This window comes from Pinus tabuliformis, chromosome J, assembly GCF_031772625.1.
Source record: "Pinus tabuliformis cultivar Carrire ecotype Pingquan chromosome J, CPIR1, whole genome shotgun sequence".
NCBI classification, from domain to species: domain Eukaryota; kingdom Viridiplantae; phylum Streptophyta; class Pinopsida; order Pinales; family Pinaceae; genus Pinus; species Pinus tabuliformis.
This window is the reverse complement of record NC_142295.1, coordinates 1,265,107,706-1,265,179,794: the sequence shown is the minus strand read 5'-3', so window position 1 is coordinate 1,265,179,794 and position 72,089 is coordinate 1,265,107,706. Positions and strand designations below refer to the sequence as shown.

General features: G+C 34.3%; 2 protein-coding genes, 1 non-coding gene and 2 pseudogenes across 3 annotated transcripts; 2 read left to right on the top strand and 3 right to left on the bottom strand.

Moving 5' to 3' along the window:
• Positions 1 to 22,907: 22,907 nt before the first annotated feature.
• On the bottom strand, positions 22,908 to 23,009 carry LOC149231862 (U6 spliceosomal RNA). Its single transcript, XR_016248579.1, has one exon. It is a non-coding gene; the product is annotated as a U6 spliceosomal RNA (small nuclear RNA).
• Positions 23,010 to 42,670: 19,661 nt separating this feature from the next.
• Positions 42,671 to 43,012, top strand: LOC149231861 (calmodulin-like; annotated as a pseudogene).
• A 2,230-nt stretch (positions 43,013 to 45,242) lies between these two features.
• Positions 45,243 to 47,020, bottom strand: LOC149231860 (LRR receptor-like serine/threonine-protein kinase SIK1). The gene is made up of 5 exons (XM_089381774.1): positions 46,965 to 47,020; positions 46,721 to 46,855; positions 46,289 to 46,627; positions 45,763 to 46,133; positions 45,243 to 45,566 (listed from the first exon to the last, which is right to left on the bottom strand). Exons 2-5 carry the CDS (start codon positions 46,794 to 46,796, stop codon positions 45,243 to 45,245), a joined length of 1,110 nt encoding a protein of 369 aa, XP_089237900.1. The 5' UTR covers positions 46,797 to 46,855; positions 46,965 to 47,020.
• Positions 47,021 to 47,939: 919 nt separating this feature from the next.
• Positions 47,940 to 48,771, top strand: LOC149231859 (uncharacterized). Its single transcript, XM_089381773.1, has 4 exons — positions 47,940 to 48,128; positions 48,239 to 48,325; positions 48,492 to 48,608; positions 48,709 to 48,771. The coding sequence occupies exons 1-4, from the start codon at positions 47,988 to 47,990 to the stop codon at positions 48,769 to 48,771; spliced, it is 408 nt and encodes a 135-aa protein (XP_089237899.1). The 5' UTR covers positions 47,940 to 47,987.
• An 18,310-nt stretch (positions 48,772 to 67,081) lies between these two features.
• Positions 67,082 to 68,374, bottom strand: LOC149231858 (nematode resistance protein-like HSPRO2 pseudogene; annotated as a pseudogene).
• Positions 68,375 to 72,089: the final 3,715 nt, after the last annotated feature.

Sequence of the window (72,089 nt, the reverse complement as noted above, 5' to 3'; positions counted from 1 at the left end):
CTAGATCACCAAGTATTCTTGTAGACTTCAAAATTTTTAGGCTGCAGAAATTTGTTTAGCTGTGGAAAGTTGTTGTTTTTGCAGCTTAAGAGAAAGAAAGCTTTAGTAGATGAACTTTATTGTTTTTTTTTCTTTTAAAAAGAAAATTTGAAGTGCCAACAAATTGGTTTTCACTTTAAATTTCCTGTATAAGCATGCCAACAACATGTTGGGTTTTATGTTTATACAAATTTATTATATATATATATATATATATATATATATATATATATATATATATATATATATATTTGAAGAACAAACTGAATGAAAATTTCTAAGGTGGAAAAGAAGAGGAATTCTTCTTGACCATCTTCAGTTATGCATTATCCTGAAATATTCTTACAAATTCCTCTCTTGTTAATGGTTTCTGATAAATCTTGAGTCGATGTCCATTTACTAATAGAGGAGTTCTTTCTTCGTCAATAGTTTTGATTCTAACTGCACCATTGTCAAAGACATTCTCAATCTCATAAGGTCCAAGCCAATGGGTTTGGAATTTTCCTTGAAAATTTTTGAATTTTGAATCAACGAGCACTGCCCAATCTCCTGGATGAAACGTCCTTTCTTTAATGTACTTATCATGCCATCTTTACCTCTATTGTTGCACTAAGCTAGTCCTCTGGAAGGCCTCCTGTCTAATTTCATTGAGCTCATTTCATTGTGTCATCCTTTGCTTCTAGGCTTCTAACAAGTCAAGGTTTAACTAGATCGTTGTCTTATAGGTCTGGATCTGGAATTCTATTGAAAGTAAGACTTTCTTCCCATTAACAAGTTCATAGGGAGTATGTCCTGTAGTATTCCTCCATGTAGTCCTATACGCCCATAAGGCCTCTAGAATATTTTCCACCCAGTCTTTCATATTTAGGTGTACAGTCTTTGTAAGGATAGCCTCGATCAACTTATTTGTGGACTTAACCTATCCATTGGCTTGTGGATGGTATGGAGTTGACTTCTGATGTTTTATCTTGTATTTGTCCACAAGCTTCTGCACTAGTCTGGATGTGAACTGTCCCTTGATCTGTTACAATTTCTCTTGGAACACCAAAATGAGTAAAAATATCCTAAAAAAGAAATGAAACTATAGTATTTTCAGTAGCGGAAGGAAGTGCTTTAGCTTCTACCCATTTAGTGACATAATCAATACATACCAGAATATACTTCTTTTCCTTTGAAGGTGGGCTGATTGGTCCAACAAAATCTAGTGCCCATTTTTCAAATGGTTCGATAAGTACCTGTGGTTGTAGTGGTATCTCATTTGAAAGAGTTGGTTTGCCCATTCTCTGACAACTGTCGCATCTCTTAACATATTCCTTGGTGTCCATGAAAATGGAAGGCCAATAATATCCTAAAAGCAGGTTTTTGTAAACAGTTCTCTTGTCAGAAAAATGTCCTCCACATGGCTCATTGTGACAAGCCTTTAGTATCTCTAGTATTTCGTCCTCCCAAACACATCTTATGATGATGAGGTCTGGTCTTGTCTTATATGATTCCTCATTTATACATGAGTAGGATGTGCTATTGTGGACTATTCATCTTTTTTCTCTAGGAGATAAATGAAATGGTGTTTTTCATGTGGCCAAATAGTTAGCAATATCTGCATACCAAGGTGATTTAGTATATACTGCAAAGAGATATTCATCAGGAAATTTATCTTCTATAGGTCTATCATTATTTTCATTTTATATTCTAGATAGAAAATCGACAATCGTGTTCTGTTTTCCTGGTCTATCTAGAATGGTTATGTTGAATTCTTGTAAAAGTAGGAGCCATCTAGTTATTCTTCCATTAGTGACTGGTTTATTCATTAGGTATCTAATGGTAGAATGGTATGTGTGGACAAAGGTTTCATAGCGAGTTATATAATGTCTGAATTTATTAATGGCATGAATTACAACTAAGAACTCCTTTTCGTTTAGAGTATAATTTAACTCTGCAGGGGTTAAATTTTTACTAGTATAATAAATGGCATAAGGAGTGAGGTATTTTTTTCCTAACACAACTCCTAATGCTGAATCTGAAGCATCTATTCAGATATGGAAAGGCAATTTCCAGTTAGGTCCTTTTAAGATGGGTGCTTCAGAAATTCTATTTTTCAATGTTTCAAAGGCAACTTGACATTCGAAATCCCAACTAAATTCACAGTCTTTGGTGAGTAATTTAAAGAGTGGGGATGCAATTGTTGTGAAGTTTTCTATAAATCTTCTATAGTATCCAATAAAACCGAGAAAACATCTAACATCCTTTTGACAACTTGGCACTGATAACTTGGAAATGACTTCCACCTTAGATGAGTCTACCTTAATTCCATCTCTGGAAATATGGTGACCTAGAACAATTCCCTCATTAAACATCATAAAACATTTTTCATGGCTTAATGAGAGGTTTGTTTCTTGACATATTATTAAGACTTTATCTAGGTTTTCTAGTGCTTCATTGAAATAATCCCCATAAACTATGAAATCATCCATATACACTTCCACACAATCATGGATAAGGTCAGAGAAAATGCTAAGGATTGCCCTTTGGATTGTTGCTGGAGCATTACATAACCCAAAGAGAAGTACTCGGTAAGCATAAGTTCCCCATGGACAAGCGAATGTGGTTTTATCCTAATTTTCAGGGCCCACCTGAATCTGGTTGTATCCATTGAACCCATCCAAGAAGGAGAAATATTTTTTCCCTGCTAAAGTATCTAAAACTTGGTCTATGAAAGGTAATAGAAAGTGGTCTTTTAATGTTGCTTTATTCAACACCCGATAATCGATGCATACTCTCCATTTTCCATGATTTTTAGGGATGATTACTAGGGGTGAAAGCCACTGGCTATCAGATATTAGATAGATGAAATTTACATTTAATCATTTCTGCAATTCTTCCTTAACAATTTCTTTTAGATTTGGGTTCATTCTTCGCTAAGGTTGTCTAACTGGTCTTGCATTTTGTTCAATGTAGCTATGATGTATGTAAGTTTTAGTATCAATCCCTCTCATGTCAGTGTATTCCCATGCAAAAGCAGAAGAATGTTTCTGTAAAATTTCTATCAATTGTTTCTTTTGCATGTCTTCCAAATTTTCATTGACATTTAAGGTTTTTCCTGGAAAGATTTCTATCGATGAATTCCAAAATTTTTCCATGGACAACAATGATACTTGTTTAGATGAGAGATATTCATTTTGACTACGCTCATAATGTGAGCAAGATTCATTATTTTCTAGTAAATTCAAAAGTTTGTCTTCCTCTTTTACTTGTTTAGTGACAAAAATAGGTTGTATATCTTCTCCATCTTCTATCCATTCTTCAGTTTCTATATCTATTATTGTTCTTGCAGGGGGTATAATGTAAAATTATTTGTATAATTTCCATCTGAGATAAACATATCACCTGATCTATAGCCGATAAAAGCATCTACTGTAGCCAACCAAGGCCTTCCTAGAATTAATGGATGTCCCCCCTAGATTGTTCTTGGGTGTTAAGACCATGAAATCAACAAGATATTCCCAAGACTCTAAAGATACACAAACATCTTCTAACACACCATCTGGTTTAATAACAGATCTATCTGCTAATTGCAACAAGGTTGGTGTGTATTGAAGGTTAGGAAGCCTAAGAGTGTCCATAACTTGTTTGCTCATTATGTTTATGGCTGCTCCTAGGTCAATTAGTGTGTTTGGTATTTCAATTCCATTGATGTGAATTTTTACAATGGGGCTTCCTGGGTCTAAATATTTTTGAATTGTTGTCTTACCCATCATAATGTCTACAAATTTTCCGACTAATTGAATTATTTTTATATCTTTTCATCTTCTCCCTGATCGTTGTGTACTTAATTCCTTAATTGTTTTTGCAAAAATTGGTATTTCTTTTATGGCTTGCAATAAAGGAATCTTAATATAAACATTTATCAATTCATCCATCATATTTTAACCTGGCAAGATAATGTGCTTCTCTACTCCTTCATCGATTTTCAGCCTTTCTGGGAAAGGTGGTTTGACTGATATTGAAGGTTGTTCTATGATAGGAGCATCTCTTGCAATTTCTTCCATTTGTTCAGTTTCTTTTTGTGGGAGAGAAGACTCCCCTTCTTCTTATTGATTCGTATGTTTTTGAAGATTAGATTTTGTTTTTTGAATGACAACAGGAGGTTTTCTTGGTAATACTCTTCCAGACCTTAATTGGACATTGTTTAGGGCTAGAGGGGTTATCACATAAGTTTGAGGATTCTGACGCTCCATGTTGTATACTGGTTGTTTTGGTATCTTATTAGTAGGATTTGGAAGTGGTTGAGCTGGTAATTGATTTGATTTTTGTGGAAATGGTAGGGAAATCTACGGGTTTTGATTCTCTACTGGGACTTGTGGCAATTGATTAGATTGTGGAATTTGATTGGACGGGGTTAAAAATTGTGGTGGAAGGTAGGACAACGAGTATTGTTGATATTGAGCATAGGTTCCATAAGGATTTTTCCATCCTTGATTCCAAGGTTGTGATTGTGGCAGAGCCCAAGGCTGCCAGGCTGAATTCCAATCACTTTGTGAATACTGTGTTATGAAACCAGCTCAAGAAAAGATAGATCAACACCTTAGAATTTAGCCTCTTCGAGGGGGAAAGCTCCTTTACATTACATAAATGAACAATTCTTGGATGATACAAATGAAAAGACCTCCTTTCTATATATAGGAGTCTAAGGGGTCATAACATAATCAGAGCCGACATAACAATAATAATGTAAGGGCACAATAATAACAATAGTGGGCTTCTATGGGGCACAATAGTAACAATATGGGCACTACATGGGTACATCAATATAATAAGTGGGTTGTACTAATAACAATAAGGGGTTACACTAGTAGTATAGTGGCCTAACATGCCCCTCTCATTCAAAAAGCATTGTCCTCAACGCTTGAGTAGTTCTTGATGCTTTTGTATAAAATTATTGCCCTCCCATGTGGAATCTTCAGCGGTTAAGTTCTTCCACTTGATGAGATACTCTGAAATTGATCGATTTCGTAGTTATCGAGTTCTTGTTTCTGTGACTGCTCCAGGTTCCAATATGATTTTTCCTTCCTCTTCAATTTCTGGCAATATTGTTTGAATTGGGATCTTTTGCAACTTTTGAATAAGTGGCCATACTTCTTCGTCCTTCTTCCATTCATCCCTTGCTTCATTTATCCAATCTGGTTGGATAATAGAAATAGCACAAAACAATGCTTCCACATCCTCATCCTTGAAGAGTCTTCCCAATCGGTAAGGTCGCCATTTTTTAAGTGCATGTAGTATTGCCAACATTTCCTTCTCATAAATAGCTTTCTTGAGATGTAGCAGTAAAAATACCCAATCACCTACATCAAAACATTTTTCACTACAATGTTGATCTACCTGTTCTTTCGTTTGATTTTGCACCAAAGTGGGGTTATCCTTTAAAAGTTGGAGAACTTGTTGTTTATGCTCAATGTGATCTTTCACTGCTTGAACCTTTTTCTTCTTGATATGTCCTTCTATTCTTAGAGTTTGAGGAGTGGTAATTTCTTCCAATCCTTTACAAGATATGGTCAGATTCATTTCTTGATGCTTGATGTGATCTTTCACTTCTTGAACATTTTTCTTCGTTATATGTCCTTCTATCTTGATAGTTTGAGGAGTGGTAATTTCGACAAATGAATTACAAGATATGGTTGGATTCATTTCTTCTTTCTCGATGTGATCTTTCTCTTCTTGCACCTTTTTCTTCTTGATATGTCCTTCTATCTTGAGAGTTTGAGAAGTGGTAATGCTTGCCAATGCTTTACAAGATATCGTCTGATTCATTTCTTCTTTCTTTGGGGTGGGGTCCTGGTGTATATCTTCTTCTTTTGATGTTTCTTGATCCTTTTCTTCCTCCTCTTCATATTATATGTAAAATAATTTCTTCTCAGCACACTTATGACCTTTAGTGCATTTGCTCTCACAATTGTAACAAATCCCTTTTTCTCTTTTTTCTTCCAATTGTTGTGGTGTAACACTTGTAGGTTGTGGAAGGCTAGGTGAAACAACACTTCCATATTTATAGTTGTGAGGGGTATGCTTCCTGGTTTCCATAATTTTTCTTTCCACTATGTCACAAAGCCCTTTTACTATTTCCAATTGTTGTGGTGTTTCTCTAAAGAAGGTGTTGCTCTTTGTATCCTCATATTGTGCTCTCATTTCCTCCGTAAAAATTGACCACATAATAAGTTGTTTACGAAAACAAAGCCCTTCATACCATAAAAATTGATCTGATTCTAAATATGAAGATGAAATACATACCTTTTGTAACAGTGGTACACCATGTAGATCAAAGTATTGCTCCATCTGAAGTATCCAATTTACTGGATCCTTGCCATCAAACTTCCTCATCTTGCTTTTTCTTGATTTTAGGAGCTCCATCTTGAAACAACTGTAACTCTATACTTTCGGATCTTTAAGTTCTGAAATTGCGACCTATAGTAGCCCTCTATGTCCTCTTTCCAATGCCACCAATCTGATCCAAATTGGATTCTCCAAGAAAGAGTTATGCACAATCTCCCAAGATGACCTGATTATAGACCTTTCCAGAAGAGCGAACTTGTATGAAGTGCCACGTGTCACTGTTTCGACCTTTGGCTCTAAAAAATATACACAAGAAACTACCGTCTGTCCTCTTTCTGTACTTTCTTACGAAATTTCAATCTGATGCTCAAAGAGAAAGTTATGACGATTTTCCCCAGGTCACCTGTTTGAATGTAATTTAGGAGTCTGCAAAAAGACCAAGTTCCTCAGATCATGTCTCCGCAAATATAGTGCAAAAAGCTCTGAAATTAAGACCCGAGATTCAACGCGAATTCTTCTCAAATGAGTTTTTTTTTTAGCTTCTGAAACGTCACAGAAAAAAGTTATAGCAAAAATGCCACGATGACCTATTTGGAGCAGCGAAACCCTAGAATCCAAAGCTTTGATACCAAATGTTATGAAACCAGCTCAAGAAAAGATAGAAAAGATAGATCAACGCCTTAGAATTTAGCCTCTTCGAGGGGGTAACCTCCTTTACATTACATAAATGAACAATTCTTGGATGATACAAATGAAAAGACCTCCTTTCTATATATAGGATTCTAAGGGGTCATAACATAATCAGAGTCGACATAACAATAATAATGTAAGGGAACAATAATAACAATAGTGGGCTTCTATGGGGCACAATAGTAACAATATGGGCACTACATGGGTACATCCATATAATAAGTGGGTTGTACTAATAACAATAAGGGGTTACACTAGTAGTATAGGGGTCTAACATACTAGGCAAATTGTTGTGGTCTAAATCCTTGTGATTGATTTGGTTGGGGGTTTTGCCATGGTCTTTTGGCTATAAAATAGAGAGGGTCTACTAGTTCTGAGATTCCTTCCTCATTGAATACAGCCTTAAGACCTGGTAAGGATGGACATTCCTTTGTATCATGATTATCTGCACATATGACACAGGTTTCAATGGCTTTTGAGTCTAAGGGACACTCTCTCAGAGCATGTTTCTTTCGAAATTTGGGACATGAGATGGATAATGCAACATTTTCATAATTTTGCTTATTTTTAATTTTAAGGGTGTCTATTTTTTCACTTAGGCTCCCTAAAATACCTGTTTATTCTTGATAAGAGAGGGTCCCTAGGAATCTTTCCAACTCTTGCTTTGCGCCTTGAGATATGTAAGCATAAATCATAAATATATGCAAATGGTAGTTGGGAAATATCTCCTTTTTCAGTTAGGTTAAGGAGACCAACCCACTCATCTTTAATGGCTCTGAGTAAAAGAGCTTTTAAGATTTCTTCATCCAAATTATCCATTTTTTCTCTTTCAACATTATAAACAAACCTTTCTACCAAGTCTTAAAGATTCTCATCTTATTTTTGTGTCATTTTGAAGACTTCATCTTTAAGGTTACTACGCATATAATAATCTCTATACTTGCCTAAGAAAGCCTCTTTCATCTATGCCCATGTTGTTATGGAATGAAATCCTAGACTCATGAACCACTTTAATGCTAAGCCTTTTAATGTGGTGGGGAACAATTTCAACATTTGAGCATCATGCACATAGTCATATGATCTGCATGATACTTCAAATTCGAAGAGAAATGTCTCTGGATCTTCGTTTCTTTTACCATGGAAATTAGGAAGAATCAAGGGTGATACATTTTTCATTGTGAGGGTTGTATCTTCATCAAGAATAGGGAATACCGAAGGATCTTGATTTCCTCTACCTCTACCCCCTCCTCTACCTCTACCTCTTCCTCTTCCTCTACCTCTAATCCTATCTTCTTCACCATGGACATTGTGTACTTCTCCTTCTTCTTCAGCCATGATAGATTCTTCAGAGCTAAGATAGTGTTCTTCTAATTTTTCTGGTTCCTCTATCAATGGTTGTTTAGAATAAGTTTCCAATTACTCCTATTCACTAGGAATTTCTAATTCTTCTCCCACAATTTGTTCACCAGTGGGGGACAGAAATATTACTCCTTTGGTTGGGGGTGTAGGATTTTCTTCAATTACAACTTTGGTAGATGAAGTAGGTGAAGTTATGGATTGAATTTCCGATCTTGAGACTTTAGGAAGTCTTTGTCGACCCCTAAATGGAATTCGGGTTTGAGTAGGTGGTGTGGAATCTCGAAATCATGGTGGAGTGAGTGGATTTGTGGGAATTAAACTTCTTCCTCGTCCTACAAATCTACCCCTAGAGTTTCTATCCCTACGCATGTCATGTTTTAAATTAAAAATGGTTTTTTTTTTTTTTTACTTCTAATTGTACTTCCCCAGCAATGGCGCCAAATTGTTTGGTCAATTCAATGTCCTTGAATTGGAAATCATAAATTGTCAACCAAGGTGCGTAGAATGATGAAGTACAGGTGCACAATATGTGCTTAGAAGTTATTCATTAGCTCGTTATGTATTTGTTAGGATCTAAACTCAAGATGGGGGTGGTGTTTGTCGACTATATTAGTGTTGTAATTCTTAGGGATGTTGATCAAGCTTCCTAGGAATTAATCTCTATCCAATTAGTTTGTAGATGATGTGAGGGTGATTTTTCTTATGCTAGATTGTTGGGATTTTTTATTTTAAATCTCTTTGTTGCAACTCCTAATTCTCTAAGTATAAAAATAAACCTATTCTATCAGCTATGAAGGAATACTACTGAACTCAATTGTTTTAGGAGAGGTCTTCTCGCTTGTTCAATTTCTGCTCAAACAAAGTAATCCAAGCAACATCTATGAATTGAACACACTTCAATTATGCTGGATAATAAGCAAAGGAAATAACTGTGTAGTACTAGGTATAAAGAAAATTAGATAACAGTCTAAGCTAGGTATAAAGCAAATTAAATTTCTTATGCAGATAACAATTCAAGATCATTATACAACATTATCACACAAAACAGAGCAATTGAAGAATTTAAAGGAAATCATATTGTATTTGATTAAAACCTACCACTGTTTGTAGGGGCCCTCCACATAGCAGTTCAGAGCTTCAAATCAATACAACGCTTGCACACAAAAACCGATTTCATTCACATGAAATTCACAAACTGTTGATAAACATATCATTCGGTGTGCACCCAAATAATAGTGCGGCCATTAGTTTCATAGCAAGTTTCTTGGCATAATTGTATGAAGATTTTAATCCTAATATCCCTTAATCCTATCTAAACTTATATCGTTAAATCGTAATTTTTCTATTCCGAAAGAAAAACGATAAGGTTTCAGCTGATCTCGGGTTTTGTTCTGTGTTAATCCGGCAGTTGACTTGGAGTTTGACCGTGATCTCTTGTGCTTCTTTTGGAAAACAGTTTTGAGTGGATAGGAAGGTATCCATGAGGGATTCAACTTCTATCCATTCGCACCTTTCGCTGCTGACCTGGAGCTTTGGAACCTCGCGAACACTGAAGACAGCTACGAATCCTGGACTAGATGCGGAAACAGACTGATTAGGTAGCCAATTGTAACTTTAATTAAAACAATATGGCATACAGTTGAATATGAACAAGAAAACATACTAATGCATACCTCAATCAAAACTTGGTAGATACAGCTTCATTTAAGTGGTAAATATATATGAAAAAGAGAGGATCTTTACGCAAAGTGGATGTCATGGTAGGACAATCTTCATACTCTATGTACCTCATTTATGATATGACTTATTTCTTGTGTCTCCCAATAATACACCATTTTCTGGGCTTGTTCTGATGTTACGATCGCTGAATAAGTTATTTTACCAAATAGTCTTTCTCTAACACTTTTTTGTACCTCGCAAGCATTTCCATCATGGTTATCTTCACAAAAGTTACGCCATGATCTTGACATAATAGTCTTAGGTTGGAAATTAAATTTCTGATTTCTTGAGGACTTTTGCATGGGGTTATCTATGGAAGCATAAACAATTATTTTCCTTTCAAAAGAAATCATTTGATTACTCTTGTCCTAAACATGCTGAAATATGTTAGACATATTAGTTTGTTTATTGGCATCAACAATAGGTAAATATGTTCTATTTAACTTCTCTTCAAATTCCAAAAATGTTTATAAACCTAAACTAGGACTATTTGTGTTCTTTAATTCCAACCTATGTCAATAGGAAGAAGGTAGTTCATTGTAATAATCCATTAAGGTGGATTTATTCTACGATCTGATTATTTCAAGAATCTGATTATATATCTCAATGAAACATAAATTGAAATATTTTATAGTTTCACCTTTATTATTATAAATAATTTTTTTATAACAGTAACTCAAAGAAATCAAAAACATGTTTCCTATCTAAAATGTTGACAAAAGTACACACACATGTATCATTGTCATTTTCACAGATATTGTGACAAACATTTGAAAAGGTTGTCAAATGTTCATTAACTACGATAGTTTGTTTCCAAAACAAATTGGCATATTTGAATTTATGGAGAGGATTCTTTGCTAGAGTTACACGAATAAGATAAGGCACATCCTGTGGAGTAGCATTTAGATCTCTCTTTAATTCTAAATAGGCCATATTGCTTGATTACTTTGGCTAAATTTTTTGTTGATTCAACATGATTAAAACTGCTATACATAATTCTAATTAATTAAAAAAAGAGGCTTAAGAAGTAGTAGTTGTAGTAAAACTCTGAGAAGAAGTCATTGTAATTTTTTGTGGAGAATGAAATATAAATACACTTGTTACTTTAGTTTCAGAATTAAATAAATATTTCCCAAGCTTCCTTTGAGTTCTTTACAAAATACTTTTACGTCTCTTGATTTCAACGAGAGTGTCAACTTCAAGTGACTTACCTCTTATCCTTCATGAAGTGTGAAATTGTTTAGACATAAGACAATCTATCAACATTCTTGATGATTATGAGGACATCTTTTTATGACTTATCTTCATTCTTGGATTTCAATTTCACTTGTTATTATGTCCTAGGATCTCTCAAGCTGTTTACGAGAAATAGCAATTACAAAAATATGATAAAAAAAAATTAAAAGTAATACTTTGTTGATAAGGAAAATAAAACCTTATATCTGGTTGTTTAGAATTTAGACAAGTGATAAAAATGTCAAATAAAAAATAAATTCAAAATAAAACAATAAAATAGTAAAATTACTCCCTATGATGGACACTAAAAATAATGTTGACAATGAGAAAGTCTAACCATTTTTATTCAACATTTTTTAATCTCACAAAGCTAGATGAGATATGTGGGAATGTAACTAGAAGCTTACAACCTGGATAATATGTAACCAGTGTAAGATATGATTTCCATATCTGGAAATCTCTTTTCTATTACATAAAACTTTAACTTTCACATATATTAAAGAAAAATGTATAGAAACCAGAAAAATAAAGTTGTATACACATAAATTAATGAGCGGACCAATAATAAGTTCAAGGAAGAAATGCTCCAAGATTGAAAACACTAACATGTAGAAATTAGGATCAACTCTCTCAAAGTTCAAACCTTTTTTAAGATTGGAAATTTTTGAAGAAATGTTTGCATCCCATGGGATCCACTCTAGATAAATGATAGATCCTAAGTTAAGATGGATCTAAACTATTTTTTTGTAAACCATGCTTTAACATGAATCCAATTGAATATTAGACCAAGAAAGAATATGTACCTATCACCACTATTGAAAATCAATGTTTTTCGCATTAGCTTTAGGATATTTGATTGAATATCTAACTCTTTCAATCATTCATCACATCTACTCTCGTATATGGGTGTGAGAATGTTATTTTAACATTTTGATGCCAAGAGATTAGTGCTTCATAATATTATTCTTTACAAAAAGTTAGCACAACCACATTCACTACTTCCACGGTCTTTGTTGTGGTGATAATGATACACAAGCTCCAATGAATGAGTAACTAATATATTGCTCTTTTTAGATATCCAAATATTCCTCTCAAATCCTCTAAAAAGAACATGGGATCAATTCATGTTAGTATGTGAAAGGCTCTTTGTTACTTCACCTCATTAACCTTGATAATCATAAATCACTCTTGCATAACTAAGATTTTAGTGGATGCTCTTGATCTCTCCAAGGGCAAGATAAACAAGGTTATTCATATAGAGAAATATGGAACCCACTTTTGTTCCATATGGTCTTAGCTTGGATAATTGCTTTCTCCCAAACTTTAACATAACCCATATTTTGTATCTCCAATACAATGATGGGTCCACTTTACCCCTAAGGTACACTAGACTACACTTTCCTTGTAAATTGAGGGTCCCTTTTCCCTAGCTTAGAGTTTTCTATTCCTTACAAATACACATATCATTTATTCCTTTGGAGCCTCGTATTTTCTATATTCGGCCCTTAGATACTTACATTAGGGACTTGGGTATTTCGATGCTCTCCCTATTACAAGATTTGATGGCATTGATTTTGTCTCTTCATATATTCACTTTATTCGCTCCATACCCTCCAAGTTTATGAGGACCAAAAATATTTTTCTCTCTTCCTAAAAACCATGACAACTCATTATTTCTCCAAAATGTCATTGGAGAGGTTGACTAATCCTTATTTCCAAGCCTTTGCCATTAACAGGAAGAAACCCCGTGACCAACTTCCAATATTACATTATACGTGTTAAGTGTCATAGACCTAATGGTTGTCATAGCCTCTCACCAACCACACATTTATTTACAACTTGGATGTTAAAGTGCTTCTTTAAAACAATATATTTCTACCCTTTAACGTTCTCCTTGAATTTTTTATCATTATTCTCCAACTTGTTCAATTTTCTTTCTTTTTTTAACTTTTAAATTATGTTCCTCTTAAAATGTGATTTTGTTTTTCCCACTTTTAAAATAATATATTTTTTATACCAATTTCAATTATAAGTAAATATTAATAATAAATTAAATTAAAAATTATAACAAAATTTTATAAAAATATTATAAACTATATATAACTTAATCATATAAAAAAATCAATATAACCCTAAATTAAATTAAAAATTATAACTCTAAATTTTTATGTTTGATTCAATTTTACATTTTTTTTTAATCACGTTTAAGAAAATCAACCATTTAAAGGTATTATAAATATATTCACCTAAATTTTTTATGGAGATGTGTAAGTTATATATATATATATATATATAAAATATAGCATACCAACTTAAACCTAATTATTATCTCTACCGCTAGTAGGTATTAGGCATTCAGTAAGTGCTTGACTACCAATTAGTTAGCTACTAGACTAAAAACTAGAACTCATTGTTTAATGTTAACCTTATAAAAATAAAAGTATTTATTTAATATTTATATTTTAAAAATATTTTGTTTAGTTTTCTTTGCATTTCATTTATCATCTTATTTTGCAATGACTTTCAAGGTCAAATTGATGTCATACCAGTACTGACAAAAAAAAATAAAGTTGACAATAACGGAATTTATCATCTTATTTTGCAATGATTTTCAATGTAAAATTGATGTCATACAAGTACGGACAAAAAAAGTTGACAATAATAGAAGGTTTCAGGGACGCATTTATAGCAATATCACAACTTTTTGTCCAGATGCGTCCGAGACGTCTTGTAGAATGTCGTTCACTTTGGAGAAAACGTATCACCTCACTGCCAAAATTGTGCTCGGAAATTTAATTTAATCCGTGATGTGGGTTTGAAATGATAACAGTTGTTCGGATTTCGTGCAGATCCATCTATTTCTTACCGAAATATCTCACATCCCAGAGCACCCTTGTAAATCCATTTTAAATCATACTGTCAGATGCTTCTTGCCTTTGGCTTTTTTAAATGAACTATGGCTTACAGATAAAGTCTGGAAAAAAATTAGGTCGATAAAAATAGTAAAAATAATATGCACATACGTAGCCATAAGTCGCTGAACAAGCCTAAGCGTTGCTACTACGCAGTTAACTTCTACTACCTCTCGGCATTTTTTATGACCTATGGTTGACCAATAAAGTTTGAAAAGAATTTGCATAGATAGAAATAGTCAAAATAATATGCACATACAGCTATAAGTCGTTGAACAACCCTAAGCGTACTACGCACTTAAATTCTACTACCTTTGGGCATTTTTTATGACCTATGGTTGACCAATAAAGTTTGAAAATAATTGGCATAGATAGATATAGTCAAAATAATATGCACATACATAGCTATACGTCGTTGAACAAGCCTAAGCATTGCTGCTACGCAGTTAACTTCTACTACCAATTTACGTATATGGATTTATTACAATTTAAATCCATTATATATGGATTAATTCAAAACGAAGAGTTGCAAGTATATTATTAAACCATGCCATAAACTATTCAATTCCCCGTGCTTGATTCAAGTCAAAGAGCAAAAAATAATTCAATTCTGAATGCAATTTTTCAGTGCCCCTTTTGTCTCGTCTGGGTTAACCAAGAGAACCACAAAAAGCGACTGTCCGGTAACAGTCTGTGGGTACTGTGCACGGAGCTTTTCGTGTTAACTGCTACTTCCGATTACTTTCCTTATCAAAATATCACCATAAATAACCTGAGTCCATAAAATTTCCCCATTGTTTCGAGTAAAATTCGTTTATCGTTTCTGCCTGAGCAAAATCAGCGGCTGGGAGTTGTTTTTCGATGAAATTTCTTTAAATCTTATGATTTTGATGTATTTTTCGAGCAATTTTGTTTAAATCATGTGATTCTGTCCACTATTAAAGCAAAATTTTCACCGCTAGTTTCAGCGGCATGTGTTGAAACAAACCATTTTAAACTTTGCCGTAAATTTTTGTGAAATGAACGGCTTTCACCTGATCATTTTTGGAATTACACAATGAAAGAGGTCTAGTCCATTCCTCTCTAGGAAATGCATTATGGCTAGACTCTGCTTATCCATCAAAATCCATACAGAGACATGTATTCACATCGTTTTGATTTGATTTACTCACAAAAGAGCATCTGGTCATTAATAATTATCAACTTATTAAGGAATTTAGACTTCTGTGATCCATAATTTAAACAAGTGTCCACTGTCATAAATAGTTGAGCTCGTTTAGTTTGAGTCCGGGCCAAAGCCTATCGTATAACAACATGTGTTAGGGATAAAATATTTATGCAAACAACATTTCCAACGCTATAAAATATTTATGCACTCTAAGAGTTTGACTGGACAGCCCTAGTTGTTATCTGAGATAGCGGATGCTCTCTAGTTAATAGACAAATAGACAACTGCATACATACATGCAAGGGTTAAAATTGACGTCGTCTATTTGTTTTGTTTTGTTTTAACTGTAAAATACAGTTTATTGCAAAATAAACCTGTCATTGTTAACTGACTAATTATTTATAAAAGTGTCAAAATGTGGGGCAGAAATGAAATTAAAAGTTTGAATTATATATATATATACTTTTGGCTGACGCACTGGACTTCTGCATTAATTCCATCCGATGTGATGTCAGGCCATATCTATTATTTCAATCTATCAGACTAGATGTCGACTGATTATATTATTCTATCACTTTGTCTGTAGCTGAGAGAAACCAATATTGAACAGAATATTGACTTCCCATAATGGTACTGAACAAAAGTTTATAGATTGCAAAGGAAGCTCTTCGACTCAGAAATTACATCGAAACTCACAGAAAAGGCAGGAAGATGATTGTTGCAACAAAAAAGGGTTTGAGAGTCGCGTCTACCATTCTCGATTCTCTGTTATTTGTGCCGTGCCTTGAAATTCCCTAAAGGCTTTGGGAATTTTACAATATCCCTGGTACAAAGTTTTACACAATAATAAAGTTTTATACCATAATAAACAGAAATACAAGCACTCCAGCATTCAGGGAAGAAGCATTTCTCCGAGTAAAGGCTTCTTCGGATTTGGGCTAATAGTACGGTGTTCAGTATGGCCAACTTTCCCTCCTTGCCCTTTCTCTTGCGGCAAAAGCAAGGCATGATGGGTGTTTGAGGTTTCAAAGATAAGGCCATTCCTAAATTTGTTTGTTAATTTATTTGGACCAGCAACAGTGTTGAATCTTAAGGTGGGTTTGGTTAGCAAAGAACATTTTCAAGAAGGGGCTTTGCCAAGGAGGCAAAGAACATTTTCAAGAAGGGGCTCTACCAAGGACTTTAAGGGAAAAAAAATTGAAATATGCTACTCCTCTTTTCTTCTGCGTTCTTAGGCCAATTCTGCAATGCTATTTTCATTGCATTTCATTTAGAATACATCATCTTTATCTTAATCATCCTTAAAAAAATAGACTAGGTTAGTTGAGATCATAGTTGATAATATCTCCAAGTTACACCCAAGCCAAACTCTCTTGGGACAAGTTAGCTAGACATTCCTAAGTCCGAATCTACAAAATAGTTTTTTTTTTGTTAGTATTTTACTTACATCAACTACAGTGAAAGTTTTCCAATGGGTACTAGAGAACACATGTCCAACATTGATAATATTCTGACCAATGCCAAAAAGGTGAATGTGAATTACAAAACAACTCATCTAAATACTTAAAAATTGCACTTTGAATGACATTTCTAAAAGATAAATTCTCAAAGAAACCAACTTGAAACCACTTCTTTGCAAAAGGTTTTTTTTTATTCAATGGAATTCCTCTATCAGTTAAAAGCTTGTGCTAATGTGTATTAATTAAATAGAAATTAGTTGGTTTATTTGGAGATTAATTTTTATTTAGTTTAAATTTCATATATAAAATATAGAAAATTTGAAAATGGAAATAAAGTACAAAGTTTCACTCTTACAAAAAAATATCCAAACTCATCAAACCTTACAATAATTTGATAACAGAGTCATATGATCTTAACTCAATCATGTTCTATAAGATCTAGATAACATCCTATCATATTATTGAACAAATAATAATATCCAACATGTAAAGTGGTCAAAATAAATTCAATTTAGTATTAAAAATATAATAATATACAAATTGTCAATTGACTTTTTTTAGATAGTAGAGAGGAATGATTGTTATACTTTCTACAACTTTTCAATTCTTACAAGTGACATGTTGAATTCATATTGATATATTATTGTAAGGGTTTCCAACTTTGTTACATAGACTTAAACCCTAAACAATATTTTATTCTTGCCCACATGAAATATTATTTACATGAAAAATAAAATCCATCAATTATTTATTTCAATAAGACATAAAAAGAAATTGTGTCTTCCTCTGATGTATTGATATTTTTGTTTGTTGGCCTTCCCTTCACATATTCACATGAGATGCATATGATGTATTTTGTGGATTATTGTAAAGGGTCAATATCATAAACCCATCTTGTATATTTTTAATAGCTTCTACCAATATAAAATATCATCTCTCACTGTGTGGCTCATTTAGTTCTCCCATTATTGAGCTAGAACATGTCTACTTAGAAGTGGGAAGAGTTGCAGATTTCTTTGGATGAATTATCTTCGACCTAATGTGAAAAGCTTGAACTTTCAACTTGATGAGGAAGATTTTATCCTCAGATTGCATCGCTTTGTTGAAAAAAGGTAGATTGTATGACCTTATACCTTTCGTAAATTGGAGAAATTTTGATAAAAACATATATCTATAAAAATGGACATGGATATAAACGATGAATTTGTTACATTAGATTGTTAGGGTTTTGCTTATCCGAGTTATGGAGTGTTTTTCTTATGATAATATGACACTCTATAACTCCATAAATATAGGTTTTGCTAATATGCAGTTATGAGAATATGAATTGTCATTCCAATACCAACCTATTTAGTTATGGAGAGTCATATTTAGAATATTTAGTTAAAATGTTTCAAATATTCTAAAATATTCTAAATTATAGGCTCACTTGAGTTTCTTGCTTGGGAAATTGTTACTTAATTTTTATCCCTATCATATATTATGAATTAGAACACATTGGCTTGATTTTAACAAATTTTCCCCTCATTAATATCTCTCTGTTACACCAGAACCACTCCCGAGAGGTGGGAAACTCGTTCCAATGGTTCTCCCCTCCCCGGAGCTTTGGAATTTTATGGGAACGCTACCTTTTCAATTTTATGGGAACGCTACCTTTTCAACCAGAGCTGTACTGAGTGTTGGGGAAAGTTACGGGAGCGTTGAAGTCTGTTTTTTTTAAGTTCTAGCGTTCCCTGGGGTTGGGGAATACAAAGCCTGTAGAGAAATATGTTGAACTGCCCATAAAACATGAGCCTATGTTGAAACCTCCATAGGAAGAAAAGCCAAAGACATCCTTAACACCGACATCCTTAATTAAGAAACTCGAGCAAGCTCTTGATGGGTTAAGGAAGCATGTGGCACCTCGACGTAAGGGCGATATCTGGGATGTCATGCTGATGAGTATTTCTTTCACTGTTTATGTATATAGATCGCAGAAGATTGTGTGTGCATATTGTATGTGGTAGTCAATGCTTAAACATTAGAGTTGCTTTTCTTTTTATCTTAAGAATAACTAGAGAAACACATGTAAAATTGTTCCTTTGTATTTTTAAGCCAGATTGTTTCAAAGATTAGTCATGTGTGAGAGAACTAGTAATGAACTTGACATTTTATATATATACAAGGGAGAGACTCAGGGAGAGAAACACTCGAGAATATATTTATAAATAAGAGAGATTATATATTAAAATTGATTTTAATATTTGAATATTTTGATTCAATATTAATTTTGATTATTATATAAATTATATAATTAAAAAATTATTTTTTATTTTTTATTTTTTAATTTTTAATTTTTGTATTATATAATATTACCGCCCCGGATTAGCCATTTCTTGTAAATTTTGGAGAAATCTCTAGCTGTTCCTGATACCCGTACCCAAGTTCCCAATGTTCCCACGTTCCAGAAACTCATGCAACATTGATATCTTTTCTTGAAATTCCTCCAAATTCATCTTTTAAAATATTTTTAATTGATGAACTAAAATTAACATATATCTAATTAATTTATTTTTATTATATAGGAATTACATATTAAAAAATGTCCAAAAAAAAATAAAAAATGATGAATTTTCACTGAGTATGTTTCTATAAGAAAAATATTATGCAAGGTAGAAATAAATATTAGAAGTCATCTAAAGGGTGGTTTAAAAATAAAACCGTCATAAAAATATTTTGTGATGGTTAGGAAGACCTATCAAATTTAACCCCTACATACATGGACATATGTAAGATTCCTACTCCACAACAACTTTAGGAAATTCCTGCCACGGTCGCAGCGGCCATCACCTCCAGAGCGTAAGAATGTTGGCATATACAATACAAGATATACAAAGGGAATGGTCTATAATGCGACTTTTTAGAGATTGATGGGACGTTGCTATAGATGATGGTCATACATACACTGGTAAAGATTACAGGGTCTCTAGGTTTCTCGGCAACCACTTTTTTCCCTGCGACGCCTGTTTGCATCTGTCGAAGTCTAACAAATGAACGGGAGCCACCGCCATTGTCCTGCCGGGATGACTCGCATTGAGTGATACACCTACCACATACGGCACCGTCCTTTATTTCAAATTTGAAATTTGTGTGCCCCAAACAAAAGCACTCAATCTATCATTCTGAAATCATTTTTTTCGCTGATCTTTAAAAGTTGGCAAGCAATTTCGTTATTCTCACAATTTGAAATAGACCTTGGGAAAATAATTATATTTTCTTTGCAGGGTTAGAGAATTGAAAGATGGTGATTGATCCTCTCTTGAGCGGTGCAGCAGCTGCTTGGCGTGCCGGATGAAATGGAGAAGCTCCTCAACGACATCAAGGTATCTCGTTGCACTTAAATTTCCTTCCAGATCATCAAAATATGCCTTTCTTTTCTTCTGTTTTGGCCATTTGCTAAGGTTTTGTTGTGATGTGTGTTGTTGTTTCCTGGGAAGGTTCAAGTGGAGGACTAGAACATTCTGAACATCAGTGGTGAGCTGAAGAGGAATGAGAAAGAAAAAGGAGAAGTGGAATACATTCGCATGGAACGCAGGCTGGGGAAGGAAATTCACCTTGACTCTAAGCTTGAGGCCATATCTGTCGTCTGTCAGGATGGAGTGTTGACCGTAAGCGTTCCTAAGCTTCCCCTCCCGAGCTGAAGAAACCGAAGACAATGGAAGTTAAAATTGCACAATTCCTTCGTTGTGTATGCAGAGTTCAAAATCTTTGGTAAAATTTGTAGAATTTCGTTGTCCGTGCTCTAGTTTGATTTTTGCATATTTTTTCTTTGAGAATTGATAAATATTTGAGCTTCCTGAATACGGCTCTACATCCCTTAAAGAGTATTCTGATTGTGAGTGTGTTTCTGGTTATCTCAATATAAATTTTGTATTTGAAAAGCTTTTATGGACTTTGCCCATGGTGTAATTTGTGGAAATTGTGCCGTGTGGAATTTAAATTTAAACGTCTTCGGTATGTATTTAAAAATAAATGTATATTTTAAGAAACATTTTTCGAATACTCTAGTAGTGTGTTTTCCTCGTTATCTCATTATAATTTATGTATTTGAAAATGGAGTAGTCTAACAAAGCGGAAGAATTTACCGGTTTCCGTTCTTGCCCGGAAAAATGTCCGGCTCCAGAAATCGGCAATTCTGCCACCCTCTGCCACCCTTCGCCACCCTTCGAAATTAATTGCAGTGGATCATCTGACAGATCCGGAGACCTGATGATTCTTGGTCACATCTTCCCACGGGCGATGGGCTGTCCCAAGTTGATGGTCGGTATCAGGGGTTAAATTTGACGGGTGACTCTACCCGTCAAGGAATTTTTTTATGACGTTTTTATTTTTAAACTGACCATCATATGACTTTTAAAATTTATTTGTACAAGTTTCCATAATTGTTTTTGTATATCAACACAATCAACATATGCATATGAAATTGCTACAAATCTTAATTCATGCTTGTGAACAAGCCCTTCCTTATCACAAATTTTAAAAAAACCAAATTTAGAGGTATCTATAAATTTAGATAAATAACATGTGCGTATACGGGTATACGGGCGTCAAATTTACCTAAAATATAAGAACCAGACCCTCTATTATTTTCTGTATAGGGAATTGAAGAGAAAAGAATGGCAGAGAAGGCAAAAATAAGCTTTGAAGACTCACTTATTGTAGGGATATTCTTGCGAATCTCAGCACCAAGAATGTCGAATTCATCCAATCTTTCGCCGAAGGCCGCCTGCTGCAAGACTAAATTTAAATATGCTCAGTGCTTGTAGATTTATGTTGAAATACATGCAAATTTTGACAAAAGAAAACCCCGGCTTTTGTTTAATTTCCATAAAGAGAAATTGAAGCTGAAATTTACCTCTATTAAAGCTACATGGAACGAACTATCAGGGTTTGTAAGCGCTGTTACAGCATCCTCGCTTCGCTCAAACGTTGTCACCGCGATATCCATCAGATTTTGGAGAAATGAATCAAAAGCACAAAATAGTGAGTATCAACGAATTTGATCGTGTTCTCCACTGTCTCACTTAAAGGTATTTTTACTGTAATTTGAAATTGTATTGTCATAACCGAACCCGAATTATGATAAAGTAAGTGGGAGATTTAGACTCTAATGTTCAATATAACAGATTATTAAATAAACAGAGAAAGATTAAGATTTCCATTATGTGAAATAGAGAGAAATAAATAAAACAAATTCGAACCCGAATTTTTCAGTCAATTTTATAATTAGTACACCATTTTTTGCTAACCAAAGAAAGATTAATAAGAGCGACCAAAACTCGGTGTACCAGGAGCCTCTACCTATTTTTTCACAAGAATTCAAAACAACGAAATATATATTTATGGACTATGGGTCACGGTCGATGGGTCCAGAGCCCCTACCTGACTTCACACAAGTTTTCTACAAAACTACCTACTCACGCTAAGAAATAAACGAAGGAAAGAATCACTACCAACGTTTGAAAACTCTCTTTCTTGCCAACAAAACTCTCATATATATAAACCATTTGAAAGATAGAGAGGAAACTAAAGATGAACAAAGAAAATCAGGCGATTGCAAAACCATAGATTCTCTTAGCCTCATAGCTTAGAATGCAGAGTATAATCAGTTCAGATATGGGTCAGGGAGATAACCCCATACCCTTAAAACAATATACAGACTTCGCCTTAGAAAAACCCGATGATACTTTTAAAAACAAATTACCAGAGATAGTCAAGGTATGTAGCAGAGAAACCCTCCTAGAATCTAAAACTCACGGCTATCCCAACCTTTAGAGCTTAAGCTAAGAAAAACATAAATACCCGGTGGATTTGTCCATATGACTATTTCGTGCCCAATATGAGGAGCTGAACTCAGTGTTTTCCCCAAACCCTGGGCTCCATTCACGCCGCCTTTCCACCTGAAACGAAAATTAATAGAAGTTACAAAATCTGTGCACGAAACCATTTTCAGAAAGAAAAAATTTGGTCTATTTCTCGATTTGTGCGTGTCATCCTTGCGCAAGGGCCATGCTAATCTTCTCTGTATCGTTCCAATTTTTCGGATGTCTCTGAAGAGACCATGCACGAAACCATGTTACATTCAAAAGAAGAAAAACAAAGACTTCTCTTTTTTTTTTAATTATCCTTACCCAGAAATGGAGGAACATTTTCAACTGCCTAGGAGAATGAACCAGAGCCGAATAAAGCCTTGTATAGATTTTCTTGCACATCGACAAACTATTTCTCCAAAGTTTCAGGACTGTAAACCTACCATAGCTCGAAGCAAAAACCTCTTCGAAGTAGTTAATAAACCTCGCCGAAAAGATAGAAATGGAGGAGTGACATCTAGTGCTCGAGGCATAGATATTCAAAACTCTTCCCGTCGTTCGATCATCTCGAAGACCAGGCAATGTTAACTATTGAAAAAGCCATTGCAGTCTTTTTAGGTCTTTGAACAGGAAGTTTTAACTGCAATATTTTGAAAAGTTTTGTGGTTATTTTCTAATTTAATTTATGTAGAATTTCGCAAAGATTTATTGAACTTAAAAACTAATCCATTTTAAAATTGCAATCTGCAAAGATCTTTTTCAGATTTCAAGAACATATTATTAATGAGAAGATCTGTAACTTTTAAATTTTAAATATGATTAAATTTCCGTATGAATTCTTTTAGTTTCAGTATCATCCAAATTCTTAATTTACTTTGTATCATTTTGGAAAGTTCCGACTGTGATAAAAATATTTATACATCATTATAAAGTTGATTCATGCACTAGGTAGACAGACTGACCCACTGACAAGTGTTCTTTAATATCAAAACCAACCATTCCGATTGGCATTTACAGCAGCAACTGCTTTCACGCTTGCCTGGCTGTCTGTGATCCGTTCCTCGCTACCGTCCGGGGTCCTCGAATGAACTGCTTTCACAGACAGGCAGATATATCGCCATTGTGTTAATGTTTTACGGTCATATTCAAAGCAGATTTGACGGTGCCAGTTGGCTCTCTTAAAGACAATTTTCATTGAAATTTTCGCAGAAGTAATTCGGAAGCAATAATTCTGATATGGGAAAATTGGCGAACTACCGTACTGCCAGGTGGATTGGTTAAATATATTTATATATATAAATTTATAAAAAAAAAAAATTTAAACTTTTAATTTTTAAACCTGCCCGTTATATTGACGTTTTTAAAAATTAATGGCACGTTGCACATGACGTGAAAATTTGAAATTAAAACGTATTTTACGGGTAAAAAGGCTAAATACGGGTATACGGGCGTCAAATTTAACCCCTGGTCGGTATTCAAATTCCTCCAAAACCATGCACGAGAACTCCCTCCCCATTTACATGAGCTCGGACACGGACTTGCCTTCAAACCGGGCGATTAGAAGTCTCAAACCAAGCGGACAACAAGTTATTCCAGGCGAGTAGAACCTAACTTTACATCCTCAGTTTCATGGATCAGTTTTTTGTAGCATCGCCATCCTCTAGTTCCAAAGCTTGAAACATTATTGGCTAGCTTGACAGGCGCAGATCTCCAACAACATATCACTTGATAGAAGCCTTGGATTTAACTTTAGACACAGAAGACATAGACATATTCACAACCTTACCAAGACTCACACATGAGTTATCTGCAAGGCCTAACATTGGCCTTCAAAAATTCCGATGATTTAAAGCTGTTTGACTTAACAATGGGGTATAATGTAACAGAGAATCACTGCTACTAGCAACATCCACATCAAATAGATCTTCAGCCACAGAATCATCAGAGGCAGATTCATGATCATGTTCAAAAATTATTGCCTGACTTTTTGTATCATTCATGAGCCCAGATCTTAGAGGAGGACCTGCTCCTATGTTGCTAGTCCCATTTTCCTCTACGCCAGTCTAATTATGTCTGTGTTCCCCATACATTAAATCTGAAAAAGTTCAAACTGTTGCTTACATTCAATAACTCCATATCATTCCAACATCACTTCCTATTTAGAAACCTACTAGAAATAACTCTTTTGTCTCTCCTTTCCACACTGGAAACTGCCACAAACAAGACTTTTACTCATGGAATAAGTCACTGCTTCCTGGAGAAAGTCCAAGTCAGAGGTTGATCCTTCCGAGCTTGTCAAATCGATATTTCTGGTCGACCAAATCTACTGCTATTGCTTGGTTCTCCCTTATATAATGCAGCTCTGACATGCCCTGTTTGACCAAACACAATAGTGAGATTATGTGTTGAACTTGACTGCCCAGAAGCAGCAGAAATTGGATGCACCTTGCATGTCTTCTTCAAGTTTGATGAATTGGAGGTACCACATTTAGGAACTGCTGAATTTGGGAACAGTGACTTGCTGCTTGAGGGATGTCCACCAAATTTGGAGTATTCCCTTGGTTCCTTGTCTTCAATATAGAATCTTTGAGAGCAGTCACTCTGTTAATACCCCCAATTCTTGTAGGGTGATGAGTACTCTGTGCCTCAGGATTATGTTCTTCGGAGTTCAGAAAATGAAAAAGTACCCCACCAACCAACTCCAATAGGGAGAGATCTATTTCTCCTATTGGAATGATCATCCATGACTGCACTTGATCTTCCAATACAAAGATGCAAGGAAGCATAAGTCTAGAAGGAAACTTTTTTCCCAGCCAAAGTATCTTGTCATCAACCAAATTCCTTAATGTATAAAAACCTTGCAGCAGATTCTTCTTAGAATAAGAAAGGAATTTATGCCATATGCTTCCAGTTGCTACAATGTAGCCAACATACAATCAGTGTACAATACCTTAAGTGGTTAGATCAAAAGTAAACTTGTCAATATAAATAACAAATTCCTAGTTTAAATAGAGGCGTGCATACAAAATATGCATAACAATCAACACTCATAATTTCTATCATTCATGTCTAAGAAAGTTCCTTAGTTGAAGATCGTATAACTCTACAATTTTAAACAGAGAAGACACATGATTAGTGCAATATATCACTTAAGAGTTAAGATAATCACTTGAATAATATAAAGGGTGCTTGAGAAGAAGAGAAGAAACCTGGATACCTAGATTCTCATGACAACCAACCTCATTTTAATTGCATCCTCAACGTTGTTGGCCAAGGACAGAACTCAAGACAAAAATTTTGAACTGTTATTAATAACAGTCTTGGGTGAGAGCATATAGGATTATTATATCTGCAAGAATGACGTTGCCAGAATTAACTCATCTTGACATCCATTTTTCATTCAGACAAATTTTAAAGCATGCATGAAACAACTAAGGTTGTGATATAGTATTTTCGAACCCATAACAAGTGATTAGTTGATGAGATTGGCATTCAACAGTTGATTAGCTTATTAGATTGGTGTTCATTTTAAAGAAAACATGTGATGCCTAGGATTGTGCTATACAAGGCTTATAGAATTCATCAAGTTTCTTAGCCATTAAAGTTTCTCTCAGTGCAGACTTTTATCAACCCATCACATCACAATTCCAGTTCAAAGAGGTGAGATTAAAATTATAATGTTGATTTTGTAGCAGAAGACATGTATTTCTTCATTGGCTAGGTGTCAAGCATGCAAGAATCATCCAAAATCTTCTGAGCAAACTTGCTTAATTTATTAAGTTGTTTTTATGATTTAGCCTAAGTCTAATTTAGAAAAAGCACATTCCTTGGGAAGAACAATTCCTCCACGTTGTTAGACTACTCCAAAAGGGAAGAGAAATGGGGCCCTCCTGGTCAAGGACATGGTCCATGCATCATACATAATGGTGCAATCCCATTGCTTGAAATGAGGCAGGAGATTGCTGCTAGAATGGAGATCTATTGATTTAGAACCACTGATTTTGCATATAATAGTGAATTATCAACACTCTGATAGTCCAAATACCATTCGTTTCCTGGATTGAATCAGTACTAAAAAGAAAACTAGCTCCTGACCCACCACTATTTTTACATTAGATTACATAATTAAGAGATGACACACATCAAGTTTATATTATCTGTTTTTATGCTACCATATGCATCTTGCAGCTTTCTAACATCCTCACCAACCTCGCCCAGTTTATCCAATAATTCATTCTCAAGATTATTTTTCTCTTCTAGAAACTGGCATTGCTCTTTGCATTTGTTTAATTCACAAAGTAGTGATTGCAGAGTTTTTATCTAATCTGTTAAGGATTTGACCTCGGACCCGAGAGCTACATTTTGTTGTTCCAATGCTATTTTCTCTTCTTCTAGATCTTTAGCTTTGTTTTGCAAGGAATGATGATCTTCAACCACATTTTGATATTCTTCCTTCAACTTCAGATTTTCTAATTTTGAGCTACTATGTTCTTCTTGTAGTTGTTGGACATCATCATTAAACCTACCAAATTTTTCTGAGTTTTCTTGTTTTAAGTGAATAAGCTCCTCTTCAAGATCAGAGATGCATGCACTTTTACTTGCAAGTTCTGAAACAAGGTTGTCTCTCTGACCCATCATTTCAGAGTTTTCTTCCTGTAACTCTTTCAGCATCTCCTCACGGGCTTCAAGTTGTTCAGATATATCTTGATACTTTTCTTCCAGTGTTGTTTTATCCATCATCAAACTGTAATTTATTTCTTTAAGTTCCTACACTATGATTTCCAAACGTTGTAATTGCTCTTGACCAGTTACCAAAGCTTCTGTTGTCTTCTCTTTGATATCCTCAAGTGTATTGACCGGTAGTACAAGGTTCTGAATCTGATTTGTCAAGGATTCAACCTCAGAGTTGAGGTTTGTCTTTTCCTTTTCTAAAGAGTGATTGATATTTCAGACCTCAAAAAAAGCATAAAAGAGGTTTTATATTTATATATATGTTGGATAGCTTGCTAAGCTTGAAAGTTAAGTTCTAATGTCTTTGCATATTGTTTGACCAAATCAGTTCAAAATGGGTAAGCGAAGAAAATGGCAATATATCATGGATCTTGAGGTGCAAGACCTCAAAGGCAAAATGACGTTCTCTAGTAAAGACTTGGTTTGGACAGAAATAAATCGAAAAAACAATAGCATTGATCGAGTTTCCGTAATCCCATTAGGACGAGTAGCTGATTCTATCAAAGGAGAGGAAGAAAATCCTATTGCTCCATGTAAATTCATACGAAAAACAAAAAAAGAACCAAAACAAAGAGCTACCACTGCATTGCAATATGAGATGTGAGTATTTAAAAAATGTATTGTTTAGATCTTTTGAAACCACGTTTATCTTTCTTTGTATGTACTAACATTTTAAATTTTTGGTGTAGTTATCATTGTTCATTTGGCCCAGAGGACAAAAGAGGAGATCCTCCAGCTAAACGAAGGACCTCATTTGTGCAGAAGAGGGGTTGCCAATGCCACTTTATTGTGAAAGTTATGCATGAAATTCCTGATAGAGAAATACTAACTTTCAATATGTATGAACATGAAGATGGGGAAGGTTGGGCTTGTCATGGTCAACATGACACTTCAGGTGAGACCAGGACCTTGCATAGGCCAAATCTTTCAAGGGACGTTGTTGCATATGTAGAGAGTTGTTTCTTTTTTGGAGTGCATGTTGATGTAGTGTATAGAACCCACATTAAGAGACACGTTGACATGGATGTGGCAGCTTGAGATAGATATTTCTTCTTATGCAGGAAAGATATTGTAAATATCTATAATAGGTTGGTGAAGGGAAATTATCAACTTAACAAAAAGGATGAAATGAGTGTAAACCTTTGGGATCAAAATCATCGAGAAGATTTTTTCTTTTACAAAAGCCCAATGGTGTGGAGGTCCCTTTTATAATAGGGATTCAAACAAAGTGGATGTTGGAGACAATGGTCAAGCTATTGCACAATAGCTTAATAGCCATGGATTCAACATTTAATACAAACAAATACGGGGTAAGTCAGATGCCAATGATTGATTGAATATATTTATTTCAGTTGTATACATTCAGAATGATTAATAATTTGCATTTGAATTTATGTAATGTTGAATATGACAGTGTCAGTTGTATACACTCATGGCATTTGATGAAGAACAAAGCGGGGTGCCAGTTATGTGGGTCGTGGCATCACGAAACACATAAGATGGTATTGCAATATGGCTAGAGCAACTCATGCGCAAGTGTTTCCAAACCCGTCCTGATTGGAAAGTCAATTCTTTCATGGTTGATTATGCACTGGCTGAAATCAATGCCTAGAGGTAACTTTAACATTGTCATGATATAACCAAACTTGCATTTTTTCTAAAAATAGCACACTAAAATGCATTGAATATGGTAGGAGGATCACGGTTTGTGATGTGATCTTATGCATTTGGCATGTACGGTGGGCTTGGTTAAAAAATGTCAATCGGTTGGCCACTAGTTCCATAGAAGCCAATGAGATGTTCAGTGACTTAGGTTTCATCATGAAACACACTCTCAATTATGAAGTGGATTCAATCAATTTTTTATCAAATTTGCAGATGAAGAGAAGTTCTTAGACTATTTCAACAAGAATTGGGTCACTAGAGATAAGATTCGTAAGTAAACATTTTTTTCGTAGTATATGCATTTTTTCTTCTATAAAGGTAATATAGTGAGACTCACATGGTTCTATTTGCAATTAGGTATGTGGGTGAAAGATTGTCGGGAGTTTCCTCATGCAAATCAGGAGACCAATAATGCCATTGAGTCATACCATTGTTACCTAAAAACAACATTTCTATATGACAGAAGGAAAAAATGTGCCTAGAGGATGGATTGGTTATTGCATATGCTACTAACAATAGTTGAACCTTGTTATCGTTTCAAGGAAATATTAAAAGAAGAAGGATTTCTAAACAACTACAAGAGAGAAAAGCAGCTAGAATCATCAGTGGAATGAGCAAGAAAAATTTTGGATACTGATTGCTATCCTCATGAGAGCATAGCACGTGCTTATTGAGTGAGAAGTCAGACAGATCGAGGTAAAAAATATCTTGTCATCTAGTATCGTACGAATTTTATAATGTGTGAATTTCCAAGTTTTATCCATGGAAACATTTGCAAGTATGCTATAAAGGTTAATTGGTTGTATTTCCACTCGGATAATTCAAATCCATTGCTTCATCAGCATGCAGAGGATAACATATGCAATTACCCACCTGAGATCAATATAGAGCTTCAAAACCATGATGTAGATGTTGATGCTACTCTTATGGCCACAAATATTGTTGATGCAGATGCCGAGGCACTTCATTTGGCAAGGGAGGAGTTGTTTATCTATGCACATCTCATTTTAGATAAACCTCCTACTACTTTGACGAAAGAAAACTAGTGGACTGGTATGCTTAAATTTTTTTTGGATGAAGCCAATAATTTGCACGTTACTAATTTTAACTTCACGCCTAGGTTGGGTTCTCGTGATCCATCTTTGAAGAGAAAGAAGAGTTTCCTTAGCCCCACAAAGAAAATAAGAAGCAGCAGAAAAAACAATGGTTTGGAAATTGATTTAAATGTTGACCCATCAGAATATGAACCATTTGAGTTTCGATACCTCAATAAGCGAGGATGTCATCGATCAAGTAATGCCCTGTCTATGGTTCCAGGTCAGTTTCATGTGTTGAATAGAGTCATGGTTTTATATTTAAGTATTTAATCATCACCATTATTTAACATGTGGTGTGTTTATTTTTATAGCAATGCAACAATCCCCAACCATGGCGATAACCCAAGACCAAAGGGAGATGCAAGACCATCCAACGTTACCTACCATGCCAGGTACATTTGGCACTCTCTCATTGTGTGCGCACATATACCTTGGTGCTCTAGCAAATTTCTTTGTGATAACATATGACACTTTGCTAGGTAACTATAAAACAAGTGGAGAAGCATCATCTTCTACCATGACTGATCATCCATGGAAGGGCTTCAACTCTAGTGAGAATCAATGAGGTATGCACAAAGAATAGACAAGCTAAGTTTTCATGGCCTCGTCAGGTGGGTTTCCATTTTTCATATGATAAGTCTATATATGTTTTCCTATTGTTATGTTGTTATGAACATACCCTTTTCATAATCTGTTCATGGTCACTGAAAAATTTATAGATCCTCTTCTATGCCTTTCTATCACTAAGGTGTAACTGTATTTTCTATATGCATTCCCAGTTGATGGCCCTTACATGCACTTCAACGTTTTTTCATGGTTTAGGTCAAAAGAACTTTTTCACTCGAAGATTAGGATTGCCAAATGTGATCATTGTCAGTGCTTATGTTTATTCCCATGCATTTCTCACTAAAATAAAGTTCAGTCCTCAACGCCTTTCCTCCACTGAGGTGTTAACTGTATTTCCTATGCCAAAGTCATGGGCTTTACATGCCTTTTTATTCTTGTTCATGGTTGAGGAGAAGGCGATTTTTTTGTAAAGATTAGGACCATCATATGGGTTCATTTCCCATGCTTGTATTTTTTCCCTATCCATCATGCTGGCTGTCAAATAGAATCTCTTTACTTATTTATGTTCATGCAACATGTTTGATTTTTATACTTAAACATGTAGTTTCTATGTTCTCATACCTATGTTCATGGTTCAATGTTTATTAGATTTATAGATCTTTATATTTTACATCTTTATAAAGTTATGGTTAAATGGTCAAAGGCCAGTGAGATTTGAACCTTATCATTGCGTTTTTTGTTGTTGGATTTTTATTCCTTGACTCTAGTCAGAGATCTCGTTGGATTTTCATGACCTCATCAAGCTGATTTTGCCTTCATGGAATAGTATATGATAGCGTAGTAGATTGTTATGTTATTTTGAACATGCCCTCTTCATGATTTGTTGATGTTCACTGAACGATGTTCTGTCCTTTTATGCCTGTCATAATATGTGAATTGTCCTATTGCCCAAATCAAGGTCGGTTGTTATCTTTAAGTTGTGTGTTCGGTGAAAGTGTTTATTTTTATCTTGTGTGCTCGTGTATATATGTCTGTTGAAGTTCCTGGTCACATATAGTTTATGGTATGCTAGGATAATACAGGTGTTGATTAATTTTCAAAATTTTAACGTGGACACTCTTTTTTTCAGGTTGTTCTACAGTTCTGCTTCCAACCAAGATTGTCCATGCATTGAAACTCAATGAGGAAGACATAAATTCTCAGCCAAGCACGCAATTCTCAGCCAAGCACGCAATGTGGTATTTTGCCAAGCACATAATTCTCAACCAAACACACAATTTTTATCTAGGATCCTTAGATAATTTCTAATCTATTTGACTAAATTTTTATAGTTCAGGCTTGTTGGAAGGGGTGGTAACTATTGTGGTTGGTTGGTTGGAAATTGGTCTGCTATACAAATATGTTTTGTTGTAAAATGCATCATGGAAGTGATGGTCATTGTTGAAGGCTTGTATTTTAGCTAGTCCATGGTTTTCCAACTTCCATTTGTACAGTAAGTGGAAAAGATGTGATAGATTAATTTACCTTTTGTATCAGCATCATTACATGAAATGATGCTCTGGAAGCACCATGGAAGTATTATTCAATAATGTGGCAGTTTCCACGGTCTTAAGGAAACAGTTCTAACATTTTGTAATAAATTGAATATAATGAAATCCATTGCAGTGAATTTCTTACTAGCAATCTGTTATATTTCCAAACTTCTGATGTTCAGCTCCACTCCATTTTGATATCTTCCTTTTTAGGTCAGTAAAGCAGATCCGTTGCAATCACTGTACTTATCATTCCAATAGTAGCCCCTTTAAATTATTAATTAACCAATTTAAGCTAATAATGAAGATCCTTCCAAGTGTCCACTCTATTCCATCTATGTTCCTCAAACATGCCAATGAAAACATTGATTCATTCTTTGAAATCTGCTCCCTTCACCATATTTCCGCTTTTGAACCAATCTGCTAAGGAAGTGATTTCTGGTAAATATTTAACATAGAATGTGGCCCATAACCAATGGGGTCCAGAGATTGAAACCTGATCCTTTGCCACAATTTAATTATATGACTACTGGTAATATTATTGACAAAATGTCCCCTTTAAATCCTAGGCAGATTTATTGTTAGGGTTACTTTAAGTTAGGCATTGTATATGGGATGTCTTTATTTTGTAAACCCTAGCCTATTTTCTTCTATAAAATAAAGGCAGGGTGTTGGTGGTTAATCATTCAGTGAGCGCATTTAGAAGTTTAGTTGCATTGTATTTCTTTTTTTGTTCAATAAATAAAACAACAATGCACAGTACTTCAGTTCAACAGATCCATATAGCCTGCACCTTCAACATATCCATACAATGTTTGGGTCCATAAACAAATTGTAGTTTATGTGAAGGTGCAACAACATTTAAATAGGAAGATCAGTTAATAGGCATCTTATGGTCGTTGTATGTATTCATGCTTGTTTTAAATTAATAGTGTTTTCGAGACTTAGAAAGAAACTTATATGGTAGCTTTTATAAAATTAGAAGTGCTTTTATCAGTTCTGTTTTAGGCACAGATCTATCTTTCTAGGAAAAGCACATAGTACAGACAGGTTCCAGATTTAGAGCATAGTGACTATCCTAGGTAGAAGGTGCTTTATTCTAGGCAGCCTCTCTCATGCAAGTTAGACACTTTATCCTAAGCAGATTTAGTGTTGGGGTTATGTACTCTAAGTTAGTCTTTGTGCATGGGATGTCTTTATTTTTGTAAATCCTAGCCATTTGTCTTCCATGAAGAAAGAAAGGGTAGAGATGGTTAATCATTTAGTGAGTGTGTGTGTTTAGGAGTTGAGTTAATCGCATTGTATTTCCTATTTTTAAATTAATAATATAGTGATGTAGTATTGAGATTTTATATCTGTGTACTTGTTGTTCATACTTTTTCTAGAGGCATGTATTTATAGTTTAATGTACTCAGAATCTGCAGTTTTGATGGAAGTCTAGTAAATATGTTTCCTAGCTGTTGGGTTGATTTTTCTGCGTTGAACTAATTGCATTGTATTTCCTATTTTTTAATTAATAAAACAGTGACGCAGTATTGTGAGTTCAAACTTGTGTACTGGTTGTTATTATGCAAGTTGAAATCACAAGCTTGTTGGGTAATCTCTGTACAATCAAAGTGCCCTGGGATTTTTCAGGGTGCTGCATCCATATATATAGTCAAGAAACTAGTTTAAATAACACAAATCAAGTTTTCACCTCACCAGATTCTGGCAACATAAATTCTAAAAAATCGCACTAAAAACAACTTCGTCATTATGTACATCAGCGAACCACTTGTGATTTTGGAAAACCGTGAACCACCTCTAGCACTTCCTTTGGTGGTTTCTGGAAATGAAGAGGGGTACCAGCAAGATAAATTGTAGTCGTTGATCTAGATATGGATGGTTTAGCCAAACCACTTCCCACTGGTTCCCCTCAACATATCTTTCGTGCACTTCAAACCATCAACACTTCATTGATCTAGCTGTCAAACAACATGGATCATTGATTATTTCAACACTTATAAGGATTCCATGTCGACCCCATAATTCCCATCTCATAAATTACATGACGATCACTCAGGAATGCATTCTTATGAACTTTCTCATGGCCTTCATATGATTTCTAAAATGTGGTAGAGTTTCTCCAACATGAGAACAGGCATCCAATGAACATGGGAGGAAAGGCACCCACACATCCAAAATTACGAGAACTTTGTTGGAAGCCTCACCTAAGTAGTTGTTGTGTTATATTATTACTCGCTGGAGATGACATTCTGATGGAAAGATTTCGAAACTTAACCCATAAACTACCATTCAAAACTTCGCTGTGTAATGAGTCTGTGCACCTTAACAGAGAAGCACCTTATCAACTTATATGAACTTTGTAGTTTCATTCTACTAGCAATATTATGGGTACATTCTAATTGTGTAGGTGTTGTCTGACCAAGTTGCAATATTTCTGTCATTTTCTCATATATAACTTTCAGATGAATTCTTTCCTCAAACATTAAAGTGTGTCTTGCAAATGTCTGGTTGTTCCTTTTTCGAAAGATCATTCCAACGTGCATATACAAACTGGAATACATAAACCCTGAATAATAAAAGTCCAAGATTTTAGTATGCTTCAAGGCCACATCCAAATTTCAAGTGAAAGGCCATATTGGTGTGCCAAAATTTTCAGTGAAATGTTGCATTTATAAAAACAACCTCTCAGATATGAATTTCCATTTTACCCATGATAGGCCTAACAAAGTTACAAATTATGTTTCAACGCTAGAACCCTGATACTGAAATTTTACACAAGCATATGATGGCTTGAAAACATCATTAGAATAGCCTTTAAATTACCTAATGAGATCTTGGGTAACAATACCTGAATATGTAGCATGGAAATATTGGGCCATAAGAAATATCGTACATATCATAATGAACTTTGAAAATGCCAATGAAATCCTCGACTCCTTGACACCCAACATATTTATTGACCATATTTTGATTGTGAATAATAGATATTTTCTACAGTCATCAGTAAACATATATTTCCAGCACTAGACCCTAACATAAATATTTCAAGTTTAGGAGTTTCTAGTTGTGCACCTTAGCAGAGAAGCACCTTCTCAACTTATATGAACTTTGCATTTTCATTCTACTAGCAATATTATGGGTACATTCTAATTGTGTAGGTGTTGTCTGACCAAGTTGCAATATTTCTGTCATTTTCTCATATATAATTTCAAATGAATTCTTTCCTCAATCATTAAGGTCTGTCTTGCAAATGCCTGGTTGTTCCTTTTTCGAAAGATCACTCCAACGTGCATATACAAACTGGAATCCATAAATCCTGAATAATAAAAGTCCAAGATTTTAGTACGCTTCAAGGCCACATCCAGATTTCAAATGAAAGGCCATATTGGTGTGCCAAATTTTTTAGTGAAACGTTGAATTTATAAAAACAACCTCTCAGATATGAATTTCCATTTTACCCATGATAGGCCTAACAAAGTTACAAACTATGTTCCAATGCTAGAACCCTGATACTGAAATTTTACACAAGCATATGATGGCTTCAAAACATCATTAGATTAGCCTTTAAATTACCTAATGAGATCTTGGGTAACAATACCTCAATCTGTAGCATGGAAATATTGGGCCATAAGAAATATCATACATATCATAATGAACTTTGCAAATGCCAATGAAATCCTCGACTCCTTGACACCCAACATAGTTATTGACCATATTTTGATTGTGAATAATAGACATTTTCTGCAGTCATCAGTAAACATATCTTTCCAGCACTGGACCCTAACATAAATATTTCGAGTTTAGGAGTTTCTAGTTGTGCACCTTAGCAGAGAAGCACCTTCTCAACTTATATGAACTAATTGTAATATTAGTTCAAATAAATTGATTTTATAAACTTATAAACTTTAATAACATGAATATTAAAGACATTAGATTTAATAGGAGAACACATCAACGCAACATCATCAAACTTATTAAATAATTAAATAAAATACAATAAATAATTAAAATTAAATTGAACTAAGTCAGTTGTCCTAAAAATTCCCTAAAAAAACATATTTATAACCAACACTTCACTTCTTTGTAAATCAAGTCCTGACGATGAGTCTTGTTCTAGACTCGAAACATAGACAATGCAAAAATGAAAACTGTGGAATATCTGAGTACTAAATCTCAAAAACCACACCACAGAAATCTGCAAAACATTATATGAACTTTGTAGTTTCATTATACTAGCAATATTATGGGTACATTCTAATTGTGTAGGTGTTATGTGAGAAGTTGCAATATTTCTCTCATTTTCTCATATACAAATTTCAGATGAATTCTTTCCTCAATCATTAAGGTTTGTCTTGCAAATGCCTCATTGTTCCTTTTTTGAAAGATCATTCCAATGTGCATATAAAAACTGGAATCCATAAATCATGAATAATAAAAGTCCAAGATTTTAGTATGCTTCAAGGCCACATCCAGATTTCAAATGAAAGGCCAGATTGGTGTGCCAAAATTTTGAGTGAAATGTTGCATTTATACAAACAACCTCTCAGATATGAATTTCCATTTTACCCATGATAGGCCTAACAAAGTTACAAACTATGTTTCAACGCTGGAACCCTGATATAAAAACTTTACACAACTATATGATGGCTTCAAAACATCATTAGATTAGCCTTTAAATTACCTAATGAGATCTTGGGTAACAATACCTCAATCTGTAGCATGGAAATCTTGTGTCGTAAGAAATATCGTACATATCATAATGAACTTTGCAAATTCCAATGAAATCCTAGACTCCTTGACACTGAACATAGTTATTGACCATATTTTGATTGTGAATAATAGACATTTTCTGCAATCATCAGTAAACATATCTTTCTAGCACTAGACCCTAACATAAATATTTCGAGTTTAGGAGTTTCTAGTTGTGCACCTTAGCAGAGAAGCACCTTCTCAGCTTATATGAACTTTGTAGTTTCATTCTACTAGCAATATTATGGGTACATTCTAATTGTGTAGGTGTTGTCTGACCAAGTTGCAATATTTCTGTCATTTTCTCATATATAAATTTTAGATGAAATCTTTCCTCAATCATTAAGGTTTGTCTTGCAAATGCCGGGTTGTTCCTTTTTTGAAAGATCATTCCAATGTGCATATACAAACTGGAATCCATAAATCCTGAATAATAAAAGTCCAAGATTTTAGTATGCTTCAAGGCCACATCTAGATTTCAAATGAAAGGCCATATTGGTGTGCCAAAATTTTCAATGAAACGTTGCATTTATACAAACAACCTCTCAGATATGAATTTCCATTTTACCCATGATAGGCCTAACAAAGTTACAAACTATGTTTCAACATTGGATCCCTGATACTGAAATTTTACACAAGCATATGATGGCTTCAAAACATCATTAGATTAGCCTTTAAATTACGTAATGAGATCTTGGGTAACAATACCTCAATCTGTAGCATGGAAATCTTGGGCCATAAGAAATATCGTACATATCATAATGAACTTTGCAAATACCAATGAAATCCTTGACTCCTTGACACCCAACATAGTTATTGACCATATTTTGATTGTGAATAATAGACATTTTCTACAGTCATCAGTAAACATATCTTTCCAGCACTGGACCCTAACATAAATATTTCGAGTTTAGGAGTTTCTAGTTGTTCCAGAAGCATATCTAGATCTAGATATTACTTATGGTAGACATTATCAAGTAGGCTCTCAAGAGCTATGTTAAAAACACCATGGCTCAAGACATTCTATGAATTATAACAATATCTTGAACCATAGTCTAGGATACCGATAAAACTGTTGTTTTCATAACGTAAGTAGCAGGCTACTAAGTTCCCTGATGTCGACATTTCCATAAAATCAATTTAATAATAGAATTGCAAAATGCCAACGCGGCCTAATATGAATTCTATAAGTTCAATGCCTCCCACTAAAGATATATAATGGACCTTTACATCACAATGATGAATAATCAACAATGTTTTTACAGTTTGTTCAGAACTGTAGCAAGAAAGGCCTAATTGGATTTAACCCTGAATCAAATTGATAGTATTTAGTAATTTGTCTTGCAGCTTGTTCTAATAACAATCACAACTCTTTGAGCTAATACAATACTTCACAATAAACACAACAGTGAGTCACACTCCAATACTCTTTTTACTGAATGTTTAACCAAGAATACTGATAAAAATCACAAATATGTGCTGCCCATTCTGAAAACTCTGCCAACATTTATGCCATTAGAGCTCCAACAAATAATATAACACAACTACCCATGCATAACAGTTTTTCAAGCAAGAGCATGGTGTAAACATAACATGCACATGCCTTCTCAGAATTTGGATTTGAAAGATCTGCCATCAAACATAGGGGCTCACTCTGTATGCAGAGAATGTAAACTTTTATTTGAAAAAATTATGTACATAACAGTAAGTTACATCATAGCTACAAAGAGTAACTCTACAAGCAAAACATTGTTCCGAGCTTTTGTCAAGAGTAAGTTAGTAGCTCGAATCAAATTGATAGTATTTAGTAAGTTAGCTTGCAGCTTGTTCTAATACTATAAATATTAAGCACCATGCAGTAAGCCAATCATTAACTTATTTCTTTTCCATCATGTTTATTGAATCTCTTTATTCTTATCTAATACAAAATATAAAAGTAATGAGCCAATCATTATCTCACTCCATAGTATTTAATATTTGTTATGAAAACAAAATAACCTGCGACAACACCAATAAATATAATCAGTATGCATTTATCTATCCATTTAAATCTATATATAAAATCTACAAATTTAGAATTGACCAGGCAATGGGCATGAAAAGTCTATAATATCTCATTCATTCATGGCAGATACTATATCAGAGAACTTCACTTCTTACTCTAGACCTTTTCATAGCAGATATTGCTTCTCCTTTATGCTGTAATACTCTTGTGCAGATAAATGTTGAACCTCTCCAACAATCTCACCTAATAATCATCTAAATCCTAGATATTCATATGATCCGTGGTGAGATTTTTGGCGAGGTTAAGCATTCTGTCGCACAACAAAAATATAAACAAATATACCCAAAGCAATTTGACTTGAGAAAACAAAAAAAAAGGGGATCTATAACTTCAATCTGCAACCAAAAGTTTAGACTGCAGAGCCCAAATAGTAAGGATGGGATGAATAGTTGACTATTCCCCTGGTTATTATCAGAGGTGAGCATCGTTGACTCAAAGTGTCTGGCTTGTGGAGATGAAGTGGAAGTTGGCTGAATTTATGGAATAATATTTTTTATTGTTGCATTTCTTGATAAGGTTCGGTCGTATGGATGGCCTGGCCTTCTAAAAAACCTTCATGTTGTCCATTCCTTTGAAGCAAAACACATGATGTTTTCCCAAAAAGGAAAAAAGGTTTGCTAATCATCTCTAGTGATATACTTGATTATATAAAAATAAATTGAAATACATCCATTCAACAAATGCATTATAAGAACATAAAAACTGAACAGGATGTGGCTTCTATTAATAGCAGATGTACAGTTTCAAGTAGGTATTTTAGTTGACCAGTCGAGGTGCTAGAATGTAGTGCTTATTAAATTGCCATTTTCCGGATTCATTTGTAAATTTACTGTTTTCTAATAGAATTAAGTTTTTTTTAAATGCCTTTAGGCTTTAGACAACCTTCAACCCTATTTGTCCTGTCAAGTAGGTACAACAATAAAGAAAATAGAACAGTCATTCTGCTGTGCAAAAGTGGAACGATCAACAGTGGATATGTGAGAGAGATTTGGATGTTTTGATAAAGTTCTTGAGCCAGGCAACCAATATTTACTATGCTATTGAGGTTGTATATGCCCACTGTTGGATTTAAGCAAGTACATTATCTAGCGGTGGGCATATACAGCCGCCGCGCATTAATGGTCAATAGCACTGTAAATATTGGTTTCCCTTGAGCCAGGCCTCCACTGTTTTCCATGGGTTTTTGGGAGTCAAATTGGAGACTATCTTTCCTTATGGGTACAAAATCTAGATGTGTGATGTGAAACAAAGACAAAAATATGTAGCTTAGTGCTATTCTATGACATGATTATAGGTTTAGTGATATGTAGAAGATCACAAATACTTTTAGCTGCTATATGTACCAATTCAGAGTGCGGTAGATTTGTAATTTATGCAGCTTATGGATGTAAATTAATAATTGTTCATGATATGTACGCCTATCTGAGGCATTTTCAACACAAAGAAAAAAAAGAAAAAGAAAAAGAAATCAATTAGACAACACCATAATGTATTAATGATAATCACAAAACCATGAACCAATTACTTTTCTCAAAATACATTTGTCCATATACATGGAATATATTACATTTGTCCATAAATTTGTCTCCCATACAAAAAACCGTAATCGTTGCATGTTGGGGAAAAATAAAACATTAACAAGTTCTTCTTTAGTGAAAGAACCATGCTATGATAGACCCAAGAAAAATGATAACAACAACCCATTCGCATACTGGGGATCTATATTGATGGTGATCAATGATTTATGTTGTAGTGGATGGTGATCCTATGTCATATTTGACATCTACATATGTGCTTAAAAATGCTCTGGACATTATATCACTGGACATCTTTTCAATGTCTGCAGAGTGATTGATGGTAAAATATTGAAATTGACAACTCCAATTTATTGCTTCCTTATAAAGGAGTTTTAAATTGTCCTTCTGAACCCGATAGATGCCTTTCATCTGATTACATATCAACTCCGAGTTGGTGAAGACTTCAATATCATTGACATCATGTTGTTTTTCCTCTTTTAGCCCTTCAACAAGGGTAGTGTAATATGCCTCATTGTTTTCGTCATTCGAGGCACTTCTCTCTTTCCATGAAATAAATGATTTGTTGCCATATTGTAAAGGAAAATTTTAACAACTGCTCGACCTAGATTTGGAAAGTAGAACACTTCAATGCATAAACGCCACTTTTGCACCATTTTTTACACTTCAAAAACCTCGAAAATAAGATAACAATAAATTCATATTAAACAAGTAGATAATTATCTATTTCTTAATGCTTAGCATTTTTTCAGTCATATATAATTCAAAAAAGCAGATAATGTTTTTCGCAAATTCAATGTAAGACTGACTGAAAATTTTCGTTGGAGTATCAGAACCAATTGAATGTCATATTTCCTACTAGTAGTTATAAGGTGGAGCTAGAAATTCCATTTCAGAGCTTGCAAGGATAATTTTCAAAACAGTAAGATTTCTTAAGTGCACCAGTCTTAAAAAGTTCATGCGTGCTCAGAAAGATAAATTAGTGTGATGTATGTAGTTTGATGATGTTATGGGGTATATAGTGGAATTTAAGATGGCCTCACGACACTTTTGATTATTTGAGTAGTTTCTCTGATTTAGAATTCTTTCTTTGCAACATTCTAACTAAAATTGAAATTAATGTTCAATCTAGTATGTACTTTGTTTTGAGAATTTAGAATGTTAATGATTTTTCCCCGCAACTTAACCACAGCTTTCAGCTATTTGTCTTGGAATTGAATATTTCCTCAAGTGTATATTCATATTAAACTAAAGCATGTTGTGTAATTACCTAAGAGATCTATCATGTTTTAAATTTTAAAAGGTCGTGCATTTTGTGCCTTCATTAAAGCTTCTCATGCTTGTGGTGAAGTGTCCTACTAGAAAATGAAGAGCTAGCAAAGCTTACGAATATCCCTACAGATTTCTGTAGATGTTTGTATGGTCAGTATATAAGTTGTTACTTCTAATGTTGTTTGCTGAATCTTTTAAATGTCTCATTGAGCATTCTTGTTTTTAAGCTATAAGTTTACATCATTTTATGATACCTAGATCTTCGTTGAGAGTTTATTCATTTTTGAGGTAAGATTCAGGAGAGTTTACCCCTATGCCAGTATAAGCAATTCTCATAGTTTTCTTTATTTTTAATGATATTGGTTCTTTGTGTCTTGTTAATCCCTTCACAGAATTTGTGAAAGGTTGGTTTTGGTGATTTGGAAATTTCTGTCTTGTTTTACTTTACTTTCTCTATATATGGGATATGTAAAGAAAAAATCCCTGGGTTGGGAAGAAATATACCAAGTTGTTCTCATTAGTTGAAGGATGTTTTCAAATTATCTAGCATGGGAACTTTAGGCCTCATTGATGGCCGGTTACTGGAAATATTGAAGGATATGGTTTTTATTGATTTGTAGGTAATGCTTGATTTCATATTTAAATGATCTGTGAATACAGGATGTATCACAACAAAGGAGCTTGACACAGTAATGCATTCTTTGGGTTAAAACCCAACTGAATCAGAGCTGCAAGATATGATAAATGAGGTTGATGTAGGTGGTAATGGTACCATTGACTTTGTCGAGTTCCTAAATTTCATGGCACGGAAAGTGAAGGACATTGATTCTAAAGAAGAGCTGAAGGAAGCATTTCGGGTTTTCGAAAAGGCCCAGAATGGTTTCATATCTCCTGTCGAGCTACGCCATGTCATGACAAATTTAGGGGAAAAACTCACTGATGAAGAAGTTGATGAGATGATTTGGGAGGCTGATGTGGATGGTGATGGACAAATTAACTATGAGGAATTTGTCAAAGTAATGATGGCTAAGTGATTTCCATCTTTAATATCAACAACGTTTTCTGTTTTTTCCTTTAACACTGTTGTTAGCTCTGTGGGGGACAAAAACACTAAATTTCAAATGATCTTCATGGGGAAGAATGATAATCAGTGTATGGAATACCGTGTATTTTTTACCTGTGTGATGATCCTTTTAGTAATGTAAATTCTTGTACTTTCATATTGTTTAAGAATGAAATATCTGATGCATTTTCGAGAAAGGAAACAAAAACAATATATTTTCAGATGGGGAATATTATAGAAGCTTCAGATGTGGTCCTAGAGTTCTTCAAGGAGGGAGTTCTAGTTCCTTTTTCATGAGTTGGGTATCAACTGAAAGCTTAGCGTTCAAAGGTCATATATGATTTTATTCATCATATAAAGGTTGTGAATTTTCCATAAAGGCGTGATATGTAATTTTTTTAGTTTTATATTCTGTGAAGATTAACATTGCTTATTCTTAATTTATGGTCTGTTTGATTTAGCCTATTTTGCTTTTGCAATGTACATATTTACCATCTAAGGATCTCCTACACTCGAAGACCCGACCTTACAATATTTCCCAGAACATGAAACATACTCTGCAATTTTTTTCAAAATCAAAATCTGTGCTGTGAACAATCAAAATCGTTGCATAGAACACAAAATTGAATTTTTTATTTTACAAGCCTTTATAAATTGGGGCTGCTCTTAATTCTATTAGAAAAGTCTTTAATCCCAATTAGAACTGAAGTTACAAATAAGTTTTTCCAAAGTGAGATATAAATGTAGCTTGGGATTGTATTGTGGAGTAAAGAATATATACAGGGAATGAAATTGGTGTGCTTGACGAAAGAAAACATGAATTCTAGCTGGATTTATTTGCAAAGAAATGGGGTGGGAGAAGATTGTGGGTGGGTTGAAGGTGGGTGTTATTGTGGGTCACTTGATATTGTCAATATTTATTTGTAGTAGCTTATGGTGAAGGCATGATCAACCTCAGTTCTTAGATCTAATAGTAAAGGAGGCTCATGGACTCTTTTTAGGAGCATGTAGCTTTTGATCAGTGTCTGCAGATGTCAAAATCCTTCAGACTTTCTTAAAGAAATGAGCGAGCGATGAAGATATCAAATTTCATCTCAATTGAGGGAGTGGTTGAGGGTTCGAATCCTAAGGAGAAGCTTAAGGGTTTCATGGATTTGGGCCTGCGGGATGACTATCCTTTGGAAACAACTTTCACTATGGCTAGACTGACGAGGGCATTAGTGAGATTCAGATGGTGCTTTCGACATTGCTATCTGCTTCTGCCCTTCATTAGAATAGGAATCCACGATTTCCAAACCCAGCAGCGATTTAGATCCCACGCCATGGAATTTTTGTCATGACTATCTGGTAAAGTTTGTCTAACAATTCTATGTTTTGGCTTACCAGAATTACAATATGGAGATCTGCGCCTGTAAATCTAACCAATAATTTTTCAAGCTTTGGAACCAGAGGATGGCGATGCTACAGAAAACTGATCCTTGAAACTGAGGATGTAAAGTTAGGTTTTACTCGCCTAGAATAACTTTTTGTTCGCCTGGTTTGAGAGTTCTGAAGGCAAGTCTGTGTCCGAACTCGTGCAAATGGGGAGGAAGTTATCGCCCGCAATTTTGGAGGAATTTGAATACCGACCACCAACTCGGGACAGCCCATCGCTCGCGGGGAGATGTGACCAAGAATCATGGCAATTCCTCTTTCCACCTCCATAGCAAAGTTAATGCTATGGAGGGTACCTCTGTCAGAGTCTCACAGAGCACGGCGACGGCATGGACCATACCTCTCTGGCTGCCCAGCAAAAAGCCCCCGGCGACCCTGCCCGCAGCCAACCTTGCAGTTCCCCTCACATCGTATTGATGACATCGTATTGATGACGTATTGATCCGCCGAATCAATAGCGCGTGGCCTCCACTCAGATAAGGATTAATGCCGGACGGGAGAGCTCACCAACCTCCTCCGGCCTTCAAAGTCCCCGCAGAACATTATCTGCAAAACCATTCGGCGAACAGAACAGAGCAGACGTTCAATACCTGGAGGACCTGGCCACTGGTTATCGAGATTTGCGGTTGGCAAAGTTAGTGTCCCTATCACCATTGAAACTTAGTCTTCTATATGACACACCTTTGAACTGCATACATATGACACACCTTTGAACAAACAGAGATTTTGATCTTTTTCTAAATGGAGTTGGCTGCGGAGTTCTAGATTCAGTGTTTCAGATTTCGTGTGCTGCTTGTGCTTCCTGTAACATCTTTGTGATTGCCTTCCACATACTCGTCCAAATATCTTCTGTAGTTGTTGCTGGGGGCTGGTTGGTTTACTCTGATACCTGGAGCTTGTTTAGAAGCTGGTACTAAAGACTGTAAAACTCTGGTAACCTCATGCATGGTGGGACGGTCAGAAGGCTGTCTCTTTGTGCATAGCAGTGCCAGCTGGAAGATCTTTCTTACAACCCCAAGATCTGTGCAGGTTGCTGCTACTTCTTGGTCTACAGTTTCCATTACTGTATTGTTGTCTGCTTTTGATAGAATCTGCATTCAAATGCCCATGTCAAAAAAACCAAGGTTATTTCTTTATTTTCTTGGTCCATGCAATATCTCAAGACAAAAAATCTTCACAATTTACAAAACGACAATCCCAACTGGAGCAAATTCAAGACGAACAACCTTCACAATTGACAAAAAGGCGATCTCAACTTGAGCAAATTCAGAGTCATTATCATCTTACCAGCTGAAGCAAATTAGAGTCGTTATCCACAGCTTTCCTCCCTGTGAGGAGCTCTAAAAGAACAATGCCGTAGCTGTACACATCAGACTTCTCATTAAGCCTAGACGTCCTTGCATATTCAGGGTCAATATAACCAATAGTACCCATAACATAGGTAGAGGTGTGGGTTTTAGCAGAAGGGATACACTTGGCAATGCCAAAGTCTGACAAATGTGCTTCAAAATTGTCATCTAAGAGAATGTTGGAAGTCTTAACATCTCTGTGAATAATACGTGGGTTGCAGTCATGATGGAGATATGCTAGACCTTGTGCAGCTCCTAAAGCAATCCTTAGACGCGTGTTCCAGTCTATCTTAATCTTCTTCGAAGATCCTACATACAAGATGCACTGCTTAGATTCTCTAAGTTGGCCATTAGCAAACATTCACTATATATGAAAGGCTGGTTACAATCTTTTCTGTTAAAACCTATATATGACCATTATACATGTAAATTTTTTGATAGTTTTTGCCATCCATTTCACTCACCATGTAAGATGTCAAACAGACTTCCATTCACCATGTAGTCGTAGAACAACAAATTGCCATGTGGAGAAAGGGAATAACCATGCAAACTCACAAGATTCCGATGCTTAATGCTTCCAACAGTCTCTAACTCAGTTTCGAATTCCCGCAAACTTTGTGGATGGTGTGTGTATAGTCTTTTAATAGCAATTGTCTTACAATTCTTGAGAATACATTTATAAACTGTGCTCGTAGCCCCATAACCAATTATATATTTCTCATTCAAATTTTCTGTCAATCGCATTATGTCATCATACATGAGAAGGGCCATGTCCATGTGCAATATTACTAACCTTGGAGAACCTGGTCAGGACATCAAAGCATTTTTTAAACAAAGGACACATATTGATGTTGATATAATTCTTAAATCCATGATATGATCCAGAGAAATAATACCTTGACCCATTTTGTTCGCATCCCCTTTAGTAAATGGCTTAGGCTGATTTGAACGGTAGAGAGCTATAATGATCATACATACTAATAAAACTGAACCCAACGAGATGCAAACAATAGCTGGTGTTGAGACAGAAGCTGTCCATTTTCAAAATCAACTCAATACTCTTAAGAATATAATTTCAAAGGAAATTTAATCACAAAACATAACTAATCCATGGAATCTAAAATTTATTTCTGTTTTCACCTTTCGATTGTCTGGAGTATATCCCACAAAGTGATCCAATCCAATTGCCACAAAGATCTAAACATGTTATTATTATAGTGAATTTTGGATTTGGGTAAAAATCTCAAAAATTTTATTTTTGTAAATACAGTGTTTGAATTATATTTTTATAATAGAAATAAATTTAACACTGTCAAAAATTTGCAGTACACATAATTTTTATTTAGATTTACTAAAATCCCTGCAATTTTTTTCTTTCAAGAAATTCCAAAGAAAAAAACATAATCGTTAAACTAAAATCAGACTAAAATCAGTTGATGAAAGCACTTACAGACTTTGTCCTTGCCGGATGTGCAACAGTGACCACAAAAAAATAGATATGAATATTGATTTTTATTTTAATGTGTTTTTATGATGTTTTTAACAACATTGTTGTTTACATATTCATTTATAAGGAAGTAAGAAAATGGAGGAAATTAGACATGAATGGGAGGTAACTATCAAAGGCACCAAGCAAGTGTTCACTTGTCTTGTTGGTGGCTGTGCGGGGAATTTGAGTCGATCTAAGCTATCTGGCCTTAATCATCATCGCGCTACCACCCACAATCTCCCACCAATTCCTCCACGTCAAAGAGGTCGAGCAAGAGATGCAAATGCTACATGGGCGGTCAAATCAACAAGTGCAGTTAAAAGGCAAAATGCCAAAATACAATATGACTTAGATGCAAGGCTATGTCGTGCACGACAACAAGCATATAAAAGATTTGTCAATGAAGAAATTCTTTCAGCTGTAAGTATTTATTAGTATTTATTTGTATATGATTTTTTATTAATATTGTCAATGAAGAAATTCTTTCAGCTGTAAGTATTTATTAGTATTTATCTGTATATGTTTTCTATTAATATTAATTTATTGTTGTGGACGAAATTCATTGAAACTTGTTTTCACAGTGAGTTGCTACATTTGATCAGCTTAATGACACTTCAAAGCAAAGGATTTGTGAAAAAATTCAACGTTGGGATCAGAGTCTACCTCGTAGACGCATGCAGACAATGAAGCGCATAGATATTGCTATAAAAGAGAAAGCAAGCACTGAGGTTCCCGATGATGTGGGGGAAGAAGGATCAGATGGGCACAGCCATATATTAAACTTTGATGAAACCAATCAGGACAATGACAACACAGTTGAGTCCATTTTTTTGCATATATTAATTTTTTAGACATTTTAACATTAAATAATATTTATATTTATTATAATTGTATACTAATTTCTCATTGTTATTGATATGCATAGCCTAATCAACAAAATTCCCCAAATTCAAGCCACCAACCATTGCGACGCTCACCTAGATTTCAAGGTTTTCAAGGGGTTACTGGGCCAGTAAGTTTTTAATCCATATAACCTATTCCACCGAAAATATTAATATATAAATTGTTATGTTTTACCATAATGATGGGATGAGAAATGGATGTTCTGTATTATATATCCTTATCTTTGATTTTTTTTTTATTATGTGCGTGTGTGTTATTTCTTATTTATGGTGCAGGTGTTCCCTTTGGAACCATCACAATCAATGAAAACCCCTTGTAGAAGCCTTAAGAAGAATGGAAATGAAATGGTTCAAATGCTACAACCATCTTCATGTCCAATGTCACAATGCAAGGTAAGACTATATTTATTTATACTCTTATAATTTTATCATATTTTTACATTTAATTCTTTTTTATTCACATACTTATATCTATGTATAATCTAATGTTCAGAGTAATGAATATACATCTCCTAAAACACCTTTGCACATGTATGATGGTGGACATGATACTTAGCAAAAATCACATTCTCCTCAACCATTGCGGCATTCACCTAGACTTCAAGATAAATTAGGAGAGGTAAGTTATATACTACATATCTTAGCTCATAATAACATTGACGTATTTTTTTATGACTAGTTAATGCATTTTCTTTTCATATTCCTTACATGTTCACCATATTCTCATTATATCTATATAGATTTTGATATTTATTGATAGCTAGTCAATGAAATGTCTTTTCATATTCGTTACATGGTCAGCATATTTTCATTATATCTATGTGGATTTTGATATTTATTGATAATGTTTTAATTTCCACAGAAAACAAAAAAGATAAATGTTGATGCTATGGTTAAAAGGACCAAAATCACGCCAAAGGACTTGAAAGCACGTGGGTTCAAGTCACGCAAACAATACATAGAGCATATATGCTCAACTAGCATTGCTCTCACTAAACCCACTAGGTTTGCTACTTTGAAGGCTAAACATTCCAGCAAGTTTAAATGACTTAGGCTACAATAATATAACTTTAGCCATTGTTTTATCTATAAAGGGGCTACAAGGACAGTTTCAATATATGTAATCTCTGTATTTTTTAGACTTTTTAATACATCATTTTTTTTTCCAAAAATTGTTTCCAGGTGCTAAGTATGTCTTTAAAATGCCAACATCTAATTTTAGTTACAACTTTAATGTACTAAAAAAAACCATTAATAAAATAATGAAAATTATCTCTGCGTTATTGTTATTTTCTCCTTGCATTTAATAGAACTACTTCAACCAAAAGAAAAAACAAAAAACAAAACCTAAAGTTTAGAGGATCATTAGTTGTGGGTTTGTTATCGAGGTAGGATTCTCCTTAAAACAAATAGTATCAATATCCCAAGGTTATAATGCGAGTTTTGTTCCAAAAATATCTCTTATCTTGGCCATAAAAACAAACAATATCAATGTCCAAGGTTATAACGGAAGTTTTGTTCCAAATAATCTTAATCTTAGCATCATTACATCATCGTTACAAATAAATTCAATTATTTAGAATTCATAATATTTGATAACACTGAAACTATGCCCTAACTCACTTATAAATAATGATTAATTACGTTAAATATTAATTCTTTCCAAAAACTAAAATATAAGAATTACAATTAAAAGATGTTGTTATTAGTTGAGATATAGTTCCTACTTTAAATTTATTTTTAAATAATAAAGTGAAGGTATAAAAGTTATAATTTTTTTATAAAAAGTTTATTTAGAAATTTTGTAAATTATTTATTTTTAATTAATAAAATATTTTTATAGAAAGTTTATTTAATTTTTTGTAAATTATATTTAAGCCATGGGTTGGAAAAAATATAATAATTACTTTTTAATTAATATAAAAATTAATATTTAAAATATTAATATTTAATAAATCTTATTTTATTATAAAACTAAACAAGTTTTTTTTGTTATTAAAATTATGGATATGATTATGTATATTATATATATGGATAAGTATTATGAAAGTAAGAGGTTTCTTAAAATTATTTTTCACTTTATTCAAAGTCACTTTTTGCTCAAGCTAAAATGACATAATATTTAATGAAAAGTTTTGTCGTGATAAAGAAATATGAGGAAGAATAAAACTAAGATATTATAATGATGAGATGAACTCGAATTTCTAAAATCAAAAGTCATTCCTTGTCTTAATTAGTGTGAAGAACTCGAATTTTACAAGAAAATTCTTCCAAGAGAATAAATGATGATTTAATCACAAAAGTTAATTCCACTTTAGAATAGAATACCAAAATCAAGGAAAGAGGGAAGAACCCTACAAGTGTATAACCCTTATAAGCCCCACAGACTCGTCGGAGTCCCTCCCTAGGCCCTAAGAAAAAGAGATAATTATAACCTGTGGAGAGAGTAATGAATGATGCTCTAATGGAGATGATGGTGAAGAACCACCCCATCATGGTAGTTTGGATAAATCCCATACCATGGTTACCTCATCAAGAAGTAATATAAGTTCTAGTAAGAAATAGTCAAAACAAGCAGAAGGGCTCACCGACATGAAAGTAAATATTATTGTAGTCCTCGATTGGGTAGCACTATGTCTAGTAGAAATTCAAAGAATAGTAGAATAATTAACTATATAGGAGCCAACCATTTTTGAAGAACAATTATTACTATGCATAATACTCATTATGATAAGGCTAGTATGAAGTTACAAATTGAGAAGGTGCATATTAGGAACAAGAAGGTGACAAAGAAATGAAAGTCGAAAGTAGATGTCTTAGGAGTTGGACCTACTAGACTTCTTAAATTACATATGGCTAAAAGGGACACGCTTACACATTTTGACATAGAGCAAGAAATTGAGAACATGTGATTAAAGAGGAAGATCAATGAACTTGAAGAAGCTCTCAGCCATAGACCTTCATTTATGCACCCTTTAGCTATCCCAAACCTAGAACTTGTACCAACAGTCACGCTTAATACACTAAATAGAATTATGAATGCAATAAAACCATTGAATGGAATTAGGACTTAAGTCGTAGACAATATCAATATGTGACTAATAGTTACTGAACACGCATGGGAGCTATTTCTAAATTTAAGAAAGCTCTCTCAAAGATTTCTTCTTTTACAAATTATTTGCTAAAGGACTTGGAACATGATTAACACTTTGCTCATAGTGATTTAATGATATTTATTACTAGAATTTCTACCCTTAATGACTTTCAAAAAACCCAACAAGGGATTTCAAATGGGGAGCAAATAAAATAGATAAAGGCAAGATTATATGCTAGAATCAAAATGTTAAAGGATGCTATTTTTGAGTGTACAAAGATTAATGACTAACGAAGCAATAGTTTCTTTAAATGTATTAAAGTTGTTGAAGATATTCAAGGGTCAAGAATGATTACAGACTCCATGTTAGTTCCAAAAGATGTGCTACAAGAATTGGAAGTTATTAAGACATTATGGGGTAATGAGTTCGACAACTTAACAAATTCTTTGAAGGAAGAAATAAAAAAATGGTTAGTTACATATAATAATGAGAATGAAGACCAACTATCAGTCATCAATCAATTATGTTCAAATACAAAAGAAACATATGAGCATACTTTTGCATTAGATGTAAGACACGACATAATCGTCCTTCCCATCGATTATATTAAAGAATGGCTTAGAAAATATTTAAATGAAATTGTTAATCCTGAATAACTTCCCCATTGGTTAGATTAACAAATATGCAAAGACTAATGTATACTCCAACATTTGATGCTATAAGGGATAGATAATTCATTAAGTCGGTCATCCTTCTGCAATTTTGTGAGTGTTCTATATTTTATTTGAAGCAATTCCCATTTATTTCTCCCTAGTCTTAAATCATCCAACTTTGTAAAGTTTGTTATACATTTGTAATTCTGTCTGCATTCCTTTTGCTTTCTTCTAGCTTAATATATACCATTTATTGTTCCTCAAGAGTCCCATTCGAGTTCCATTCTAGTCCCTTAAGGATGAATGCATTCAATTTACATTTAAGTATTAGGAATTTTGTAGAGTACTTTACACACTTGCTCTATTTGAACTTAAAGTTTGTAATATCTTTTTGACTCTTATAGAGAGCTATTTCCAAGAGCGCATGGAATTTGTGGTTTCGTATACTTTTAATTAAGCATTGAAATCTCATGAATGTTCTCCTATGATTGTTTATGATATTGAATGAAATCATTTTAGAGCTCTTTAAAATATTTGGACCATTTCTTTATTTTTTGTCTATGTATTTGTTTCAAATGTGTCTCCCTCATGATATGTGAATGGATATGTGCCATGGAATGACTTAATTAGATAGTATTTACTTCTTTTTGTTTTTATTTATTTTCTTTAAAATCACATGGTCCACTCAAAGGTGAATATGTTGAATGTTTAATTCCACATTTTTGAGTTAATCAGAAAATGTGAGTGTGTGAAAGAGGAGTATCACCTCTATAAAAACACCATAGAATATATAAAAGTCCCTAGGATGTTGACTTTTATCGTTGACGGGAAACGAGATCAACAACATTGTGTCTTTTGATATGAGGCTTATAGGTATTCTTCAAACAAGTTTTCATAATTTTGTGAAAGAGCCAAATCCTAGTGAGTTGCCCAATAAGTCTATGATCAACAAGGGCCAAGATTTTGTATCTTCACATGGTAGGATATAGCATGGCTTCTAGAATTTTCTCAATTCTCTTCACAAATATGTTTAGTTGATATTTGGAAATCTTAGTGTAGGTAGTAACCATGGTTTCAAAAGCTAGACCTTTAGCATCGAGAATGGATTGCAACCCCCTTTGAAGGGGGTATCCATTACACTTAGAATAAAGTTTTTCAATTGGCATTAAGGTTTCTCAAAGCACCCATAAATAATTACTAATTGTTACTATGTATTAACTTTTCTTAATGTGCAATTTGATTGAGGATCAATAATTGATTTTGGCCCATTTTTGGATCAGTATTAACACATCCACATTGCTTCTATAAATGTTAAACTTATAAGAAGGGTAACACATGTAAATTGAATTAGCTATGTATCATTTAGTATTAGTGGTATACTTTATGGGTGTCTTTTAAGCTATGGTTACTATTTATACATGTAGATTCTTTTTAAACCCATGTTTATCAAGTATTAAAATGGATTGAATTTCTTTAATACACATAGATCCTTCTTAAATCCATATCTATTAAATATTGAGAGGGATCAAGTTTATTAGTGTATCTTTTTTTTTAAATAAGTTTAAACATTATATAGTTTGAATTTTGTTTTTGGTATTCATCACCGTAATTTGGATATATAATTTTTTGATCAAATTGCATCTTTTTCATTACTGAAATTGTGTTTTTGAATGCATAAAGGGATTCAATATCCTCAAAAACCCTATTGCACTTGGATTATGCAATATCAACAATTAATATTTAAATTTCTAACAATTCTTATAATTTTTTAGTTAGATTTTGGGAAAAAATGGTTGGAAAAACGTAGCTAAAACAAGTCTGAATTGTAACATGTTTAGACCACACTTTTTTTATCATTCAATATGCTGAAATAAATGCTAAACAAAATTTACACCTTAATAAATTTGATCCCTCTATAGATGCGGGTTTAAGATGGATTTACATTGATTTAATTTTATTAGGTACTATCACTTACATGTAGGTGATGCACGTTCAAGATGGATTTACATTGATTTAATCTTTTTAGTTATTATCACTTACATGTAAGTGAGTGATAACATCTATGTCATAATAGGTTGTGAAATACCTCATTACTCTTTAAGGAATAGTATTCAATATTATTTTATTATAATAATAGATTATATGTAAATCAATTAGGTTTATATAGGGTGGTTTATATTGATTTATATGTAAATCAATTAGGTTTAAAATTGCATTTTCTTGCAAAGAGCTCCTCTTCCTCAGACTTAAGGAAACAAGTTAACGACCTAAGACTAAGAGGCATCTGGCATGAGTGAAAGCCTGCCCCCTCATAGACCACCAATGGGTATTTACAAGTGGTTTGGTTTTCCTTAAATAACAATGATGAGTCAATATGCATTAGTAGATAGCAGAGGCATGTGGCATGAGTGAAAGTCTGCCCCCTCATAGACCACCAATGGGTATTTACAAGTGGGGTGGTTTTCCTTAAATAACAATGGTGAGTCAACCTGCATTAGCATATAGCAGCAAGTGATTGTTGTCCATACTGTTGGTTTGACAACTAAGTTATGATAGGATTTCCTACTATTTAAAAATTGGGTGGTTAAGAGAAATCATTATTCTCCTCTCCAACTATATTCAATTGCCCCAAACAACATATTGAAGATAAATATAAATTATTGCTTAACTATTCTATATTTTGACATTTTTAATTGATCCATCATAAATATAAATCATTGTTTAACTATTCTATGTTTTGATGTTTTTAATTGATGAGTCAATCTCATTAGCAGATAACAACCAATGATGACTATCCACATTGTTAGTTTGGCAATGAAATTAAATAAAAACCAATGATGTCCATCCACATTGTTATTTTGACAATGAAATTATGATAAATTTTCCCACTATTTAAAATTAAGTGATTTAAAGAAATAATTATTCTCTTTTCTAACCAAATTCAATTGACCCAAATAATATATTAAAAATAATATAAATTATTATTTAACTTTCTACATTTTAATTCAATTTTTTATTTATAAAAAACAACCACCCCTCATTCATTCAACCTATGAAGTGCGCATATACGGAAACTGGGCATATACGGAAGATGTGCGCATATACGGAAACTGTGCATATACGGAAGATGTGTGCATATACGGAAGATGTGCGCATATACGGAGACTGGGCATATACGGAAGATGTGCGCATATACGGAAACTGGGCATATACGGAAGATGTGCGCATATACGGAAACTGGGCATATACGGAAAATGTGGGCATATACGGAAGATGTGCGCATATACGGAAACTGGGCATATACGGAAGATGTGGGCATATACAGAAACTGAGCATATACGGAAGATGTGCGCATATACGGAAACTGGGCATATACGGAAGATGTGCGCATATACGGAAACTGGGCATATACGGAAGATGTGCGCATATACGGAAGATGTGGGCATATACGGAAACTGCGCATATACGGAAGATGTGCGCATATACGGAAACTGGACATATACGGAAGATGTGTGCATATACGGAAACTGGGCATATACGGAAGATGTGCGCATATACGGAACCTGGGCATATACGGAAGATGTGCGCATATACGGAAACTGGGCATATACGGAAGATGTGCGCATATACGGAAGATGTGGGCATATACGGAAATTGGGCATATACGGAAGATGTGCGCATATACGGAAGATGTGCGCGTATACGGAAGATCTGCGCATATACGGAAACTGGGCATATACGGAAGATGTGCGCATATACGGAAGATGTGCGCATATACGGAAACTGGGCATATACGGAAGATGTGCGCATATACGGAAACTGGGCATATACGGAAGATGTGGGCATATACGAAAACTGGGCATATATGGAAACTGCGCATATACGGAAGATGTGCGCATATACGGAAACTGGGCATATACGGAAGATGTGCGCATATACGGAAACTGGGCATATACGGAAGATGTGCGCATATACGGAAGATGTGTGCATATACGGAAACTGGGCATATACGGAAGATGTGCGCATATACGGAAGATGTGCGCATATACGGAAACTGGGCATATACGGAAGATGTGTGCATATACGGAAGATGTAGGCATATACGGAAACTGGGCATATACGGAAGATGTGCGCATATACGGAAGATGTGGGCATATACGGAAACTGGGCATATACGGAAGATGTGGGCATATACGGAAACTGGGCATATACGGAAGATGTGTGCATATACGGAAACTGGGCATATACGGAAGATGTGCGCATATGCCCAAACTGGGCATATATGGAAGATGTGCGCATATACGGAAGATGTGGGCATATAAGGAAACTGGGCATATACGGAAGATGTGCGCATATACGGAAACTGGGCATATACGGAAGATGTGCGCATATACGGAAGATGTAGGCATATACGGAAACTGGGCATATACGGAAGATGTGCGCATATACGGAAGATGGGCGTATACGGAAGATACATGCATATATATGAGGTTAAATAAATAAATCGGATTTAGGATAAATATGTACTCACCCCGTACTTATTTGTACTAAAGGTTGAATCCATTGGGATAATATTATTGTGAGAGTATTTCAGCATCATTGAACACATCCACTTTGTTTGTATGCCTATGATAAAAGGGATATTTTCAATAAGATCATTGAACACATGCGCATATCTTCCGTAATCCTATGAGTTTCGAAGTGAAACTCGAATTTGGTCTATTTCCAAAACGTTTGACACACTACCAACCTTCTTTTCTGAAGATTCGATAGATTTCAGTGGTCATCGTCATCATCATATATATAATTTTTCATGGTTTAAATTGCATTTTAGAATGTATAAATGGATTCAACTCTTTGAAAATCCTTTTGAGCACTAGGATTACATAGATTATAGTCTCTGTAATTTGTTGTCTGCTATATCTTTTGTTGATATTTCTAATAACGTTACAGCATCATCAACACCTTCAAACTATTCCAACCTTCTGATGCCAAGAAATTCCTGGTGGTGGGTGTTCACATTATTGGATTTACATATTGGTAATTAGTTGATATGTAAAATTGGATACGTGTACAAAGTATTTTTTTTTTTTTTATCTTTGTGAACCTCATCTCCTTGGTGACTCCTCATGGCAGTTTTTTCCAAAGTCTGAACTTTCTTATTCTAGAACTGGTTTTAATATAAATGTAATTATAATTATGTACCAAATTTAAGCATGTTGTATTTTCTTTCCAAGGTATGGAAGTATCAACTACTGGAATTTTTCTCATATTTCACTTCTATCTGTTGAATGATGTCTAGTATTTGTCTATTTTGGAAAAGAGAGTGGCTATTGAGAGATGTTTTCATTGATAGGAGAGGGTTGAAAATGACCTGCATAGGGATCATAGAAGCGTTTAAATATGGAAATAATTGTGCTTTTTCCAAATCCGTTATGACCAACAGGTGTTATTGTCTTGCCAGCATGAATAGAAAGGTAAAAATATTGAAAGACAATTTGTTTTCGAGATGGATATCTAAACCAAATATTCTGTAGTTCAATGTGCCCCTCTACTTGTAATAAAGTCTCGCTTTCAGGAAGATTGTGATTTATATCTTGATTTTGTTCTATCATGATTAGAATGCTATATGCAGTTGTGATTAACTAAGTGCAAGTGTAATCACATCACACAAAATGCAATACGTTTTTTCATTTTTTCCTTTTAATTAAAATTAAATAGCAAACTATAGGATTGTAATGTTGAATTTACATGTTATACACAATTTTTTTGTAAGCATTTCAAGATGGTGTACAATTACACTGTCTAGATTTGTCCCCATTGTCCCCATCCTAGGATGAGATGATTTCCTTATCTCATACTGTCACAGTTTGGGCCTTGAAGTTGAAATAGGCAAACAAAGCATGGGTTTGTTAGCAAATCAATAATGAAATGACACATTATACATGGTATCCAGGGTTTGTTAACAAATCAATAATGAAAAGACATGTTACCCATTATTTGTAGATGGATAGGTGGTCTCATTTAGATTGAGGTCTTATCTAAGGATCTATCCATATGTATGAAGTGTTTGAATCAATTCATCAATCTTGTCTCCATGAATCTATAAATTGTGCTCTCTTAATATTTCCCAAAAATAGATCTCGAATGGTCCACCCATCTGGAAATTTTGCTCTCTTAATATTTCCCAAAAATAGATCTCGAATGGTCCACCCATCTGGAAATTGTGCTCTCTTAATATTTCCCAAAAATAGATCTCGAATGGTCCACCCATCTGGAAATTGTGCTCTCTTGATATTTCCCACAGAGATGGTCCACTCATCTACAAATGGTAATTTGGAATGGAAAATTGTTTATTTGCCATTGGTGATAAGGTTTTATCTTCCAATATTACTTAATATAATGATAATTTCAAAATCTAATATGAAAATTATTAAATTTGGTTCAAATGATAATTTTAATGCAATACTTACCAATTATTTAATTTTTTTAATATGTAATGAGAGTGAATCCAATTCAATATGAAATGTTCTTCATCAAAAAATGATAAAATAATAAATTTACAATTTGCATTGAAGATGGATTTTCAATGAAGTATGAATTATTTCACACAGAATAATTTTCAAAGGAAGTTAAAAATTTATTTATTTATAATAATAATAAAATAATATTAAAAATAAAAATAAAATGATGGCGTAAGTTGTCCATTTTTAAATTTTTCTTCTATTTTAAATTTCTTTTGTATTATGGGATATGATTCATGTTAGAAATTGTTTCAGATAAATTTGATAACTTTGTAATGTAAAAGGGTAAAGAATGGAGATGTAGAATGTAGAAGATATTTCTAATGATAAAAGGGTAATTATATGTTTTATTTTTCAAAATTTTGTTTGCATTGATTTTTTTTTTATTTTTTTTTTATATATTGATCTTTTATATATCACGATTCTTCGAATTTATGCCTAACTAAGTTTCCTTTGCAACATCTAGTGCAATTGCTAGTTATAATTAAATTTTCATTTTTCAAAGGTTACACAACTTTATATGGGAAAATGCAAAATCCATAACATTTCTTATTGGAATATTCACAAAAATGAATATTTGACTCAAGCAATGAAGACATTAGAAATTGCATTTTTCATTAAATAAATATGATATAATTTTAATATATTGAGAAAAAGTTTTTAAATTTTATTTCTAAAAATTATTGAAATATTCATAAAAATGAATATTTAATTTAAGCAATAAATACATTAGAAGTTACATTTTTTTTAAATAAATATGATATAACTATGATACAGTGAAATGAAATAATTACATGTCATTCAACATTTCATTAATATTTTCCGAAATTTTTAAAACTTTTTATTAATAAGATTCATTATTAATATTAAATAGTTCTCTTTACCTCCCATCATCTTCAGGACCAAAAAAGACTTATGTAATATTAATAATAATACTTATTATTAAAAAGCTTTTTAGTAATTCCAAAAAGATTAATGAAATACTAAGTGATACTTATTATTCAATTATATTTTTATAAATGGAATTATAAAACTTTTCTAGATACATTATAGTTATGATCATATTTAGCTCCGGAACCGGGTATTTTAATCTCTTTACTCTTAAAGTCAAATATGTCTTTACTGTTAAAGTCAAATGGGTATTTTAATCTCTTTACTCTTAAAGTCAAATATGTCTTTACTGTTAAAGTCAAATATTCGTTTTTGTTTTTGTTAGTATTTTAATGAGAAATGTTTTAGATTTCTCATTTTAACTTATAATGTTATATATAAAGAAAAAAACAAATCTTATTTTCAAAATTTCAAATAAATAAGAGAATAATCAACTCATAATCAAAAGTTTGAAAAAGAATATTGAATATTTTTATTTCCTTATTAAATAAACTTTCTCCAAAAATCAATGAAGGTCCGTCCCAAAATACAATTATTAAAATTGGAGTCATTTGTGGATGTTTCAATATAACATAAGTTTTCGAACCATCGAAAAGCTCAAACTATTGTATTTGTTTTATTAATTGTATTGTTTTCAATGGTTGGTTTAATTAATTGTTTTCAATTGTTTAATGGTTGGTTTAATTGATATTTGTTTTCAATACATTTGTAATTCACTATAATACTTTATTATTTTAATTCTAAAACGTTATCTAATTAAACATTAGTTAGAAAATCAAAAGAGGGATTCATTTGGAATAATGGGGAAGTCTATAATACATATTTTCCAACCATTGAAAAGCTCAAATAATTATTTTGAAGGATGGTTTAATTGATATTACAAGGTTAGTTGAAGCACTTAACTTATAAACTTGATAATTTGTAACTAATAAAAACAAAATCCGTTACAACTATTCATCAAAAAGTAATGTAACATTGATAGAATATAACATCGCATCCACATAAGGATTTAAAATTCAATGGAGATGTTGTCATAAACACAAATATAAATTTATGTATTTTTTATTCAAAATAGGTCCAACTATACATGTTTCTTTTTTACAAAATAGAACTTCATTTCCAACATAAATAATGGAATCTCATGCCCATCAATGACATAATGGAAAAACAACATCATGATCGATCTACCGTATGGGTCTCTAAGTCACCCTCGTCCCATGAGGCACTCCCAGGTGGATTTCCAAATTGATGTCTCTGCAAAAAATTACAATAATCAATTAGTTGTAAAAATTGAGATCAAATACTCATTCTCACCGTGAGGATTTGAGGCAATGGAGAAGACAACCCTTCCTGGGTAGATGGCGGAGCACTTGGTGACGGATATAGGCATGGTTCAGGGGCGCTGGATAAAGGCATGGTGGATGTGAAATAGGGAAAAGGTAGTGGGTGCGGGCGACGATACACCCCCACCAGTTGTACAATAGTGGGAATCACTGTAGGCCGGGGGATTAACCTAGGGGGGGAAATTGGAATGTTAAGGGTGGACGATTGAAAAAATGAGAATGGTGGATGATTGAAGGGTAGGGGTGAGCATTGGGAAGGTATTACAGAGGTGGTTATAGGCATGGAAGAATTTGTGGAGGAAAGAGGTGGTGGGTGTGGGCGATGATACATCTTAATTGGTTCAACAATAGGGGGGAGCACCCTTGGGGAGGATATTGGGGTGTTAATCGCTGAAGCAGTGTTCCCAATGCTAGATCTTTTTTCGGTAGCATGTTCATCGAATAAACGAATTCGACAACTTGGAATGTTGTGAGATGTGGGTCCCTCAGCTGTAACAATAAAAATAGTTCGTATAGTCATGCAAATGTGTTGAACATGATAATATATCGCATTTAACGTAAAACAATGCATAGCATGACATTTCCATACCAATATTGGGTATAATAGAATCTTGAATTATCTCAGGCGCGTGGTCCATATTTCCTTGTTTTTGAGAAGATGACTCCAATTGTTCATCCATTCTTTTTTTCCTTGCATGAACTCGTCCAACCCTTTCAAATTGTAGTATATCTGTCCCTGACTTTGACTTGCGACCACATCGCCTCTTTTTATTTACTGGACTCAAGAAACTATGTTTTCTCTTGGTAGTGATCTTGGATGGAGTTATAGTATTGAAAAACATTTTGTTGTATTCTTGACATGCTTTGTCTACCAAGTTGTTCAATGCATATGCCTGTTCCAAATTTGTAGGTATTATGGATCTCAATTTCTCAAGAGTTGATGAGTTAACACGTTTCATCTCATCATGTTCAGAGAATGCACTATCTTGTCGTACATTGGTCGATTCAACATTGTATGAGAAATTCTCTAAATTATCAATGCTTGTTTCATTATGATAATTCAGATTGGGAGGAGAATCAAAGCATGGAAAAAGCTCTGTTTGGATTTCTGGGACCAATATAGGTGTTTCATTCAAATCAAATAAAATTCTAGGCCTTTCTGTCGTGGGATCAGTGACACCAGGTGCTACATTTTCACCCAAAATAGTGTTACTCACTAACATCTCAACTTTCAATACATGTTTACAGATATTTCCATTTAGGGCCCAATTGCAATTGCAGAAGTGTAGATTAGAACCCTTATATATGACATTGTACCAAATGTCACGAGTATCCTTATTTTGGCTACGAACCCAGTAGTCATTACTCTTTTCATCAGGCACACAATCTTCATTTGGGATTTTCTTAGCTCTACACTTGGATGAATTCAGTTGTTCCTGTATTTTTCTGGGTCGTACAAAACCAGCTTCTTTTAAACGGTGCATATGATTGTAAAATAATACAACCTTTGTCAACAAAACATAGATTAACCAATCAACCCTTCTGTGGCATGCATTGTTCTTCTCACATAGGTACCTTTCCTTGATATACCGATGGTAAGATTCAATGGCGTTGTTCGTATCTTGATTTGAATGTGGAAAATTTCTGTATGCTTTTGCCCACATATCTGTAGAAAGAAATTTATTAGTTATATATTAATAAGTATACATATGACATGAAAAATAGAGTCATTATAACCACCAATAAGAAGCTTACATATTTTGTTGTTGGACAGCCAAGTATTTCTAAAATATTCCAAAAAAAAAAATTGTTCACTGAATTCTTCAAATAAGCTTTCAACTTTCTTTCGCACAGATTCATCATCTTTACACATGTGCATGATTTCACCTAATCCACGAAAAATGCGTATTTGGTTTTCCCTCCCTTTGACCTTGTTTCCAACATTTTTCAACCATGCACGACGAACATGCCACACACATAATAATACTTTGCACTTGATCGTAGACCTGCAATAACATAATTTTTAGTGAGATTATACATTAACAATATTTTTTATGCCTCTTGTAAAAATAATAAACACATCACCTCAATGCTTCAATTTCAGCAGTAGCATCATCCGTGATGAAGGCAAGAACATGCCAATATGGTCGCTCTTTGTTTCCAATTGCAAGTAAGGCCAACATCCATTTAGAAAGATCAGCTATAGTGTTGCGTGATGATATCACCCAAGCTATTGGAACCCCATTGTGATGTTCGTCGAAAACCATTAAGGTGTAAAGTTGATACTGCATTACAAAAAATATGCATAATTACATTTATATAAGATACATGCATTAATATGAGGTTAAATAAATGAATCGGATTTAGGATAAATATGTACTCACCCCGTACTTATTTGTACTAAAGGTTGAATCCATTGAGATAATATTATTGTGAGAGTATTTCAGCATCATTGAACACATCCACTTTGTTTGTATGCCTATGATAAAAGGGATATTTTCAACAAGATCTTGTTTTTGGTAGAAGAAAAAACTCTCTGGGTTTTCCTTGTACCAGCACTCCACACTCTTTGGATCACTTTGATCTTTAACATACTCTAGCCTTATGATATCATTGTAAATGTTACTTATATCTTTTTTTGTCATGTAGGTATCTCGAAGTATCCCTGTGTATAACTCACCGGATCCATCCTTCACATCAGAGATGAACTTGTCCCATATCATTGTAGCATTAAAACCTCTTTTAACGAAATGTTGGACTGTAGATCGCATATGCCAACTTAAATGTGGTGCATAATTGAATCTCATGGACCTTCCGATTGCATCTGTCCCATGACAAATAACATTGGATTCATCAATATGTCTACATGCAGTATATATTATTACAGCATCATCTGGTCTCATCACAAGTCGTCGCACAAAGAAGTGACATTGGCAACCAACTTTAATACTTTCATGTCGATTGCGGGTTGTCTTTGGATCTGATGATGCACTCCTAATTCTCCTTGTCGACTGTGGACCATATGAACACCAATACTGTACGTAAAAAAATTACTGCAAATTAGATATAATATTTATGCATATTGAAAAAATTACACATATCTTGAAAAAGCATATAGAGACTCACACACTGTACTCCAAGAATGTTGAGTAATTGGTGACTTTGATATCCTCTATTTTTTTACTTCGGTGATTCTTAAGAAGAAATTGGGTGGGTGCACTTTCATTTGATTCCTCTCCACTTATGAAATCATCAAGTCGACAATATGGAATAACTGCAACTTGGTCCCCCTCAATCTCTGTCCATGTTAAGTCTTCTGCTGAAAATTGTATCATATCTTTCGGGTCTTCAACTTCCAACTCGTTAATCCTCCCCCACTTATTCATTCTTAAAATACCTATACAAATTGCATTGAAAATAATTTAGCTTGAGTAAATAATATGGTCTTGATCAATGCATAGCGTACTAAGCATGGAAGTCTCATTTTTTAGTAAATATTTTATACTTTTCACGTAAACCACTTTGGGATTAAGTAATATTCAGGGGATCTTAGATGACATTGTACGATAACTAAGATCATAAGAAATTGGGTCATTAATAAGCTTAAATATCTCTGACAAATTTAGACTAACCCATGCATGACATATGAATTCTTTCTGGAGGTGGGGCCACCATGTTATTGTCGAGGGGCGACTTGTGATGAGTCGCTGCGCTGGAATTGGTCAAAGGGAACTGCCTAACACTGACACATAAGATGGTGCGTTAATGGGTCCCTTCAAATAGGGATGAAAGGGAGAGACATAAAACCTGTCCCCAACAAACCCCCAATATCAAGAGTAATAAGCTTGAAGATTACCAATGCTAGGGAATTCCAAGGTTAATAACAAATGAACAAAACAAGGCTCTGATACTGGGGTTGACCTTGGGGTACATATTGAGGCTGGGGTTGACCTTGAGGAATGTATTGTACCACAGGTATATACTGTCCTTGAGGTTGCCCCCCAGACGCAATTTGTGTCCTCACCCCGAATTCTACGGGATGTCCTCAACAATTCGGCCACGGAAACAATCTCAGGAGACTGGCCCCGAAGTCTACGGGACTGTCTCGGTAATTCCGCCACAGTTAAAGACTTTTAACTACTGCACACGCAAACAAAGTAAAATCTCAAAGCAAACTGCCTAAAGTCTCTAAAGAACCAAACAAATTTGAAGCACACGCCTAAAGAATCTAGGGCATCAAACCAAGCACAAACAGTAGCCTTCCGGACCGAAAGCGCTAGTTGGAGATGAAACCCAACATCGCCGGATTCAGTACAGAAGTGGCGGGTGGAACAGTTACCCCGGCAACCTGCTTAATGAATAGACCGGCACAAGTTCCTCCACTTTAACCGTCTCGAGTGAAGTGAACCCCCTGGAAAATCCAAGTGAGTCTAGCCGACGTCTGCTCCAGGTACAGTGGGATCTTCCCTCCACCGTCACCTCGGTAGAATCCTAAAGATTATGGTCACTAAGGTTACCAACAACAACAAGTATACCTGGGGGAACAGTCTACACTCCGACAGCACGCAAGGGCTGAGTATCAAGCTCAATCCCCTTGCCGGCTCCTTGACAATAATCCAAGGTTTACCGACAAGTGACCCCTGGCTCCTCGACAATGGTTAATCCGAGGTTTACCGTTTGTAATACGTGCGTGTCTGGCGTCGTTCCCAACGAGGGAGGATTGATCCCCTCACTGGTTCGGACACGAGCTCGTGCTTCTCCTTTAAGAGGAGCTTTCCCAGAGTATAAATGAAACAGATGGATTTAATCTATCACAAGATAAGCTACTTGTTTGGTTTTGTTGTCTTGGAGAGTTTATTACTCTCCTACTCCAAGACACTAGCCTGATCTATATTGGTGTTTCAGAGCCCTAGTAAATAAAAAGTTACTAAGTTGATTTTACTTTAAGCATTAATTTTATGGCTTTCTTAAGACAAAAGGTAGTGGAGATGAAACTGGTGGTGTGTAGACTCGACTCTCAACCACTACAAATATGCACCTAAGATGATTTACACTACTTTTCTTTTTCAATGAATCTCCTAGCTAAGAGAGTTGGAAGAATGCAAATTTTATAGAAAACAACTTTCTTAACAAAGACAATCAAAGAAACAATTTTCTTTATCTTTTCAAAACATGCAACTCATGACCACTAATTATTCACGAAATTTCCTTTTTCTTCAAAAGACTACAAATGCTACCAAAGCAAACTTTGTTTCCAAAAGAATTTTTGTATTTTTCCTATATTAATCAAGCATGTAAAACTATTTATCAAAAATCAAATTTAACAAATCTAAGGCAATCAAATCAAAATCACTCAAAATTAAAACTAAAGGCAAAATTTATACCTTTACCATAAATTCAGTTAAATTAAATGACATCTTAAGCAATAACACAAGGCCATGTGCAAGAAAATTAAAGTAGAGTATGAAGAAGTATCAGAGTACTTTGTAAAATAAATGTAGAGATAAAAAACTATACTAATTATATGTTATTAGTCAATCTGAACTGCATTATCTAATATTTTTTCTCAAAACTTTGGAAATGAGTGGATATTTATGGTAGGAATGTAGCTTGAATATGATATAGATTTAATACATTAAATTTTTTATGATACATTCCATTAAATAAATTCAATAATCTAAAATTATAATTATCTCAATTTCACACAGTGAATTAAAAAATCTTAAAAAACAAAAAATCTGATAAAATAAAATTAAAAAAAAAAATTGCATCAAAAAAATTATGATGCATTCCATTAAATAAACTTAACAAATTAAAATTATAATTATCTCAGTTTCACACACTGAATAAAAAAATCTTAAAAAAATATATAAAAATAACAGCATTAAACTACATTTCATGTTAAAATTTATAATGAATTATATAAATATCATTAAACTCATCATAAAATTTAGGTAAAGAATTAAAAAATTAAAAAAAGAAACAACTCGTAAAATTTAATAATTTTAATAATTACCTTTTTAATTTTGGACAATATTTTACACTATTTAACGAAGGAGGAATTGCACACTATGAATCCTTAGTATCCTATCCACGTTGGAGAGGGAAAAAAAAAAAAAAAATCCCAAATTTCTACCACTGTTCTATTGATTGGTCCTACTGATGGGGATGAACAAAAATGAGTCTAATCCTATATCCAATATAATTCTATGTATAGTACTCAAAACTGTCAATGTAAAAAGTGTATGTATGTATTTGGGGTAATACATTGAAAAACTGAAGGCACTATTCTTTCTCTTGTACATTTCACTTGATTTGTCTGTAGATCTTCCAGTGTACCATCCACCATAGTTGTAACTTTTAGTGCCAATAGTAACCCAAAAATGTCTTTGCACCATCCACACTGGGGAAATAAGGTGGTTCAAAATATATATGACGTAGGGCATCACAAGCACCTAGATATGATGGACCCTTCATTTCAGTGCTACCCATGGTTGTTACTACCAGCTGCTGATATGAGAAGAAAAACCTTTTCACCGCGGCTTCTATTGCCTGGAAGGCCAACAGAACATGTATTGTTGCAACATGGTAAGCACCTGAAGTGTTATGTGAGCGCAGTCCATGTGAATGAAACAAATGCATAAGTGCCTCCTGGAGCCTTGGTCCACCCTTTGGATCAGCCTCAACACCGATGACTTTGGGCACCAGATGCCTTAGTTCCTTGCATGCATTTGTAAGGTCTCTAAGGGGGGCAGACCGAAGGCAATATGCACCTGCAAGCGTACTAGTGCTGCTAATTGCCAACTGGTGTTTAAGGCAAAGGAAATCATCTGGGTCCATCACTAGAAGCAAATTCACAATTTCTGTGAGCATGTTCCACATCCTTTCAACCATCCAACAGTCTGTGGATGCTCCTACGAAATCCCCAGAGTCTATTCTTTCATATACTCTCTGCAACAATTCTTGGCCTACAAATACCCACGCCTCAAAGATCTGGAGGACATTGCAAAGTTTGGCATCTTCTATATTATGGAACTGTTTATGTTGTTTTAAAGAGTGCAAATATCTTGGCTTGCAGATTCTATCATATTCAAGAAGAGGCTTACCTGACATATTTGGTTCCCCCAGACCTAAAGTGAAGGGAGTCCTCTGCATATGGCCTTCAATGGCAAGCCATATTCTAGAAACCATAGCTTCAACGCTTTTCCATGTACCCAAACGAGGAAGTAAGCTCTCTTCACTTGTTCTGCTAACCACAGGTAAAGCACCAGGTCTCTGCCATACCTCATGGAAAACTTTCCATGAGAGAACACCACTACTTACTGACAACTGAAGAGTGGGAACCTGCTTGTCATTTTCACAAATCATTGAAATCAACTCAATCTGGGAACTAATTAAGGATTCAAGCGTTCTCTTCCATTCCTCTTTGTCAATGTAAGTCCTTGTGTCACAGAGGACAGACGAAACAAACTGAAAAGTAATCTCCAATGACTGTAAGGCAGCCTTTACCAACCCCTCTCTAGACCAACCAGGCCATTCCTTGAATTTCCACATGGCACTGAGCTCGGGGAGATGCACATACTGCTCGTAACCCGCACACTCCATGGGGGAGGGCTCTATGGATTCTTCAACAAAGGCAAAATAGGATGCCATTTTTTTACAGGACATATTTTTTCCCTGCAAACATAACGAGGAGAGTAAAGACACTAATGCTCTCCATATACCATAATCTAAAAAGAACAACATAATAATAGAATAAACACTAAAATACATTTTAAACACTAAAATTTTGAAAACTGGAATAGAATAAAATGTTCTTAAATCCTTGATATATTTAAAAAGCCATAATATATCAAAAAGCTATATATAATACGTTACTGGACAAAAAACATATCTATTTGTTGCAACTCAACTTTTTATGTAGATGATAAAAACTCAACACATAAATAATGAAAAGAGTTAAATAATGTCAACACATAAATATATATTTTTCCAGTTAACAAAGTGAATAGATATAAGCTAAATATACGGTGGTTGGTCTGTTGGCACTTAAATTCTGAGCACATTACTGTTTATGTAATACAAATAAATCAAACTATTTTTAACTTTCACCATTTTTATTTATCTAAAACTAAAATGCATCGAATTTTTTTATTTTTTTTTTCTTAATGAATTTGTACCTTTTCTTAGTTTACACTAACCCGTAAACTAACCTCAAAGAACTTGAAAATTTTAATGCTATCGGATCGCACTGATGTATTCTTTTAATGCAACGAGGTCATTATTGTATAGTCTATTTGGGTCTAGACTTATTTATGAGTCTATCGAGTTATTAATTCTGAGTATAATGCTAAGCAGATAGAAATGCTTTTTTTTTGGGTGTGTTTTGTTCTTAGGTAAAGGTAAAATACTTTTGAGGGGTTAAATCTATTTTAAAATAAGGTTTGAAAGCATTTTAATAATATATTCAATATTAGTTTATCATGTCACTTATGAGAATTGAATCTAATTATGAAAGATAACAATCATTCCTCATGACCACCTAAAATATACCCAATTAATTTACTATGTATTTTTATTGAAAATTCATGAAAGATGCTAAACTTTCTCTGTTTTTGTGTATATTTGAATTCTTTCTGCACGCATCTGTTATCTCTTGATTTGTGATGTTCTTTTATAAACCAGCTAGGTCCATGAAATAGTTGTCATTAGGCACACTTAATCTCATTTTAGAGTAAGACTAGTAAACTAGGGCGTTCATAAAGGTTTGTTTTTGTATCCAGCTGTCAGCACTAGGGTATGGATCAACAAAATCCAGGAGAAAAGAAGAAGGCTTGCTAATTCATGAAGTATTTTTTTTGTTTTTGGGATTGGTGAAGGAAAAATTGGTAAATTACAGCATTCATAAATTTTTATCCATCCAATTGGCAGCACTAGTGTATGGATCAACAAAATCCAGGAGTTAAACTCGAAGGCTTGCTAATTTGTTCAGGAACGATTTTTCACTATTTTGAGACTGGTGATGATTGTGGGTTGTTGGAGCCTATAATTTAAAAGGGTAACATTCAGTTGCTGGTTCTACATTGCAAATGCTCATGTAAGAGACGACTGATGTTTATCGAAGGAATCCAATATCGGTCTACCTTTTCATGGAAATTTAATGGAATGTTTACCATCCTATGCTCTGTTTACTGTCTAGCTTTTGCATGCACGTAGGTAGCTTCAAGCAGTGCCTTCTGGTCAGCAGAAAGGTTTGAGCAATCAAGTTTCATGGCTTCCCAAGGGTTTGAATTCATGACTCAACGATATAGAAGACTAATACAGGTTCTAGTTTAGTGCTCAGCAAGGAAATCAACAACAGCATTTACGGGCATATAGAGTTCCAGATTTTATTGTCCTTAGGTTTATGTATAGACATTTGCAAATGTTAACAATAAGGAAGTCGGAATTTCTTCAATATATTTTCTGTTGTTCTAAACCTTACTCTTCGTATATGGATTCTGTTTTTATTACTTTTCAAGGAATTCAAAACCATCTACGGGCAAGTGGCGTTTTAAAGTTTACTCTATCCTTTGTCTTTAGGTAGGTTTATGCACAGACTTTTCAAAATCTCAACGGTAAAGAAGTTGGAATTTCTTCGATGTATTTTCTATTGTTCTAGGTAAACGGTGGCCTGGCTTGAAAGCATCTCTGGTTTACCGACATAAATGTTTTTAACACGCAAAAAAATGTTTGGAAGCATCTTGAAACACAATTTTTTTAGAAGCATCATTGCAAAAGTTCTTGCATACTAGAGTAGATAAAACCATATATCGCTACAGCTTTAGGACTGTCACTTCTCAGTATATCATAGAAGGTCCAAAATCATAGTAATCATTATAATAATTGATTATAAATGAAGTGTGAACAATTCCAAACGAATAATACCATGTATTTAGAAATAAGATTACCCCTTTCAGTATTCTAACTAAATTCCAAGCACTGTTACAATATAGAGTAACTATGGTGGGCACATTATGAAGCTAACGGTTCATTTTCCGTTCTATACAATCTCTAATCATGCTGATTTGGAAGCGTTCTAGAGCTATTCTGTTCATCATAGACTTCATAGATGGGAGACAATGTAAACTAAACAACACTGGTAGAAAGATAAGATCATACAAGAACCTCAACAATACAAGGGCAAGGTACATTCGTAAGTAGTTAACCTCGAAAATTTCTGACCGTGCAAAGCACAGTACAAGCACAACAACATATTTTGTAAGTGGAACTCCAGTGAAACCCCATGGTTGTAATTTCCTTTTTGAGCATTGTGCTTAGCCTCTTTTACTCACAGATAATTCATGCAGCGTGGGTGATGTGGAAACACAACTTGACTGCCAGATGAACGACATTAGAGTTTTGCATTTAACTGAATACATAGTAGCCCCCTGAACCCATGATAACCAGTACGATCATTGCTCAGTTGAAGTAAAACTATTATTGTTGAAACCCATAAACTGCAGGTAAGTTAATGACAAATGCAAACAAATAACAAAGCCCCGAGTGCAACTGTCCAATTGATGCTCAAAGAAAATTTATAACACAGAATATGAGAAATCTGAAACACTGAATCTAGAACTCCGCAGCCAACTCCATTTAGAAAAAGATCAAAATCTCTGTTTGTTCAAAGGTGTGTCATATGTATGCAGTTCAAAGGTGTGTCATATAGAAGACTAAGTTTCAATGGTGACAGGGGCACTAACCTTGCCAACCGCAAATCTCGATAACCAGTGGCCAGGTCCTCCAGGTATTGAACGTCTGCTCTGTTCTGTTCGCCGAATGGTTTTGCAGATAATGTTCTGCCGGGACTTTGAAGGCCGGAGGAGGTTGGTGAGCTCTCCCGTCCGGCATTAATCCTTATCTGAGTGGAGGCCACGCGCTATTGATTCGGCGGATCAATACGTCATCAATACGATGTGAGGGGAACTGCAAGGTTGGCTGCGGGCAGGGTCGCCGGGGGCTTTTTGCTGGGCAGCCGGAGAGGGATGCCGGAGAGGGATGATGTATAATCGGATGAGGTATGGTCCATGCCGTCGCCGTGCTCTGTGAGACTCTGACAGAGGTACCCTCCATAGCATTAACTTTGCTATGGAGGTGGAAATAGGAATTGCCAAGAATCATTAGGACTCCCGGATCTGTCAGACGATCCACCGCAATTAATATTGAAGGTTGGTGAAGTTGCCAAAGGGTGACGGAGGGTGGCGGAATTGCCGATTACCGGAGCCGGACGTTTTTCCAAGCAGGAACAGAAACCGATCTATTCCTCCACCTTGTTAGACAACTCCTTTTGAAAATATTTATGGACGTTTCCCATGATGCCACGTGT

Bases quoted from the DNA above. Each gene is read 5' to 3' on its own strand.
- LOC149231860 (XM_089381774.1), bottom strand. From the start codon at position 46,796: ATGATCATTATAGCTCTCTACCGTTCAAATCAGCCTAAGCCATTTACT. The intron at 46,628-46,720 runs GTATTATTTCTC...TGTCCTGACCAG, and splicing joins TGCGAACAAAATGGGTCAAG to GTTCTCCAAGGTTAGTAATA. The intron at 46,134-46,288 runs GTGAGTGAAATG...TCTTGTATGTAG, and splicing joins TCTGTTTGACATCTTACATG to GATCTTCGAAGAAGATTAAG.
- LOC149231859 (XM_089381773.1), top strand. From the start codon at position 47,988: ATGCAGACAATGAAGCGCATAGATATTGCTATAAAAGAGAAAGCAAGC. The intron at 48,129-48,238 runs GTTGAGTCCATT...TGATATGCATAG, and splicing joins ATCAGGACAATGACAACACA to CCTAATCAACAAAATTCCCC. The intron at 48,609-48,708 runs GTAAGACTATAT...TCTAATGTTCAG, and splicing joins GTCCAATGTCACAATGCAAG to AGTAATGAATATACATCTCC.